The 72,089-nt window shown below is 36.8% G+C and overlaps 3 protein-coding genes and 1 long non-coding RNA gene across 4 annotated transcripts; 2 read left to right on the top strand and 2 right to left on the bottom strand.

The window, feature by feature from the left end:
* Positions 1 to 14,888: 14,888 nt before the first annotated feature.
* On the bottom strand, positions 14,889 to 15,935 carry LOC113351720. Its single transcript, XM_026595658.1, has one exon. It carries the CDS (start codon positions 15,933 to 15,935, stop codon positions 14,889 to 14,891), a length of 1,047 nt encoding a protein of 348 aa, XP_026451443.1.
* Positions 15,936 to 20,923: 4,988 nt separating this feature from the next.
* On the bottom strand, positions 20,924 to 25,332 carry LOC113348665. Its single transcript, XR_003359755.1, has 7 exons — positions 24,109 to 25,332; positions 23,589 to 24,000; positions 23,286 to 23,500; positions 22,882 to 23,163; positions 22,563 to 22,757; positions 21,999 to 22,213; positions 20,924 to 21,518 (listed from the first exon to the last, which is right to left on the bottom strand). It is a non-coding gene; the product is annotated as an uncharacterized LOC113348665 (long non-coding RNA).
* Positions 25,333 to 37,496: 12,164 nt separating this feature from the next.
* On the top strand, positions 37,497 to 41,814 carry LOC113353777 (external alternative NAD(P)H-ubiquinone oxidoreductase B3, mitochondrial-like). Its single transcript, XM_026597276.1, has 10 exons — positions 37,497 to 37,789; positions 38,807 to 39,074; positions 39,219 to 39,425; positions 39,597 to 39,847; positions 39,984 to 40,203; positions 40,293 to 40,397; positions 40,668 to 40,934; positions 41,055 to 41,176; positions 41,298 to 41,417; positions 41,618 to 41,814. Exons 1-10 carry the CDS (start codon positions 37,698 to 37,700, stop codon positions 41,703 to 41,705), a joined length of 1,740 nt encoding a protein of 579 aa, XP_026453061.1. The 5' UTR covers positions 37,497 to 37,697; the 3' UTR covers positions 41,706 to 41,814.
* Positions 41,815 to 44,396: 2,582 nt separating this feature from the next.
* LOC113348664 (cyclic nucleotide-gated ion channel 4-like) lies at positions 44,397 to 49,714 on the top strand. Its single transcript, XM_026592511.1, has 7 exons — positions 44,397 to 45,428; positions 46,476 to 46,691; positions 46,842 to 47,158; positions 47,263 to 47,371; positions 47,533 to 47,769; positions 48,837 to 48,923; positions 49,049 to 49,714. Exons 1-7 carry the CDS (start codon positions 44,799 to 44,801, stop codon positions 49,562 to 49,564), a joined length of 2,112 nt encoding a protein of 703 aa, XP_026448296.1. The 5' UTR covers positions 44,397 to 44,798; the 3' UTR covers positions 49,565 to 49,714.
* Positions 49,715 to 72,089: the final 22,375 nt, after the last annotated feature.

The following is a 72,089-nucleotide window of genomic DNA, read 5'->3' as shown; positions in this document are numbered from 1 at the left end:
GGAGCGGATCCTTCTGAATGCTTTGTTCTCCTATTTCTAACTTTCCTCTGGCTCGCTTCCTTTGCACTATATAACGTAAAGAAAAACATTCCACGGTCGGATGATGGACTCTTCTGTGATAATGGCAGTATCGTTCGTGTATCTTATCTGCTGCAGTGGATTCCGTAGTCACAGGTGGCATAGTTTCTTCTTTGTTAGCTACCAATTTCTCCAGAAGTCTTACTATCTGCTCCCTACTGCATGGTAGTGGTGGCGGATTTGGTGTTCCTCCGTCTGTTCTTCCTCCTCTCCTATTTGATTATCCTCCTCGATAAGGGCCAAACGCAGCCGCTCCTCCTTTACCTCTATCACCTCCTTGATCATTCGACGCCACATTAACAGAGTGTAATTGCCAGCTGTGTTCATTTATTACGGAGTTCACAACATTCGCACAGTCTGATATCCGAGCTGCAACCTCCTCAACTTCGACAAAAGTTTCGAATTTGAAATTTGTCAAATTTAGTCGAAAGACCACATCCATTCTTCGAATACAAATTTCCACCAGACGCTCTTCTGGGATGTCCTCATGGCATTGAAGTGTGAAATCCCGGAAACGGGTGATGAACTTCCTGATTTCTTCTCCAACCCGCTGGGTGCATCTTCCCAAATCTATTGTTGTGACTCTCCTCTGGGCGGAATATAATTTTATCAAAAAGAGTTGTATCATGGCGAGCCATGAACTGATACTTTCGGGTTTCAAATTATCATATCAAGAAAAAGCATTATCTGTAAGTGACTTTGGAAATTCCCTCATGCAAAGGCTTTCGTCCTGAGCATATGTGTTCATCGCTGATATGAAACGGCTTACATGCTCGCGTGCATTTCCCTTTCCTCCATATATCTTGAATTTTGGTGACACGTAATCTTCAGGATATGAGTACTCGGCAACCTCGGCGGAGTATGGAGACTTCAATGAATCATAGACGTTGTGTTTCGTTACTCGATAGTTTGCCTCGAGATATTTGGCGATTGCATCTTCTGTCATGCTCGGAGCTATATTCTTGGAAGCCTTAGTTGCCGCCGTGCCTTGTTCTCTCGCTCGCTTCAATCGTCCGCGTAGCTATTGCTGCTTCTTAATGGATGCTTCTAATTCCTCTTGTAAGTCGGACATCTCTCGCTCGCTGATCTCTGCCGCGGATTTCTCTTTAAGCGCTTCTTATTTTCTCTGAGATCCTTCTGCTCCTTGCACAATAGGTGTAGTGACTACCGTTCAGATTCATACTTCTTCATCGCTTTCTCCTTGAATGTCTTCCACAGTGACACGGTCTGGGTTGGGAAGTGTTTCGCCTGCTGGCATCTCATGGCTCGCACCTGGGAGTATCATGCTGGACTATAGGCTAAGAACCTCCCACTGTGGTCGCAATATTCGTGGGTGAAAAGTGGGAAGGAGGAACTAGCCCTAATCACAAGAAGTACTCCCAGGGAGAAGGTAGATGGGTTCAAGTAATGGGGAATTAATGATGATATTAAGAAGTGTACCCTCTTTTCCTTTTATAATGACCCTCTTATGGATAAACACCCATGAGATTATCATATTACTAAACTGCCATTTCCCTCTCCTTAAGTTAATATCAAATCCTAAAGGGACTTTCTCTTTAATCCAAATCCCAACTTCCTTAGTGTGTTCTTGTGGACTAGGACTTCTCATCTTAACGGGTTAGGCCTAGTCCCCAAGTCCCTTTATTCCCAAAAGGGGGACCTTGATAGGTTAAGGGGAGGCTGTTCGTATGATTAATCATTTTCATGTATCAACACTTCACTACTCTACAACCTCCATTTCCTGTGAGATCAGAGTGTTCGACTATGACTTATCATAAAATAGATTTTCAATCTATTGAATGACAATCAACACAAGCATGTAGAAAGCACAAAGAATATACAATTTACCATTTTACAAGAAAGTTTTATCTTCTGATACACAGTCATAAAAAACCATACCTTACAGAGATTATCACTCTGATCTCATCACCTTCTCTGCTTCCCTCCCTAAGATCAACCCTTCTCCATCCTTTGTGACCGAAGAAAGACTGGAACATCCATTTCTTGGTTTAGGCCAGAATTGTACGGATTGATCTCTAGAATCTAAAGTACTCATATGAAGTATATTTATTTAGGGTTTAGATTCATTTCTCATCAACCTACCCCATTTTACCATTTTCAGCAGAATCAGTTTTTACTCTACTATAGGTAGATGTAGGGGCTATTGCATTGTTTTATTCATTTTTCTTTGAATTTTTTTTGTATCATTAATGGCCTTCGTCCTTCCCCTAAATGATAATCAAAAGTATGGAGGCATATATATTTGGTAATAATTTTAAACAGATCGCTATTTGAACTCCCTAAAAACCTTTTGTTGACGTGTCTATTGATGTAGCAAGAAAACAGGAAAAAAACGCGTTTGACTTTATCGTGATTTCTGAAAAGTCTTTTTATTTAGCAGGACTGATGATGTAAGTATACTCTCCGAACATATTTCTCGTCCCTCTGATTTTGATCTCATAAAATCTTCAAAAAATCTCTCAGATGTCGGGAGTATTCGTCTTTCTTACAACAAAAAAAGAAGAAGAAATGCCAAAAAAAAATTCTGATAATTAAATCATATATAAAATACCTTCCAAATAACAAAGTTATGAACATATTTTGTTTTGAAGGTCTCACCTAGTGGGAAGTCACATTTTCTGTTGATTTGAGTCTTAAAAATATTGTAATTATGGAATCCAAACTGGTTTTGGTATTTAATCTTATTGCCAAAACTATACTCTTTTAATTCAATTCCAATGAAGCTTAGGTCATGTTGTTTATTTATCTTACTTATTTAACATTTTTAAGACCTAAGGAGTTACCAGAAATCTTACATTACTATAATATGTAACTGCATAAAAAGTTCTTGAAAGCTGACCACAAGACCTGGATAATAATTGTTGAAGATGCAGTTATGCATATATTTTCAGGATTGGTATCACCTTACCAACCGTAGCTCTCAACCGAGTTCTTGAAAGTATCACTTTTTCTGAAACGGAACGAAAATATCATTTTTTCTGAAACTGAACGAAAATATCACTTTTTCAAAAACGGAATGTGAAAGTATCACTTTTTCAAAAACGAAAAATTAGTCGATCCATAAACCAAAATATGGTTGCATAATGTGTTGTGCATCCTTTATGGTGGTTTGAACAATGGTTATATATCCAATTTTGAAATTTTTTGCCTAAAGTGAAAGCATCACTTTTCTTGAAACGGAGGGAGTACACATGTTTTTTTTTTTTTTTTTTTTTTTTTGTGAAGCATGTAGCATACGTTTTATTAGTTGTAACGGAAAGTTGATTCATAAACCAATATATGGCTACATAAAGGTATTATCCTTTGTGGTAGTTTGCATAATGGATGTATATTTAATTTTCTAAAATTATGCCTAAAATGATAAATACCTCCAAATTTTTCGTAAAAGGTCTAAATTTGATATTGTTATTTATACTCGTTAAGTAGATTCTTTTATAAGCTTTCCAACGAGATAAAATTTGTAAAAATCCAAGGCATGGATTTTTAGATATGTTATATTAAAGTTTGCTTTCCAATTATACCCCTAAAAGATAAGATACATAAGGAGTTATAGTAATTGGATTAAAAGAGAGGGACATTTTTTGTTTTTTAAGTGCACACTACTCAAAAAAATAATTCAATCTTTTTATGTCAATTGGTGACTTAGATTTTACAAAAAGGTGGTCATATAAGTTCCTCCCTCACTTCGCTCGGTCGGCCCAATAATCACAATTTGTACAAGAATAGCTTGGAAATAGCTATACCAAACCTTAGTTATCCTTCTTGAATGCAAGAATGAATTCTCACAAGAAGTTTCCTAGAAAAAAACGAAATGAAAAGCAAAAAAAAAAAAAAAAAAAAAAAAAAAAAAAAAAAAGAGATACGTAGTCTGCGACTTGAGTTTTCAGAGAACCAAGATCATCCGAAGTTTTTCCCAACTTTGATTTAATGAGCTTGACATCCCTTTTAGCTGCAGACAATTGATCGAACACAACTCCATTTCTCTCATAAGATTTCCAACCATATCGGTGGACATCTGAACCGGTCTTGACCCTGCATGTTCTTGAGAAAAGTAGCAGGATATGGTGACAGGATTATCGTAAAACTCAACAATTCCTTTGGAACCACCATCCTCTATCTTCTTGTATCTTCCTTTGTGCTGTTTGAAATCTTAGAAGGATCCACGATTTGTGAACATTCAAGAGTTATTCCATCACTTGTATATAATTCAAAGGCAGGCGTAACTTGAGTATATATATAAGTTTTTCACAGTTTCTAGGTCAAGAAAACTGAAGTAAGAGAGGTCATTTCTAGAATCTTCCGAAGAGTACTAGATTATTACTTACATGGGCTTTAGATTGGTCATGGGACCCATATGCTTACGGGTTCGTGAGTTTGAGACCGAATTAGTTCCTAAAACAGGTCATATAGACAACATCAACAATGTCCTTAGCTCAATAAATGGGGATTTAGAGCACAAGAGTTTGTTGATATTAACATCAAGACATTTGATGTGACTGTATCAAGGACAAGCTTAACGATAGAGTTTAGGACCAAGTTTTTGCGCAAGAGAAATTTTTAGAGCATTGCTCGGTCGAACTCACAAGTGTTTCTATCTCAAGCTTGTTGTCAAAACTATATCTTGATTTCTAATCTACTTAAGTTAAGTTTCGGGTTTAGGATTAGAAGTGTGTACTTGAGTATCAGAAACCATCGAACCCTTTAAGATTGGAGATTGGAGATCAAACGAAGATATCAACGAGGACATCATCAACAAAGGTAAGTGGTTAATGATTTCATTTGTATTCATGTTCAATTCTACCTTTCTAATCTATCGAAACAAATGCTCACTCTATGGAACAATTCCTATGACGGTAAATGTACATTAATGTATATATACTTGAGGTTATTTGATCCATGACTTTAGTGATAACAGTATTTATCCCTGGAAAGGTTCTCATGTTATAATGAATGAGCTTACGAATTCAATGAGCCAAGAATCACCCAATTCCGAGTTATAACGAAGAAGTTATGAGTAATTATTAAATGAATAATTATAAATGTTGTTGTAACTGTTGCAGTTCATTAGAAGGAAACAAGCCACGAACTGTTTGTAACGGTTCATAGACTTGAGCGCAAATACATGACTAGAAGTCTATTTTAGTCAAGTTTTTGTTGTTTCCTCATCTAGGCAAGATGGCTATTCTTCTAAACATTATTAATTTCCATATTAAAGTGTTTGTGATATTTTAGAATTCCTTCCTAAGTTATATTGTGATTTATTCACAAAAATAAAATTTATTCTAAAGTAATTATTTATGCAAGAGTTGCAACTTAGGAAAGACTCCCAAAATTAGGAGAGTCTTGAAAAAGATAAATAGCTGAAACTTTCTTTGGATTCCAGCTACCTCTCCTTAGCTTTCAAGCTAACTTGTTCACTATAAATAAAGGGTTCGTGAATGCTACAAAGATTATCCCTTGGAAAATTGGCGTAAGCTTCATAGGTTGTTTTCCATGTCTTCTGTTCTTCAAGAACAAGAGTGAGATAAATTTTTTGTATTAGGGATCACAAAGCCGAGTTGGTAATAATCTTCGTCATAGTTACGCAACTTGTAATCTAGGTTCTCAATCTCTTGTCAATTCTAAGTTCTTCTCTTCTAATATAAGACCATTCAACAGTTGTTGATCATAAACTCTAGGTTTTGATAAATTTCAGTTTATGATTGTATACCAACACTTGTTAGTCGAGGAACTAGAAAGAAAACATCGATTAAGGTATTTTATAAATTTCTTAGAAGTTAGATTTATTCTAGTTGTTCTTGTTGTAGAGATTAGGTTTCTCTTCCAATATTTGAGGAGTATAATAATCCATAATCTACAAGTTTGTTTTGATATTACTTTTACCTAATAACTGTTTTTCTCAAAACAAACACAAGATTTCCAAAACCTTGATTCACATCTAAAGGAAATCAAAACCGGTGTTTTGTGGATTCAAAACCCAAAAAGTCTTCAATTAAGTTGAAGTAACTTTTAGTTGGTGTGACGTCAGCAAAGGGAATCAAGTGCGTTGAATCCGTCGTGGTTCAAGAGACGTAAGGAGCACGGCTGTACCTGAATCGGTGGGAGACTGGGTTAGGACTCAACTACATTCCAGTCTGAAGTTAATTGGTAATAGGCTATTGTCTTTAGCGGCTTAATACAGAGCGGTGTTCAACCTAAACTTGGTCCCGGGGTTTTTGAGAACTTGCAGTTTTCCTTGTTAACAAAATTCTCTGTGTCTGTGTTATTTCTTTTTCCGCATTATATTGTTTGTCTTTATAATTGAAATATCACAGGTTGTGCGTTAATCAATTAAAGTATATACATTCATCCTTGTTTGTTGGATACAACTTGATTGATACTTGGAAATTGATCTTTGGAATCACCAAGTAAACACAAGTGATTCGATAATCAACCTAAACAGTTAATTAAAACTGTATTGAACCTACAAGACTTGTTCTTGGAATTCGTATCTTAAAATATAGATTACAAGATTCACTCTTGTTCGAATTCGGTTCACGTATATACATATTGTCGAAGGATCATTAAATTGGTTTACTTCCAATTGTATTAGGTTCTGTCTCACAGGTTCTAACGAAAAAGTTGGTGGTGTATTTTGGTACCCCCTGCGTTTTCAGAAATTACATAAAACAAGATACATCATACATCAAGAAGGAAAAAAAATTCTTTCTTGAACAAGTTGTGCATTCTCCGTTCAATTTACAAGAGGAAGCACTATATGTCATAAAAAAGTTATATTATGATAAGCATCCTACAAATACCCATCATGAACAACAATATTTTTTGGTATATTTTCTTGTTTAGTACTCGTTATATCTTTAACGCAGTTTTTCTTAGGTGTGCTACTGAGAGATAGATAAGTAGAATTCTTACCTGTATATAGACTTTTCCTTGTTTGTTTAATGCCTCATCTCAATCGGTTAATCTGCGTTATGAGATCAGAAATTTTATGATCAATTTCTCAATCGGTTAATATGCGTTCTCAATCGGTTAGCCAATGAAGATTTATAACTGTCTAGTTATGAGTTTCTGAAGAATTTTTCTTCGATTGAAGGTATCTTTCCTTTTCCTACAAGATTTGAGAGTTGCAATACAATTAATAATTTGGTGCAAGGACTTTTGTAAACCCGAGATCTTATCTCTCTCAGTTACAGATGAACAATCCTTTGAGAAAATTTTCGCACGAAAACAAGGTTTTTCACTAGACGACTTTCTTATAGGATTATTCCTGCATGATTTCAAAATACCTTCCTGGATACATTGGAATGATCTTTTCCGAGATCTAACGGGATCAAAATTACTTTTCTTCTGTGTACTGGATTTACTTTTAAAGGTAATTGAGACCGTTTCTCTGACATGCTGAGTACCACGAAGATTTATGCATTCTAGAGAGTTCTCTAGTGAAGACAATGGGTCTTTTCTTATTTGACCACACCGTGGTTTTAGTCTAGATAACTCTTTTTCCAAGTACCCAATTGTTGAAAGTGCTTCTGCTCTTGAATCATTAAGTTTTGTTTTCAAGAGCTTTTTTGTTTTATTACTTTTCTCAAGTCTTTTTCAAGAAAAGCATTGGTTCGCTCTTTTGATTGAAGTATTTTTTCAAAAAGGTTAACCCTGTCATGAAGAAAGGATTGAGAGCACATTTCATGGTCAAAGTCCTTGACTGCATAGAAAGTTTTAACTGCAGGTTTATCATGACAGTTAATGAACCTGTTTTCTAACTGTCTCCTCAGAAGGTTTGATAAACTACTTGGTTGTACATTCAAGAAAGATGTATTACCGAATAGAGAAATCTTCTTCCTCGTGCTGGTTTTTATTCTGAGAAGTACATATACTACACCATATTTCGCTTTTTGTAACGTCTTAAATCAGTTAATAAATGGGGTTGTAACATAAATCAGCCGTTACAAAAGGGGGTGCGACAAATTTTAGTAACCATCATGTTGTCGTTACTAATCTGGGATTGTAACGGCTTTCGTAACTAAAATCAAGCCGTCACCAAATGAAAATTAGTAACCTCGGTCAGACCGTTTCTAAATTTTTAATAGAGTTACAAATATATTGACTAAGTCTACGTTGACCGATTTCAGTTTTTTGGTAAAATTTTAGTAACCTGGAATTTGCCGTTCCTGAATTTTTACTAGGGTTACTAATAGTTTGACCAGGTCAACGTCGACCGACTCCTACGATCCTGGTTAAAATTTAGTAACATTTTTTTTCGCTACTATTTTTTTGTAACAAAAAAAAAAGGTCAATCTTCATTGACCCGATCAAAATTGATTCTCACCCCTTTTATTTTACCCTGCATACCCTATCCCCTGGAATTGTTTTCATTCAATCCAATCCAATTCAAAAATTCATTCAAAATAAGTCACTCAAATATTTATCAAACATTCATTCTTTCTACATTCAAACATTCATTCATTCTACATTAAAAAGAAGCAAAAATAACTGCTAAGTACATGATACCTGGGTTCATGGTGAGTTCAACTGTCAGATGATTCATAACTGCTAAGTATAGGCAAATGACTCTTTTCTCATCTAAAAATCTAAGAGTTCCAGTATACCAATAAGATTACCTGAATCCACTTGTTTCTTTATTCAATATACGATTGTCCTCAACATTCTTTATAACTGCTTCGTCTGTAAGCAAGAAAACAATGCATTTAGAAATAGAGTTTCGAAAACTCTCGCATACCATATTGACACAAGTGAACTTAGTATGTTGGATTCACAAGATAAGAAACAAGTAATACACAAGATTATGCAAAACTAGACATTATGCATTCTACAAGATTTGGTGTAACCTGACAGTTGCCATTCATTCTATCAAGGTTTGTTTCTGGTACTGGTAATGTGGTAGACCTACTATTTACTTTGATCAACATTTTAAAATTGTTTGTACTGTCAGTTCTGCATGACATGATTCCTTAACATTTAAGATTAAAAACAGTCAAGCCAAAGGGATTAAAATGTGTCTAAAATTCTGCCTGCTTTCGTTACTTTCTATGTTTGTACCTTATTGGTTCAATGCAGTGGAAGTACTCATCCTAGGACGATGTGCACCTTGTGAAGCCAGGTTGCAGTTAGCCCTGCAACTATTAATCATGGGTGTAGCTTCTTCACAAGCATTCTTAGCTGACTCTGGTTCCTTGAACGTCACCTGCATATATAAAAATGCCAATGACACAAAATTAGGAGTCAAAGTGAGTAGTAAAACTACTAAGTTTAGCTCGCAAAAAAAGTGCATCAGCTTCCATTCATTCTACATCTCAAACATTCATTCTTCATTTAAAAGAAGCAAACATTGTTGAATGATACTTGGTTTTAACAGAGACATGGTTGTGCACGATGTCAAGAATATCACAAAAGAGACTTACCAGATGAAGGTCACCAACAACATAATTCAACGACAATTTGATCATCAAGCGTTGTACCTCGCAAGAAAGTGTAAAACCGAAGGTTAAAGCCTTAACTATAGTCAAGCATAAACAAATCAAGTAATACTATATCAATAAATTTCAACTTCAATATACAAGCATAAACAGATCAAGTAATTACCATGGATTGATATTCCACTTGTGGCTCCTATTTCTTAGCAAACCTTAACTGCAATCACGTGCACAACTAAAAACACATATTCAACAACAAAAACTACACGCATACACAAAGTAAAATTCACAAAAATATATATCAACATTTAAAGTTATTTTCAGTTAAAATTAATACTTTCTTATGCACATTTGCATAAGAATATCCCTTAAGCAAAACTGCATTAGAGTCTACCTACGCAAAACAACATATGAGTACATATCAACGTGTTCAACATACATACAAAAGTGTGAACATTAGAAAAAATAACAAAAAAGATGGCTGACATAATAGTAAAAAAGCACAGGCTGATGGCTGAGATATTCATGAAGAAATTCATCATTTCCAAAAAGACAGATAAACCCTTCTAATCATATCAGATGCAGATTTTTGGATTAACCACATAGCCTCCAATTCCAACTTATTGAAAGGTCTTCACAAACTGGTTAGCTTTTATGGTCAGTTCATCCGGCAATAATATGAAGTCCACCAACACCTTTGCATGATTATCAGCTACATGTGAGCCGTGAGTCCAAATTCAGCGGTACAAAGTTGGCCAACAACAATGGTCTCACTATTCAAGTTCAACAATGAACATTTGACCCCATCAGGGCCTACTGCTGACCGATCTGGTGATATCCCAACTTCATGTGGAAGTGCCTGAGCAGGTGAACTATTCTGACCACCTGAAGCAGTCTAAGCAGGTGAATACGCGGAACCGTGTGCATTATCAAAGTAGTTCGAGGCAACATATGATGCTTGTCCAGATTGGATGTCCTTCACAATGTGATATAAGGATCCAAAGCTTTCAAGCAAAACCTCCATCTTTCCACTTAACTCCTTCACCTCATGTTTAAGTTCTTCATCCTTGCACTTCAATTCAGTAACTTTGGCACGCGCAGGAGCAGAATAGTCATATTGTGTACGAAAAAAAGGATCAACAACACTAACCCGTCCCTTAAAATCCTTTCCAAATGCTTTAGTCAATGCATCCATTTCATCTACAGGTTCACCAACATCTAGTTTTTCCTTGATCTCTTCTTGCGCCTTTTTAAGGTTATCCTGTAATGTGGAGCACATTTTGTAAACATAGATGGATTGAATAAATTAGAACAATATGTAAACAGAAATAAAGCATATCCTGACTCACATAGTAGGATGGTACTAGGTAGAATTTTCCTAACCTTTTGTCCATGAGATTTAATCCACATATCAGAGGTAGTGATCTCAACTCCAATATTATCGCTCTCCTAAATTTACAAATAGGATAAGTGATTAGTATGAATCAATCGAGTAAATTTACACCTTCTTGTCAAAAGTAAACAGATTATCCTAATGTATTAATAACTCTGGGTTTGATGAGGGATTTATATCTAATGCTGACTGGAATCTTAAAAACTACAAGTTAACAAGTTCAGCGAATCATAATAACTACTCCATTAACAGGTTCAGTGGTTAATGGTACCCTATAATTCATAAACTAGCTAATTGTTTTTAACATGCAAGCATAATCAGATAATCACGTGTAAATCACAATCACCGAGAAAACATTTTAATTTAGATCCTGATTACCAAATGTAGACACAATATGAAAGAGTGTGGTGTGTGATTATTAGTTATGATTCCATGTACTATGAGGTGATATACATATCAGTTCAAGTTTTACCATACTATGAGGTTTGCGACCAGAAGTATGAGCGTAATCATATCTTTTCCTTTTCTTCTTATGCTCTTGTCTATTTTTCTGTTGAGCTTCATCTTTTTCATTGTCACAAAATTTTATCCAATCCTCTTCTCTTACAGTTAGAGGAATATGAGCGATCCTTTTTTCATAGGTGTTATAAGGATCATAATAGTCTCTTCTCAGCTTCCACTTGAATCTCCTACATATAGGAGCCATCCCCTTTATCAAATTTAGCTTAGAAATATCCGGTAATAGATATGATATCTGAAAAAACAGGGCTTCAGTTCTAAACAACAATTTGACATAAATCAAGATAGCGCAAGTGGTTACCTGCAATAGTTTGACAGTGCTAAGGTAAGTATTTACCTGCAATTCATTCCAGACATCATCTTTGTTGTAATCCTCCACATCCCTCCAATATTTGAAGGAAACAGGGATATGAGTGCGAATCAAAGCGCCTTTCAGGTAGCCGATCTTACTTGTATTTCTAGAAACGGGAAGTCCATTTTCATCTACCACCACTGCTGCCACAGTAACCTGTAAAATAACATTTAACAAACATCCATGTGTAGTGCAACTTACTAACATAGCGCAAGTGATATGATAAAACAAAGAATCTAACTTCTTAAATAAAAAGAACCTACTAAAACTTCGCAACTGATAAAAAAAGGATCACAATCAGAAATACAACACACAAATTGCAACGATAACAAACATGATTTTAAACTACAACATCGACAAATAAAAGTTTTTCCAAGCTCTCATCGTCAGTAAGAGTTGACTGATAACTAGTAGGGATTTCTAGCTGATCTATTGTGCAAGTTAATCTTTGTTGTGAATGCAATACCAAAAACCATCCCACTTCATAAGATCCTTTGAATAAAACACTTGAGTCGCTTTAGATGCACGAATAAACGGCTTATCCATCACTCTCTTAGTGCTTTGCAACTTAGACAAGTTGACCTTTATTGAGTTTGAGATTTGATCAACTTTGTATCCATCACTCTTATCCAACTCTGAACCAATCACAGTAAAAAAAACTTTCTCAAATTCCATATAGTTCAACTTGAAAATCTGTTTAATGACACCATAATAGGTAATTTCTGCTTCCACCAAATTTCTGTCTGTGAACTTTGCTCCATGTCTCGTAATAACTTTCATAGACACACCACTATTCTGTGTTACGAAACCCTCCTCGTAATCATGAGAGATGAAAGCAAAGCCATTGGCTTGGTTTTTTTTATACGACCGCACCTTGAAGAGGGGTCCTTGCACTAGTCGCCAAAGTATTGGTTTTGTCTATTTGGTTTATATCATCTTAAGAGAACATGTGTGTCAATTGCACAAAAAAAACCATATAATAAATCAACTCTGAAGCTAACATATATATATATATATATATATATATATATTACCTCATCGCATAACCATAAGAGAAAGCTTTTTGGCCCATTCTTGGAAGAAAGATTTTCCCGACTATTAAAGTTGTCGTTGTTCACATATAGAACATACTTCCTACAATCAAAGAACATCCCAACAATTAGATCGAAAATCAAATAATCAAGAAACATTTAACAACCATGAAACTAAAAAGTTGTACCTATGCCATTCATTTATTCCCACATACTTAGACAGAAACCACTCACGAGCTTGCTGAAACTGTACTTGAGTTAAAGTAATAGGTTTGGCAGTACTCAAAGGCATCTGATCGACAAACTCATCATCATCATCTAGAAAGGCCTATCGAGTATGTTTGTGAGTCCCACCATCATCATTTGATATGTCCTTCATACTGTACAAGCTGGCTTCTCGCAATACATATCCTCTTGCAATGCAACCATTGATGTACTTTCTATTGCGCACCAAACCTTTGTAACCTTTCATCAACCTACAAATATCGTTTGAAAAAGTTAAAAGTTCAGTAATGACAAAAAAACACTCAAGTTACACACATTAAACAACAAGGTAAGTTTTGGTAATTACCTCTCAAAGGGATACATCCATCTAAATCTGACAGGACCGCAGATCAAAGCTTCGTCAGCTAAATGCACCATCAAGTGGATACTTATAAAAAGAAGAAAGGAGGAAAGTATTTTTCCAATACACATATTTCTTCCACTAGAGTAGCTTTTGCTTTTAAAAGTTGTTCTCTGTTGATAACCTTCGCGCACAAAATTTTGAAAAACAAACTTATCCGAAGAAGAGAAATCCGTAGATCTTTAGGTAGTGAAGGCAATGCATGAACCAGTAACGGAAACAAATGTTTCATAAGGACATGATAATCATGAAACTTGAAGTTTTCTATATTAGGAGGATCAACACTGACGCTATTGCGAAGATTGGAACAAAAACCAGATGACACCTTTAAGTTCTTCAATGTAGTACAAAATGCAAAGTTTTTTAGATTAGGAGGATCAACACTGACGCTATTGCGAAGATTGGAACAAAAACTAGATGACACCTTTAAGTTCTTCAATGTAGTACCAAATGCAAGTTTCTCTTTTTTCGTCATTGCAAAAGGAGTATCTTCCATTGTTGTTTTACCAGACACATCATCCACTTTCAACCATAGCTTCTTTTTAAACCCCACTGCTTCCATATCTCTGCATGCATTAGGACCATCCTTTGACTTGTTTCCACCCATGATCGTGTTAACAAGATGCTCAGTTATGTATTTCTCTGTATGCATAACATCTGTATTATGTCGCACCAGATTTGAACTCCAATTCGGCAGATTATAAAGGATAGATCTGCGAGAAAATAAGGAGTGGTCATGAACCTCAGCTTCTACATTAGCATCAGTTTCTCCTTCAAGTATTCTTTTATGTTTCAGTCGACTTGCTACCAATGGTTGTTTTCCTTACCAACCTTGGTTCTGATATTAGTTATAATATCTTGAACTTGAAACCATGTCAGTGGCCATGGTGGTGAACCGTGCTCTACCCCTCCCGGGAAATTGGTTTTATCATCTCGATATTTATGCTTTGCTGGCAGCCATCTTCGGTGTCCCGTATAACAAATCTTCTTAGTGAACATAACATGTTCAGAAATTTTCCCTTCTCCACAAGTTGGACAAGCACAGTAACCATGACTGACACATCCAGCTAAAGTCTCTATGTAGGAAAATCATGAATAGCCCACAATAATCTTGCTCTCATCAGAACCCAGTTTTAGTGAAAGAGTCGTACGTGATTACATCTTCATTCCACAACTGTATCAATTCCTCTATTAGTGGTTGAAAGTATACATCTATATCTTTCCCTGGTTCTCTTGGGCCTGATATGATCAAACATAACATTGCAAACTCTCGTTTCATGCACAATGAAGGAGGAAGGTTGTACGACAAGATAATTATAGGCCAATAGTTGTGACTAGGACCGAAACACCCATTCGGGTTGAAGCCTTCAGTTGATATCCCTAATGATACATTCCTTGGTTCCTTGGAAAACTCCGGTGAAAAATTATCCGCACATCGTCAGGCTGAAGAATCAACTGGATGACGCATAACATTTCCATCTGATTGTGCTATGGAATTCCAATACATTGCCTCTTCTATCCATGGTATACTATAGAACCTTTGCAGTTTATCAATGGAAAATGTCTTAATTAACGTCTTGCGAGAAACTTGAGTAAGATTTCTCTCGTCATTAAATACCTTATCATACCTAGGTTCTTGACACATAAGACACTTAACCAATGATGCATGATCCTTCCAGTATAAACTACAATCATTGACACATGCATCATAGGTTAAGTAGTCCATCCCTAGTTCTTGTATCAACTTTTTTACATCATGGAACTTGTACGGCAGTGTATTTCCATCAGGAAGCAACTCCTTAAACAATTTTAAGAGTGCAGTGACACCGTTGTTATAAAATCCATATTGGGTATTTATGTTATTTAGTTTAATAGCGGCATACAATGGTGTATTTTCCTTATGACATGAAGGATATAAAGGTTCTCTAGCACGCTCATAAAAATCTATTTTTTTCTTGCTACTACTAGTTCCATCATCATTGTGAACCCTACTATGTACGCCAACATTCTCATCTACACTACAAGCAGGATTAATGTTCTCGGAAAAATCATCTCCATTGTCAGCTGAATTTCCTAGATTGTCAACTCCAATTCCTCTGTTGTCAACTGCAACTCCTACATTATCACTTCTGGGTTTATCATGTGACTTTTCCCCATGGAAACGCCACGTTGTATAGGTCAACTGAATACCATTCTTGAGAAAATGATAATCAATTTTACTTAGAGACATAGGTCCTTTACCATTCTTACAACTGTTACAAGGACAGGAGAACATCGTTCTGCCACCACCATTTTTATGAACAAACTCTATGAATGATCTTACACCTTCTATGTATTGAACAGAATTACACACACTTTTCATCAAGTCCTTATCAACCATAGATGACGTGTTTAATACCCTGCAATTATAATAACTAATAACGATGATATCTATGTTAACATTCAGGCAATATCCATACACAACATCTATACAAATAAGTAACATTTCTAACTATCAGTATATGTACAGAACATCGTGATTTCTTATTGGTTTATCTTGATTATTTATAGAGAAGAATTTAGAGAAGGGAAGAATTTAGAGAAGAGAATAGAGGGAATTTTGTATTGGTGGAAGACTTTAGATAAGAGAAGAAAAAAAAATTAGTGGAAGAATTTAGAGAAGAGTAGTGATGGAACATAAAAGAGAAAGAAGAACCTTAATGGAAGATACTAGGGATGGATGTCAATCAAGATTAAGATGATAATGAAACAAAAATAAAATAGTTGGCCTTATTTAAGTTTGTGTGATCATGTGACTTAGTTTTGTGATTTCTGTCAAGTGGTAGGTTTATCTGAATCCAAAGTACTAACCATTTTTAATTGAATCAAAAAGAAAAAAACTATTAAGAAATCGGCTAAAATGTATGAAACACTGCACTAAGCATTCAGATATGCCTTTGTGTTGAATGAAAGAACTAATCCAAGCATATTTTAACACAAACTAACTAGGAAAATTTTTTTGTAGTAAGTTTGAACTTGGGTTTAGGTTTAAATAAACATGGTTTATCTTGATTTCTTAGTTTCACACGCACTGAAAACAAGTCAAAATCGAAAATAATTGAAAACTCAAATCTCTGTTACAAGCAACTGACCTAAAAATTAAACTCAATGAATAAAACTAGGGCATGAAAAGGATAATAGTTGAGTTACTATGATTCACAAAACAACTGCAATACAATTCTTCCCAGATTAGTGCTTCTAGCTGCAATAAAATAAATGAAAATCATTAAAATCAAAACCTAATTATTAAAACCCTAAAAGAAAGATGACCCAATTTTCTTGCAGAGATATCAAAACCGTATTTATCAAAACCCTAAAATAAATATGACCTAATAATTAATCTTGCAGAGATATCGAAACTAATTAATCAAAACCTTATAAGAGCGATGACCTAACTATTAATCTTACCAAATAATTAATGGAAGATCTAGATAGAGATTAATGGCATCAAAGTTTTTCATAGCGGAGAGTAGATGGAGATGGAGTTAAGAGAGTGAAAAGAGAGAAAAGAAAAGTATATGGGGTTTCTGTGGTTAGAAATGGTTAGTACGGTGTGGGAATGGGGGGGAAATGCTGCCAAGGGTTGAACAATCTCGGCTCTTCCTTTTCAGTTACACAATTTGGGGGGAATAATAGGTAGGAGTGTTTTCCTTCACACGCTCTTTTAACACGATTTTTATCTAGCAGTCTCTAATAGTAGCATGGGCTCGGACGTTACTAAACCAGGCTTATTTCGTAACCGATCATAAACCGTTACTAAATTTTCGTAACTGAGATTTCCGTTTACGAATTCGTAATTACAACATGTTGGTTATTAATTTTAGTTACTAATCACTGGATATGTGTAGTGGTACCATGAGTCTTTTTTTGGTAAATTGAAGACCATACTTTGACTCATTGGTTACAAGTTTGATCGTCTACAAACACAAACTTATTAGGTTTTCCGTACTTGCCCGCTCAGATACCAATTGAAAACGCGGAACCGAAATACACACCAACCTTTTATTACGAAACCTGTATGGACAAACTTAAATACAATTCTGAGAGTTCAACTTAATGAATCTCAATCAGGGAATAATATTTAGAATTATTTCTCTTTTTTTCCACTATCAGAAAGTTTATAGAGACTAGTCTGTGAACCTGATTTATGTGTGAGAGTACTTGGACGATTCCAAAGATCAATATCCAAGAATCAATCAAGTCGTATCCAACAAAAAAGGATGGATGTATCTACTTTGATTGGTTTACGTACAACTTGTGACATTTTAATTATAAAGATAAACAATATAATGCGGAATAGAAATAACACATACACCAGAAATTTTGTTAACGAGGAAAACACAAATGTAGGAAAACCCCGGGACCTAGTCTAGATTGAAATTAAAACGCTACTGACTCTTTCCTACTACAAATAACTTCCAACTGGAATGTAGTTGAGGCCGAATCAAAACCCTCACAAAAATTCAGTTGCAGTCACACACCTTACGCCTCTTGAATCCCAGCAGGACTCTGCGCAATTGATTCCCTTAGATGATGTCTTTTACAACCTAAGAGTTGCTTCAACTCAATTGAAGACTTTAAACCAATCCGCCTCCCACAGATAAGCCTATATGTGATTTCCTTTTTGATCGATAGATCAAGGTGAGAGTGGAAATCGATAGCAATAGTCAAAGTCTAGGTAATTTCAAAATCCGGACTTATGCTTCTCGAAGAGCAGCCTAGATTATTATTCACCTCACAAGTATTAAACCTGTGAAATCACAAAGTCTGAGACGAAGAGAACTTTGCGATTTCTATTTATTTTGCTTGAGTGAGAAACTCAATAATCAAAACTAGATCAAGATACTCGAACTATAAAGATAAAAGATAGTTGGACCTGGCTTCACGAATCCCTAGGTGAAGTATTTTTAGTCGTTAAACCCTAGAAGGGTTTGAGGGAGAGGACGTCTCTAGTTTACAATTAGGACACACCAAGAATAGTGTCAGGGATTCAAAAATCCCAGTTGCTTGAGGTTCGACCTTATATAGACTTTCAAAGTATATGTTGTTTTAGGTTTAAGCTAAGATAGCTTTGGAACCAAGCAATCAATATCCACCATTAGATGAATCTTTGAAATGAGATTAACATACCAAGATATACACTCTGTTTAGGATGAACCGTGAACAAAACGTGTATAAAGACATTGTTCATGAACGGTTATCCAAGACTAATCGATTGAGCCATAAGCTTAATCATTTTCATATAACACTTAAGACTTTAATCTTGATTCACAATCATAGGTTATAATGTGATCAATCATGTCTATAGAGTGATTTTGAGATTTATTCAAACTTCACAGAAATAATTTTTGTGCATCTGAAAATATTCGAGAGGGCAAGTACATGTACTCTACCTTGTTCATGATTATTTTTGTCATGGTACATGTACCCTTAAGAAAAAAACGAGTTTATGAACTCATAGAACTTTTTCGGTTTGCGTACCAGGTATGGATACCACAATGGTTTCAAAACCAACAATTCATTTATGGTATGCATACTGGGTATGCGTACCATTCCTGTTTCACGAGCAACAAACTTTTTATGGCATGGATACCGGGTATGCATACCAAAAAATCACTGTCAAACTATAGCTATGCCGGTACGTGTACTGGGTACATGTACTACGGATCCGGACCTATAACAGTTTTCCCAATATGTGAAACTGGTATGATACTGTCCTATATCCAGATTTACAGTAGTTCCATATTTTTCTCCAAATTAATTCGAAACCTTCCCAGATAACATCAATGCAACATTGATGACACATATCACTGTTCCAGGCTATTTTCGAATGATAATCTTGAATCAGGATTTAGATTATGAACAATAAATTTTCCTTAACCGAAATTAATTAAGTATGAACAAATGTTCATTAAGCTTAGTCATATATATTTCGAGAACGAATTACCAAGATATACTTGACTCTAAATTCTTGATATGCTTGCAATAGTCTAATTAGTCATGCGACATGGTCTCATAGATAGAAGGATGAATATAACTTGAGAAATAGATGGTTCATTCTTCACTTACCTTTTGTTGAAGAAGTTCTCCAAAAGCTTTGATTGATCTTCACCTTCAAACGGTAGAACGCAGTGATGTCCGATTCTCAACTACACACTTCTATCCTAATCTGGGACTTGACTAATTGTAAACTAGAAATCAAGACATAGTTTTGATCAACTAAATTTGACAACAAGTTTGATATAGCAACACTTGTGAGTTCTACCAAGCAATGCTCTAACAACCCTGATACCAGTTTTCAGGATTATTCGATCACTGACAACCGCAGAATAAACAAGATCTTGAGATAATATGATGAATAATAAGTAAACCGAGCACAAGCAACAATAATAAACTAGAAGGATAAATCAACTCACAAGACACAATATTTATAGTGGTTCAACAATACATACAACGTGTATATATTGTCAACGTCCACTTTGAGTCGCACCAACTCAAATCCATTACGAAGAAAAACGATTACAACGTCGTATGAATCCCAACAAACCCTTGGTTACACAACAACAATTACCCGAGACGATAAGCTTGTCTCCTGTTCCTCACCAATATGCTCTCACAACGAAACTCTAGCTTTTTACCCTACACTACGGGAAAAATCATCATTGACGACACTGTATTAGCGTTGTAGTACACCTACGACAACTCTTTATGCATTGTGTAGTGGGGCTATTGTAGAGAGTCCAAGCTTTTCTACAATACTTGACTAAGAGTTGTAAAGGGTGATGTGATTCATGGTTCGACAATATTTTGCCAAAGTTGTGATTCTCTTTCGACTTTTTTTTTTTTTGAAAGCCTAACACAACTCTTGTTTGTATTGTAAGACTATCTTGGACGACACAAGCAGGATATCGCGGAAACATATGTAACAACAACTACTAGTATTATGAATAAGATTTGCACGACTCTTGTATGAGCTGTCGTATTATCTTGGACAACACATAGTTATGTTGTAAAGAAACTGTTTCATAATATCTGGCTTGTGTAGTTGAAAATTGGAAGACAACATCTTTTAGTATTGTGAATATTACTGTCACTACACTTCTTAGAGTTGTAGAACTATTCTGAACAACTCCTACTTATGTTGCAAGATTTACTTTTACAATCATTGTGTTTAGTGGTATCAATTTTTAACACAACACTTATCAGTATTGTGAATACGACTGCGACAACCATAGCCATATGTAGTAGAAATTTTGAACACCACTCTTATTAGTATTGTAGAACACCAGTTTTATTAATGAGAGTTTGTTTCACAATTTCTGGGTTGTGTAGTGGAAATCTCTTAACACAACTGTCTATAATTTGTGAATAGAACCCAACATATATTTCACTTTTGGCACTGTTTATGTTGTGAAATGTGAAGAAACAACTGAATTAAACTTTCTTAAAATGAAACATAAATTGGTTCGAATGATTCATTCAATTTAAACCTCAACCAGTGTAACAGCATTCACATATCAATGTAATCCACGAAAAAATACAAATAAGTGGCGGTGATATAGATATTTGTTACGAAAAGTCAAGTCTCAGCTCCACTGATGTAGTCTTTGAGCAAGCAATACCTAGGGTATAGAAAGTTTGTTTTTTCAGCTCCACTGATGTAGTCTTTGAGCAGCTGTGGATGATATTCCAGTATCTCCCTAAACCAAGTGCTTACTTGAACAAGTTGGGTCTCGTTGCCTTGTATGTGGTCTTCAATCTCCTGGTTGGTGGTCTGACCTTCTGGAATACCAATGGGAACTTGATGTCCTTGTGGAATTGCTTTTTTCTCTCTCTTGCAAAGCTTGGCAGGGATGGTGGCAGTTTTGATGATCTGGATGCATCGAGACCTAACTCTGTGACGAGAAGCCATTTCAGTGTACATCTGTTCTACACCTCCATTGAGAGTAGTGTCACGGTACTCCTTGTACATGTTGTAGTAACCTGTTCGGCTTTGATAACGCAACCAGATTGAGCTCTTCCCATAAATCTGCAGGTGAATCTAAATTAGAACAGGCCACTAAAATTAGAATGAACAAAATCTTCACTAAACAACAACCAAATAAAACATTAAGCAGAGAACGTGAAAAATAAGTAACAAGGCATATTACTCAAATAACTATTGTGCATAACTAGCAATCTATACATTCCTACATGCCACTATTTATTGATCTGCAAGTAACATGGCTTATGTTTCTTGTTTCTTGTAACATGAGGGCTATTTAGGTGTGCTGCTGACAAACAGGGTACACATGACATCCCCTAGGACTATTTGGTTCCTAGACTTACTAATCAAATGATACACAAAACATGTAAAAATCAAACCAGAGATGACAGTGTACTCGAAACATCTTGGTCCTCTCTAAGAACAGAAATAAGATAAACAAGAAAAACAAAAGACTAAGCCATTTGCATATCACTTAAGTTTTAAAATTCTATTCAAATTCAAAACTGCAATAACTCCACTCACTAGCAATTTTCACAACACAACATTGTTTACTACTTCAGCTCCATCTCCTTGCTTGGACTTAGGTTTCTCTGCTAGCTCTTCAATCTCGTAAGTTCCATTTCCTTCCACTTCCATGGGTTTAGCTATCACCGCATCTTTTCAGTCTGACTAACAGCAACTGTTTGTGTTCCAGCAGTTTCAACTGTTTCCACATCCTCTTCAGCAACAAAATTCAGCTACATCAATCCAATACACATCCAAAACAATCATCAAAAGTTCAAAAATAATAAATGATATACAATCCCAGTGAATACAATTAGAAGTACAGATTCCAATAACTTTCAATCAAATTCAATCCAATGAAGCTCCAAATTAAATTATTAATCTTAGAAAGTGGTTTACATACAACAAAATAAAACAAATTAGCTGATCATATAGCAAATTAGCTGACTTAATCCTAGAAAGTGGTTACAAATTCTATAAAAAATTAGCTGACGTAACAAGAAATTCAGCTGCAAGACTCTGATAACTTGCAAATATAATACGTAAACCAAGAAATATAATACGTAAAATTAGCTGAAATACCCAATTGAATTCAAGCATGTAAAGATTGAACGTCTAACCACCACCAATGGTTGCCAAGCAACTCAACCACAGAACCAAATCTCTACTTTCTGTTCGTCTAGCCTTGTGAACTATAACCTCAATGAAACACAAGCAATCCTTCTTAACTTCAGTCGCAGTCTCAATCGCTTCCACCAGTTCTTCCTCACATTGAACCTGTAGTCATCACACAGGCATAAAAGTTAACAAGTTTGTACCCTTACAAGCTACAACAGCCGTACAATTTCAATCCCAACACAAGCAAACTATAAAGTCCCAAATGGGAAGCCAGTAGTAGTACCTTGGTGGTATTTTCCGTCACTGTTATGAATAGTATCAGTAAGGCAGTGTAGTTCCAGTTCTTAATCACATTGTAAGGTCCATCATGGATCTCAACTTCGATGGTGTGCCCACCATTATTTATCAGGAAGATGATGGTGTTCTGCTCACACCTCAACATTGTTGATATATCTTGTGCAGTTACCTGGAAACTTCCATCACCTATACAAGCAATCACTCGCTTTTACTTTCCAGCCTGAGCATACCTAAGTGTTGCACCAACTAACCAACCAATAGACCCATACTGCATTTGTAATTCATACATGCAACAATAACACTTAGATATATATTCTTACGTAAACTCTAAAACCGCTAAAATAAACAAGAGTAGATAACAAGAATATGATGTTGATGCAAATTTCTCACCCGCAACTGGATAACCACAAGCATCTGCCAATCCAAGAAATGTGCTGCAGTCTTCTCAGTCAACTACTATTCCTAGACCAGCCAAGAACTTTCCTTACACCATTTGCAACCAGCTCAACATATATCTCCACTTCGCAGTTGGATTGCTTTCTCCACCAACTCGTATTCAGACTCAACCCAATTCAGACCAGATAAACCCCAAACTCTGTAGGCTGCTGTTGTAAGAAAACATGAATGAAATGTTAAGATTTTAACCATACAAATTCACCTCAGTTCACACAAAATCGCAATATCAGTCTATACCGAGAAGTATTCCGACAAAGCTCTGTTGATGTCGCTATTATTATTATCGCCACCAGTTCGAGCTCAACATCAAAACAACCCAGATCTGCTATTGATCCACTTACATAGATCAATAATATGATTCCTACAACTCAGTAATCAAATTTCGTGTTTTCCTTCTTTGCTTTTGCAAGTTTTACCTTCACTTGCTCATGAGAAGTGTCTGACTTCACAATTCAGTATCCAATGCCACCAAAAACTAAACATGAATAAAGCAACATTGACTGACATCCAGTACTTCCGCCAAGCTTGCAGATGACACAAACATTATTATCACTTGCCAATTCCGCCACATCCTTGGTTGTACACCCTTGCAATATTCCTGACTGACTCCTCCTCCTCCACAAACCTTGAAATTAAGCTTCCCTCCATCCTGATGACCCAAAAATGTAATCAGAATAATTTCATACAGGACAACCAACTAAAACAACACCAGAAAATGGCAACCAACATGCCGGTAAGTAGAATAGATCATATTTACCTCTTCGGGTTCCACGGGAACTGTACCCCCTGCTCTAATCTCTTCCTGTTCCAGAGAGAGATCCATTTCCAAGATTTTCCTTTCATCTCCAACACCCCTAAGCTTACTTTCAGTGCAATGACCACTCTTTGGAACTCATTGCAGCTCACCGCTGGATCCTTTCCTGCACCATTTCTATCTCCAAATGAAGCTGCCATCATTCCCTGCAATGTTCATCTACTCGCAGTACCCAAACTCCACCAAGCGTGACTCAAACTCAGATTAACCTCCATCTCACCAGCATACCATTTCATAGCCAAACATTCATACAGACTCAGCATCATCCCCTCTCAGCATACTCAACCCACAACAAACTTGCATCACTTTCTTCACTTCCTTCTCAATTTCAGACAAATGCACCACCATTCAGTTCCTTGCTCTCCATCTGGTTCAACAAGAACAACATCAATATATTCTAGTTCAAACCCATCTCCACAATTCAAACACTGAGCACAACCCTAATTTATGTATCAACTGTTCATCACCATCTGTATCTTAACTTCAAAATCACAGCAACTCTTCAAGACCTCTAATTCCTTCATTTCAGCTTCATTTCCTTGACAGATTACTTGGATCTTAGTGAAGACCATGTACACCGATTACTCACATATTTCGCTCGAAACTTGATTTCCAGACAAACCCATCTTTTAATTCTTCTTCTTCAGTTCTAGAATCACCCCAGATTACTTTAGTTGTCTTAAAATCCTCCTCTGAGATTCACAGCGAACCCTAAATTCAATTTCTGCCATTAATGACCACCATCATCTTCGTCACTGCCACATCAACCATCGATCACTTCTACAAATTGATTCTCGGCTTCAAACCCTAACTCTCTCGATCTGTAATTTGCAGCATCAATCATCTTCCATCACCAGAACAATCAAACCCATATTCAATTCGTTCTCAATCATCCATGGCTGCAACTAAATTCAATTTCATCACAGGAATCCCATCAACTCTTCTCATCTTTATTCTCTGTTAACAAAACCAATAAATCAGATCTATTATCCTAGTATGCATCTAGTAGATATGATTTGTTAATATTAATTGGAAGTTGAGAGTAAACTGAAAGTCATCCTGTAGATCTGGTGAATGCAGGAGGATGAAGGAGGATGAGGCAAGAAGATAGCCGCAGCTAGAGAAAGAAAGAGAAAAAAGAGAAAGGGAAAGTGAAAGTGAGATGAAAAATGTCTTTGGGTTTTGGATAAATTTTTGAACGGTGGATTGAACGGTGGATGAAGAAGGTAAAGAAGGTCATACAGATTGTGAAAATATTTAGATTCGCTTTTATGTTTTCTTTTTGCTTCTCCGCTTTCTATTTATGTTTCCGGTTTGAATTTTGACTACTCACATAAGTCATGATGTAATTACGACTAGTCATACAAGTCATGAAGTATTACGACTAGTTCAAACTGGTAAACTCATATTACAAAAAAAATATTAAGGGACGGTGTAGCTTCGCTTTAGGATGCTCATACGTATTGAGAAGTTGTGTGTTTCTCTTTGTGCTAGTTCAAACTCGTGTATTCGATTTTATTATCAACTTTCGATATGAAAAAAATCTAAAAAATATATTAATAAATTTAAGATATTATTATCGACCTTCGGTTATAAAAAAAATTCCAAAAATATTTAGGAATGAAGCAGAAAAAATAAGAAAGTGTGTTTTCTTTGTGCTTTCTCTTTGTGCTTCCGGTTTGAATTTCGACTAGTCACATAAGTCATGAAGTAATTACGACTAGTCATACGGGTTATGAAGTATTTTTAGTTCAAACTGGTAAACTCAAATTACAAAAAAAATATTAAGGGACAGTGTAGCTTCGCTTTAGGATGCTCATACGTATTGAGAAGTTGTGTGTTTCTCTTTGTGCTAGTTCAAACTCGTGTATTTGATTTTATTATCAACTTTCGATATGAAAAAATCCAAAAAATATATTAATAAATTTAAGATATTATTATCGACCTTCGTTTATAAAAAAAATTCCAAAAGTATTTGGGAATGAAGCAGAAAAAATAAGAAAGTGTGTTTTCTGTGTGCTTCCGGTTTGAATTTCGACTAGTCACATGGGTCGTGAAGCAATTTTGACTAGTCATACACGTAATGAACTTCAAATGTGGTATAACGACGTACGAAATATGAACCAAGAAGCTTCGGGTGGGTTCTATCTTCAAACTTAGAAGGATACATTATCGAAATCGATAAATATGAAGCTCCGTGTCGATTCGAACTTCAAATATGGTATAACAGCATACATACTATGAACCAAGAAGCTCCGGATGGGTGCTAACTTCAAACTCATCAAGATACATCATCGAAATCGATAAGTATGAAGCTCAATGTCGATTCGAACTTCAAATGTGGTGTAACAGCATACAAACTATGAACCAAGAAGCTCTGGATGAAATCTGACTTCAAACTTAGGAGGATACATCATCGAAATCGATAAATATAAAGCTCAGTGTCGATTCCTGGCCGAAACCTGGCCGCGAGTTGACTACTATAAGTCAGAAACCTGGTAAGAACGACGAATCCATCCATTTACAGGTAAGATTCCTTCAGAATATTCTACGAAACCTTAAACAAACCCTATTTCTGCATATTATATGCATACCAGGCTCCGAGATCGAAACCTGGCCGCGAGTTGGTAGACACATTTTTGTGTCTACGTTGTCCTTAATTTCATGTATTGTTGGTACTCGATTTTTGTACTTATTATGGTATTTTATGTGTTTGTAGGCATTTCTGGGAAATAAACATTATTGGAAAAATCGGCTCGAAAAGTCGTCTGAAGCACCAGAAGGAACGTGTTATTCAGACTCTCACTTGTGGATAAGGGGCGCCCAAATGATAAGGGGTACCCAAAGGATATTTGCACCCAAGCAGCTGATCAGAGACACCCCTCATGGCATCTGCTATTCGCACCCCAGGACCGGATAGGGGGCACCCATCTTCTTCTTCACGAGAAGATATTTGGCGGGAAAAGAAATCTCAATTGTGTGAGATTCTGGTCATGATATTATGGGGATATTTGTGTCTTTAAGACATGATTATCTTTTTACCATGATAGTATGATTTTGTACGTATCTTGAATGGAAGGAAATCGTATACTTTTGGATATTTTCGAAAACAGGGAAGAAATTATTCACGGAATTAATTGAAGATATTCTCTTCATTATTTGGCTCAATTAAATGAGAAGATTTGGATATACCATACAACTCAGAAGACGTGTGAAAATGGAGAGGAAATATTCCCGTGAAATACTTTCATTAACTGCAAAGATCTTTTGGAGTAATTGAGATGATTGTCGACCAAAGATTGGCTTCACAGTATAAATAAGAGTGTCTTGGGTATCAGTAAGGAGATGGAGAGTTTGGGGATCGTTTAGAGTAAACCCGGTTTAATCATGATTTTCTCTCATTTCATCACGTGTAAACACTTTTGAGCAATGAAAAATTATTCTGAGTGTGTTTCCAATATGCGGAGCTAAACCCAATCCTTGGGGCTATGGAGGAAGCCGTTGTTTCGGTAAAAGTGATATATTTTTATTAATTAATTACAACAACTCTATTATGATTTTTGCATTTAACTAAAAATTATTGTTTATATGATTTTGATTAGTTAGGTGTATTTTCTCTTGATAGAATATGCTTGCTTTAGGGATTTGGTATTCTATGCTTGGATTAACATCTATTATTTTGGAAATCTACATGTCTAGGAAATATTATTAGAATCAATCTGAATGTTGAGTTGCATAATTATTGTTTTATTAAATCACTAATATCAACCAATGGTGGAATCCTAGTCCTATTCCCTCCATAATTTTCACAACATCTTTTTAATTTAGTTCGCTATTTTTATTTATTAAAAAAAATCTAAAAATCCGCTTTCACAAGTCTTGAACGAATCATACTACTACAACAACTTTGAAAACACATCACGAGTGGACTACTCTAAGTCAAAAACTTGGTAAGAACGACGAATCCATCCATTTACAGGTAAGATTCCTTCGGAATATTCTACGAAACCTTAAAGAAACCCTATTTCTGTATATTGTTTGCAAACCAGGCTCCGACATCGAAACCTGGCCGCGAGTTGACTACTCTAAGTCAGATACTTGGTAAGAACGACGAATCCATCCATCTACAGGTAAGATTCCTTCGGATTATTCTACGAAACCTTAAACAAACCCTATTTCTGCATATTGTATGCAAACCAGGCTCCGAGATCGAAACCTGGTTAGAACGACGAATCCATCCATTTACATATAAGATTCCTTCAGATTATTCTATGAAACCTTAAACAAACCCTATTTCTGCATATTGTATGCAAACCAGGCTCCGAGATCGAAACTTGTCCGCGAGTTGACTATTCTAAGTCAGAAACCTGGTAAGAACGATTAATCCATCCATTTACAGGTAAGATTCTTTCGGAATATTATATGAAACCTTAAACAAACCCTATTTCTGCGTATTGTAAACCAGGCTCCGAGATCGAAACCTGGCCACGAGTTGACTACTCTAAGTCAAAAACTTGGTAAGAACGACGAATCCATCCATTTACAGGTAAGATTCCTTCTGATTAATCTAAGAAACCGTAAACAAACCCTATTTCTGCATATTGTATGCAAACCAGGCTCCGAGATCGAAACCTGTCCGCGAGTTGACTACTCTAAGTCAGAAACTTGGTAAGAACGACGAATCCATACATTTACATGTAAGATTCCTTCAGATTATTCTACGAAACCTTAAACAAACCCTATTTCTGCATATTGTATGCAAACCAAGCTCCGAAATCGAAACCTGGCCGCGAATTGACTACTCTAAGTCAGAAACCTGGTAAGAACGACGAATCCATCCATTTACAGGTAAGATTCCTTCGGAATATTATACGAAACCTTAAACAAACCATATTTCTGCATATTGTGTGCAAACCAGGCTCCGAGATCGAAACCTGGCCGCGAGTTGACTACTCTAAGTCAAAAACTTGGTAAGAACGACGAATCCATCCATTTACAGGTAAGACTCCTTCGGATTGATCTACGAAACCGTAAACAAACCCTATTTCTGCATATTGTATGCAAACCAGGCTCCGAGATCGAAACCTGTTTGCGAGTTGACAACTCTAACTCAGAAACTTGGTAAAAACGATGAATCCATCCATTTACATATAAGATTCCTTCGGATTATTCTATGAAACCTTAAACAAACCATATTTCTGCATATTGTATGCAAACCAAGCTCCGAGATCGAAACCTGGCCGCGAGTTGACTACTCTATGTCAGAAACCTGGTAAGAACGACGAATCCATCCATCTACAGGTAAGATTCCTTCGGATTATTCTACGAAACCTTAAACAAACCCTATTTCTGCATATTGTATGCAAACCAGGCTCCGAGATCGAAACCTGGTTAGAACGACGAATCCATCCATTTACATGTAAGATTCCTTCGGATTATTCTATGAAACCTTAAACAAACCCTATTTCTGCATATTGTATGCAAACCAGGCTCCGAGATCGAAACTTGTCCGCGAGTTGACTATTCTAAGTCAGAAACCTGGTAAGAACGATTAATCCATCCATTTACAGGTAAGATTCTTTCGGAATATTATATGAAACCTTAAACAAACCCTATTTCTGCATATTGTAAACCAGGCTCCGAGATCGAAACCTGGCCACGAGTTGACTACTCTAAGTCAAAAACTTGGTAAGAACGACGAATCCATCCATTTACAGGTAAGATTCCTTCTGATTAATCTAAGAAACCGTAAACAAACCCTATTTCTGCATATTGTATGCAAACCAGGCTCCGAGATCGAAACCTGTCCGCGAGTTGACTACTCTAAGTCAGAAACTTGGTAAGAACGACGAATCCATACATTTACATGTAAGATTCCTTCAGATTATTCTACGAAACCTTAAACAAACCCTATTTCTGCATATTGTATGCAAACCAAGCTCCGAAATCGAAACCTGGCCGCGAATTGACTACTCTAAGTCAGAACCTGGTAAGAACGACGAATCCATCCATTTACAGGTAAGATTCCTTCGGAATATTATACGAAACCTTAAACAAACCCTATTTCTGCATATTGTGTGCAAACCAGGCTCCGAGATCGTAACCTGGCCGCGAGTTGACTACTCTAAGTCAAAAACTTGGTAAGAACGACGAATCCATCCATCTACAGGTAAGATTCCTTCGGATTATTCTACGAAACCTTAAACAAACCCTATTTCTGCATATTGTATGCAAACCAGGCTCCGAGATCGAAACCTGGTTAGAACGACGAATCCATCCATTTACATATAAGATTCCTTCAGATTATTCTATGAAACCTTAAACAAACCCTATTTCTGCATATTGTATGCAAACCAGGCTCCGAGATCGAAACTTGTCCGCGAGTTGACTATTCTAAGTCAGAAACCTGGTAAGAACGATTAATCCATCCATTTACAGGTAAGATTCTTTCGGAATATTATATGAAACCTTAAACAAACCCTATTTCTGCGTATTGTAAACCAGGCTCCGAGATCGAAACCTGGCCACGAGTTGACTACTCTAAGTCAAAAACTTGGTAAGAACGACGAATCCATCCATTTACAGGTAAGATTCCTTCTGATTAATCTAAGAAACCGTAAACAAACCCTATTTCTGCATATTGTATGCAAACCAGGCTCCGAGATCGAAACCTGTCCGCGAGTTGACTACTCTAAGTCAGAAACTTGGTAAGAACGACGAATCCATACATTTACATGTAAGATTCCTTCAGATTATTCTACGAAACCTTAAACAAACCCTATTTCTGCATATTGTATGCAAACCAAGCTCCGAAATCGAAACCTGGCCGCGAATTGACTACTCTAAGTCAGAAACCTGGTAAGAACGACGAATCCATCCATTTACAGGTAAGATTCCTTCGGAATATTATACGAAACCTTAAACAAACCATATTTCTGCATATTGTGTGCAAACCAGGCTCCGAGATCGAAACCTGGCCGCGAGTTGACTACTCTAAGTCAAAAACTTGGTAAGAACGACGAATCCATCCATTTACAGGTAAGACTCCTTCGGATTGATCTACGAAACCGTAAACAAACCCTATTTCTGCATATTGTATGCAAACCAGGCTCCGAGATCGAAACCTGTTTGCGAGTTGACAACTCTAACTCAGAAACTTGGTAAAAACGATGAATCCATCCATTTACATATAAGATTCCTTCGGATTATTCTATGAAACCTTAAACAAACCATATTTCTGCATATTGTATGCAAACCAAGCTCCGAGATCGAAACCTGGCCGCGAGTTGACTACTCTATGTCAGAAACCTGGTAAGAACGACGAATCCATCCATCTACAGGTAAGATTCCTTCGGATTATTCTACGAAACCTTAAACAAACCCTATTTCTGCATATTGTATGCAAACCAGGCTCCGAGATCGAAACCTGGTTAGAACGACGAATCCATCCATTTACATGTAAGATTCCTTCGGATTATTCTATGAAACCTTAAACAAACCCTATTTCTGCATATTGTATGCAAACCAGGCTCCGAGATCGAAACTTGTCCGCGAGTTGACTATTCTAAGTCAGAAACCTGGTAAGAACGATTAATCCATCCATTTACAGGTAAGATTCTTTCGGAATATTATATGAAACCTTAAACAAACCCTATTTCTGCATATTGTAAACCAGGCTCCGAGATCGAAACCTGGCCACGAGTTGACTACTCTAAGTCAAAAACTTGGTAAGAACGACGAATCCATCCATTTACAGGTAAGATTCCTTCTGATTAATCTAAGAAACCGTAAACAAACCCTATTTCTGCATATTGTATGCAAACCAGGCTCCGAGATCGAAACCTGTCCGCGAGTTGACTACTCTAAGTCAGAAACTTGGTAAGAACGACGAATCCATACATTTACATGTAAGATTCCTTCAGATTATTCTACGAAACCTTAAACAAACCCTATTTCTGCATATTGTATGCAAACCAAGCTCCGAAATCGAAACCTGGCCGCGAATTGACTACTCTAAGTCAGAAACCTGGTAAGAACGACGAATCCATCCATTTACAGGTAAGATTCCTTCGGAATATTATACGAAACCTTAAACAAACCCTATTTCTGCATATTGTGTGCAAACCAGGCTCCGAGATCGTAACCTGGCCGCGAGTTGACTACTCTAAGTCAAAAACTTGGTAAGAACGACGAATCCATCCATCTACAGGTAAGATTCCTTCGGATTATTCTACGAAACCTTAAACAAACCCTATTTCTGCATATTGTATGCAAACCAGGCTCCGAGATCGAAACCTGGTTAGAACGACGAATCCATCCATTTACATATAAGATTCCTTCAGATTATTCTATGAAACCTTAAACAAACCCTATTTCTGCATATTGTATGCAAACCAGGCTCCGAGATCGAAACTTGTCCGCGAGTTGACTATTCTAAGTCAGAAACCTGGTAAGAACGATTAATCCATCCATTTACAGGTAAGATTCTTTCGGAATATTATATGAAACCTTAAACAAACCCTATTTCTGCGTATTGTAAACCAGGCTCCGAGATCGAAACCTGGCCACGAGTTGACTACTCTAAGTCAAAAACTTGGTAAGAACGACGAATCCATCCATTTACAGGTAAGATTCCTTCTGATTAATCTAAGAAACCGTAAACAAACCCTATTTCTGCATATTGTATGCAAACCAGGCTCCGAGATCGAAACCTGTCCGCGAGTTGACTACTCTAAGTCAGAAACTTGGTAAGAACGACGAATCCATACATTTACATGTAAGATTCCTTCAGATTATTCTACGAAACCTTAAACAAACCCTATTTCTGCATATTGTATGCAAACCAAGCTCCGAAATCGAAACCTGGCCGCGAATTGACTACTCTAAGTCAGAAACCTGGTAAGAACGACGAATCCATCCATTTACAGGTAAGATTCCTTCGGAATATTATACGAAACCTTAAACAAACCATATTTCTGCAAATTGTGTGCAAACCAGGCTCCGAGATCGAAACCTGGCCGCGAGTTGACTACTCTAAGTCAAAAACTTGGTAAGAACGACGAATCCATCCATTTACAGGTAAGACTCCTTCGGATTGATCTACGAAACCGTAAACAAACCCTATTTCTGCATATTGTATGCAAACCAGGCTCCGAGATCGAAACCTGTTTGCGAGTTGACAACTCTAACTCAGAAACTTGGTAAAAACGATGAATCCATCCATTTACATATAAGATTCCTTCGGATTATTCTATGAAACCTTAAACAAACCATATTTCTGCATATTGTATGCAAACCAAGCTCCGAGATCGAAACCTGGCCGCGAGTTGACTACTCTATGTCAGAAACCTGGTAAGAACGACGAATCCATCCATCTACAGGTAAGATTCCTTCGGATTATTCTACGAAACCTTAAACAAACCCTATTTCTGCATATTGTATGCAAACCAGGCTCCGAGATCGAAACCTGGTTAGAACGACGAATCCATCCATTTACATGTAAGATTCCTTCGGATTATTCTATGAAACCTTAAACAAACCCTATTTCTGCATATTGTATGCAAACCAGGCTCCGAGATCGAAACTTGTCCGCGAGTTGACTATTCTAAGTCAGAAACCTGGTAAGAACGATTAATCCATCCATTTACAGGTAAGATTCTTTCGGAATATTATATGAAACCTTAAACAAACCCTATTTCTGCATATTGTAAACCAGGCTCCGAGATCGAAACCTGGCCACGAGTTGACTACTCTAAGTCAAAAACTTGGTAAGAACGACGAATCCATCCATTTACAGGTAAGATTCCTTCTGATTAATCTAAGAAACCGTAAACAAACCCTATTTCTGCATATTGTATGCAAACCAGGCTCCGAGATCGAAACCTGTCCGCGAGTTGACTACTCTAAGTCAGAAACTTGGTAAGAACGACGAATCCATACATTTACATGTAAGATTCCTTCAGATTATTCTACGAAACCTTAAACAAACCCTATTTCTGCATATTGTATGCAAACCAAGCTCCGAAATCGAAACCTGGCCGCGAATTGACTACTCTAAGTCAGAAACCTGGTAAGAACGACGAATCCATCCATTTACAGGTAAGATTCCTTCGGAATATTATACGAAACCTTAAACAAACCCTATTTCTGCATATTGTGTGCAAACCAGGCTCCGAGATCGTAACCTGGCCGCGAGTTGACTACTCTAAGTCAAAAACTTGGTAAGAACGACGAATCCATCCATTTACAGGTAAGACTCCTTCGGATTGATCTACGAAACCGTAAACAAACCCTATTTCTGCATATTGTATGCAAACCAGGCTCCGAGATCGAAACCTGTTTGCGAGTTGACAACTCTAACTCAGAAACTTGGTAAAAACGATGAATCCATCCATTTACATATAAGATTCCTTCGGATTATTCTATGAAACCTTAAACAAACCATATTTCTGCATATTGTATGCAAACCAAGCTCCGAGATCGAAACCTGGCCGCGAGTTGACTACTCTATGTCAGAAACCTGGTAAGAACGACGAATCCATCCATTTACAGGTAAGATTCCTTAGGATTATTCTATGAAACCTTAAACAAATCCTATTTCTGCATATTGTATGCAAACCAGGCTCCGCGATCGAAACCTGGCCGCGACTTGACTACTATAAGTCAAAAACTTGGTAAGAACGACGAATCCATCCATTTACATGTAAGATTACTTCGGATTATTCTACGAAACCTTAAACAAACCCTATTTCTGCATATTGTATGGGTACCAGGTTCCGAGATCGAAACCTGGCCGGTAGTTGACTACTATAAGTCAAAAACTTGGTAAGAACGACGAATCCATCCATTTACAGATAAGATTCCTTCGGAATATTTTACGAAACCTTAAAAATTTGTAAAGATGAACCCTTTACATTTAAGATTCCATCAGAATATTCTCTGAAACCTTAAACAAACCCTCTTCTGGATATTTCTACCCAATTTCGAAAAGCCTAAATTTCTCAAATTTAGTGGGGGGTGTTAGAGAAAATAGTTTTTAGCAGAAGTGAGAAAAATTTAGCCAAACTGAAGACCAAAATTATTTTTAGCTGAAGTGAGAAATCTTTTAGCAGAAGTGAATAAAATTTAGCAGAAGTGCTTATAACTCTACGACAACTGTTGTAAAGGTTGTCAATAGTGATGACCTTTTTTTTTGCAGAGGTGAATAAAATTGAAGCATCCATTACAAAAAATATTACATAAGTGCTTTGTCATTGTAGAATGTATGTGATTGTTTACAGAGAAGGCTTCGCGCAGTTTGCGGCTCAGTCAACTGAGCATTATTTTTGAACATTATATTTTGTTTTACAACTCTTATAAAGGGTTGTCATAAAGTTAGTATATTAAAGAACCACAAATTTGACAGAACTTGTGATAGTGTAGGAATGGTTAGTGGTGTAGGCTTCCATGCAGGAGGCCGAGGATCAAATCCCCCAACCTTATTTTCTAACATTCTATATTTTTACTTCAACAACACTTATAAGTGTTGTTATACATTTTTATTAAAAAAAACACAAAAAAGCAAAACTAGACATCCATGCAGTAGGTTTATGTTCGAATCTCCTCCTTTAACACTATTTTTCATTATCATATTTTGGTGTTCTTCAACAATTCTTGTGAGAATTGCGATAGGCTAAGTCACCACCTTTATGGAACAAAGTTGTCATAGCTAAATGTCGTCACAATTCTTTTGCTTAAGGAGTTGTCGTTTGTTTTCTTAGCGCAACCCCTTGTTCCTAAGGGTTGGTAGTGAGGATATACGACAACTCTTCCTTTGAAACTAGTTGTAAAACATAGGACTTTCTACGATGTTTAGTAAAGAGTTGTAAAACTCCAGTTGTAGATGTATATTTTTCCCAAAATGCTAAAAGTTATGGAAGAAATATCTCACCAACCTCTTAATCGTTCCTTTCGTTTTTTTTATAACTCTCTACATGGCCTAATAACCTATTTATATAAGTTACAAACATGTCCCGAAGAATCCTAATCGGTTAGGAAAACCCTTCCCAAAAGACTAATACAAAGTAGGAAGTATACCGACCCAAAAGTCATTTGTGAATCAAGTTACGCCGGTACACGTACTGGGTACATGTACCCTCCTTTGGTTCACAAATCCAGGAACTTTTTGGTACCCATACCTGGTATGCGTACCCTTCTCGGTTCACGAGTTCCTGAATTTTATGGTACACGTACTGGGTACGCGTACCTTCAGTTTGTGAACTGAAATTAAGTCTTCAATACTCAACATATATGAATGTCATGTCAATACATCATAAAGATAGAGCATGAAAATTGGCGTGGTATATATTGGAACTTATGACAGGCTAATTAACAAAATCATTACGCAGGGGGGTACACTTTCAATTGGACCATCGTTACTACATTAACAGTAACAGTAGACATAGACCTAAACAGTTAAGCCATTACTTTGGTAAACTTCTAAATACTTGCAACAAAAAACAGACTTTCTTAAGCTCATTCTTTAGCTCTTAATAGTTCTTGATGCTGTTGCAGCAATAGTCCGGTTGTCGTCTTCGGCTAATATATGTCGTCTTAAGCAGTTAAGTTTACATGTAATGCACCCATATTGGTATTCCCAAGAAGGAATGAATCCACAGTGAAGAAGTCGCTGGCATGAATGCATTACCAATTTCTTGCCATACAAAAGCACAACACATAAACAAAAAATTGTTAAAAGAGAATGCTGAATTAAGACTTGGATGTCAACAAGTTTGAGTCCGACTGCAAAAGATCAATGCAGCACCTAAACCCCTATTGCTGAAATTTCTAAGAGGTTATGGTGTAGAAAGATTACTCTGCAAAAATGGAGGAAAAATAGAGAAAGATTAAACAACAAAATATTCCATAATAAATGGAAGAAAAATGTACCAGAAAAGATCGAGTATGCGACGAACACAATCTTGGTTGAGCTCCAGGTCTAAAGCTCACTACATATTTCTTGTTATTCTTGAATCATTCGTAGAACTAATTGTGAAACAGAAGAGAAAAGGTGAAGAAACAAGAAAGTGAAAGACGGGAAGATTTTATAAGATCCGAATCCGACGGACGAGAAATATTTGATAGCTAACATACTTAAATCAACGGTCCAAGCTCAATTAGAAAATTTCAGAAATTTACGCAAAAGTCAAACGCATTTTCTTCCAAATCTCTTTCAAAGTTCCCTTATAAGGGTAACACTTGTGTCATTTCTTTACTTGCTTGTGTCCTATAAAACAGAAAGGAGATCTCCATTTTTGTCCGTTCCTTATTCTCTTCCTTAAAATATTGAAAACTAAAAAGAGAAAGAATCCATCTTATGATCGTGTCATAAATAAGAACAAGGCACCACCAGCTTTTGTCTTCTTAAAAGGCATTGCGCCGTAGTTCAGTTACACAAAAAAAACTACATATAGGGTTCTCTCGAAGGTTCTTTGGATTTGTACCTCAAAGGATCTGAAAGTTCTTTGGATTTGTAGCTCAAAGGATCTAAAACAATGAGAATCTTATCATCATTCGTTGAGAAAGGTTCTCGATTTTATAAAGATCATCCTCGTTATTTCAAGATACTTGTTGTAGCCGCAGTCAGGTTCTCTACGATCAATACTAACTTTCAATCCATCTTCGTTTGTTTGTTTTTTTGTTTTTTAGATTTGAAGATTTTTTCTCATCGTACTATTTTTCTTGTTGTGGTAATATTGGTTATACGAATATATATTAGTTTTGGGGTTTCATTAAACTTCTGAATCGTACTAGCGATTCAGAAGTTTAGAATAGATCGTAAAAGTAGTCGTCAGAAGTCAGAAATTTAAAAAATAAATAAGTCGCTTCCGTATATATATATATTTTTTGTTTCTAGTCTTAGAGGTGTATCCAAATACCCTTTTAAAGTTGATTATGATCAATTAGGTGCCTGTAAAAAAATAGGTTAATGGATGAAAAATATACATGTTGACATCGATTGCATGTGTGTTGCTCATTGAAACTGAGACGGATGCAAAACCTCAATTGCATCAGTCTGAGTGGAAGGTCCATATTAATCTTGGGTAGAGATGCATCAGGAGTCCAGACTCCAGGCATTCCAATGTTGGAATCTTGCAACAATAAACAGCACGTTAGTCCAGAGACTCCAGGCATTTCATTGTTGTGTTGTGTATGTTTTTTAGGTAGTAGATTGCATATCTTGCTCTTAGTTACTCGTTGAAGGAATTACGGAAATCAAAGGAGACTAAAAATATATAGTTAGGTACCTAGTTATTGGTTTTGTAGTGAGTTAAAAAGTCATGGTCCATCCTCGAAAACTAGTTATCCAGGCAGTAGATTTATCAACACAGCAATTTCACCGAATGCATGAATAAGTTTTGAAGTTCAAAACTTATTAAAAAATCAAAAAGAGATTGAAGTTCAAAAGTACTAAACTGCATAATAAAATGAGATTTGTCTTAACATACAATTGATGCATGCCGGTGCATATGCACCGGGTTAAGAGCTTGTAGATTAGAATAACATTGACTAGTTAACTGGTAGAAGATATAGCTGGATACGTGTGACTACCTTAGTTCGCTCTATTCTACCATCTCATTTTTACTTTGACTTGTCATTACAGTGGTGGTAGTCTTCTGGCCTACTCTAGTTCAAACTCGTCGTCCCATCATGTGACTGGCGATTCAGAGTCCAAAAAGAAAAGAATTGTAGTGCTTGGAACTGGATGGGGAGCCTCGAGTTACTTGAAGAATCTTGATTTAGCCTCCTATGATGTTCAGGTGGTGGCACCTCGTAACTATTTTGCGTTCACCCCATTATTACCAAGTGTCACATGTGGCACAGTGGAAGCACGCAGTATTGTCGAGCCAATTCGCAACATTATTAAGCGGGTAAATGACTTACAGCAATTTTGATCCATTCTTTTGTATGTCACATTAGATTACCAATATTCTTAATTTGTTGCCTTCAACATTTTGCAGCTTAACTGCCATCAGGAGGTAAATACTGATTTCCTTGATTTTATTTGATTCCAGGGGGGAGAGTCAGCTACATTTTGGGAAGCTGAATGTTTTAAGATTGATGCAAAAGAAAAGAAGGTACACTGTCGGCCTGTTCAAAAGTCAGAATCAAAAGACAAGGAAGAAATTATTATGGATTATGACTACTTGATTGTAGCAGTGGGAGCTCGTGTAAATACGTTCAACACTCCGGGTGTTGAGGAGAACTGCCACTTTTTGAAGGTAAATCTAATGCCACCATGTCTCTTTAACTTTTTCGGATATAAGACTTAGAGCTTGTTGATTTGTCACTTCTACAATATTGGACTTAAAGTTATCATTTTGAGATGTTTTTGGAACATGTGGTTCTAAAAGTGTATTTTGAAGAAACAAACCAAGTAAATCTTCATGCAGGAAGTAGAGGATGCTCAGAGAATCCGCAGGAGTGTGATTGATTGTTTCGAAAAAGCCAGCCTTCCCAATATAAGTGAGGAAGAGAAGAAGAAGCACCTTCATTTTGTAGTTGTTGGAGGTGGTCCAACAGGTGTGGAGTTTGCTGCATCGCTTCATGACTTCGTCAAGGAAGATATAAGCAGATTATACCCTAAAGTTAAAGATTTTGTGAAAATCACACTTCTTGAGGCAGGGGATCACATTTTGACCATGTAAGAAAGCTTAGGAGATACTTGTATATCCTACAATGGTGTATCGATTAGACATCTATTTAGTTTAGAGTATATGGTGGAAAAATATCTGACAGCAGATTACTTAAATTGTTTTTTTTTATTTCTGATTTTGCAGGTTTGACAAGAGAATCACTGCTTTTGCTGAAGAGAAGTTCAAGAGAGATGGTATTGATCTGAAGACCGGGTCTATGGTCGTGGAAGTAACTAATAATGCCATTCGTACAAAAGAAAGGTCAAGTGGAGAGGTATCTTCAGTACCTTACGGAATGGCTGTCTGGTCAACTGGTATCGGAACCCGACCTTTGATTTCTGAATTCATGCAGCAGATTGGTCAGGTATGTGCTCTACAACGTCCAGCTTTTTCCTTGATGTTTTTGCTATGAGTATCTTCTGATTCAGGAACTAATGGACATACTTATCTCAGACAACCAGGCGTGTTTTAGCAACTGATGAGTGGCTACGAGTCCAGGGAAGTGATTGCATTTATGCCCTTGGTGATTGTGCATCTATTAATCAGCGAAGAATCATGGTATTGGGCTACCTTTTAGCTTATTTCCATTTTCCTGTGCTATGAATATTGCAAATTAATTAACAAACTTCACCAAGCATATGATTTTCTCGGTTTACGCCTTTATGGTAACTTCAAAATGCTGCAAAGAAAATGTGAAATATTATCAGACTGCTTAGATTAGACCCATACTTAACCAATTAACTGTGATCAGGTGGAACTTTTAAGAATAATATAAATTTTTTATACATCAGCTAATTATGTTCTTTTGTTATTGCTTTCTGATCTTAGGAAGACATAGCGGTAATATTCAGTAAGACGGACAAAGATAATTCTGGTAAATTAACTGTTAAACAATTCCAAGATGTCATTACCGATATATGTGAAAGGTACCCGCAAGTGAAGCTCTATTTGAAGAATAAAAAGTTGAAAGGTATCTCTGACCTTCTGAAAGATTCTGAAGGGAAGAATAATAGTACTGAGTTGGATATTGAAAAGTTCAAGTCAGCTCTTTCCCAAGTAGATTCAGAGATGAAAATGCTTCCTGCAACTGGTCAGGTGAGTTTTGAGTGTTCAATGGCTATATCGGGTCTGTAATTTGAACCAGAAGATACATAGGTACCTTCTTACATTGAAACCCAAATGTCTTCACATATATAATCTTTTTTGTGTTTGTAGGTTGCTGCTCAAGAAGGAGTATATCTGGCTAACTGTTTCAACCAGATGGCTGAGCGCGAAAAGAATCCAGTAGGCCCTCCTAGAATCAGGGGTGAAGGACGTCACAGGTTCCATCCATTTAGGTATGATCTAACTTCCTTACAAAAACACATTTTGTATTCAATTCTGATTGAGTTGTCGTGAGACTCGTGACTGCAAGGGATTCTGATGCTATTGGTTTTTTTTTTTTTTACATTATAACAGGTACAAACATTTGGGGCAGTTTGCTCCACTTGGAGGAGAGCAAACAGCAGCACAACTACCTGGTGATTGGGTTTCGATTGGTCACAGTTCTCAGTGGCTTTGGTATTCTGTTTATGCAAGGTACGCCATCCATCTTGGTGGAAACTACACTGATTACATTTTACGAAAACTGAACACTCTAATGTTTATGCAATTCCTAGAAGTGTTGAAGCTCGACTAGGAAAATTGCAGCGGAAACCTATCCAATGTGTCAAATGCAAACTAAAGTTTGCTATTCAATTCACTTAACATTGTTATTTTCTTTCCTTTGTGAAATTCAGCAAGCAAGTAAGTTGGCGTACTAGGACGATGGTGGTGTCTGACTGGATGAGGCGGTTCATTTTCGGGAGGGACTCAAGTCGTATTTGAAAACACACACAAGTTACTAGAAGAAAAATCTCCAACTAAAAAGATTGAATTGTCACAGTTCTTGATACTTCATTTATTTATTTTTGACATAATGAAACTATTACCAAAATTTTGTTCTCGTTGATTTAATATTTTGGCTTAACAGCAGTTAAGTTATATCCAAATTATATGTTTTATTAAATAACGCATCCGAGGGTATATTCTTCAGAAAAAATCTCGAATTGAATCATGGCCATAACCAGTATGACAATATCTGGATTAGGGGAGGGGAATAGATGTTTTATGTCTATGTCAAAGATCGCTGATACTATTCCTCAATCTTGCATTGATATGTCAGATCTGATTAGCTTCTTTCTTTGCATACAAAAGTGCGACTCGTGAGTCTGAGCTCTGCTGTACGTGCTCTCTAAAACCTCAGAAACCTCCAATGAACTTTTTTGCTTTGCCTTCCGTAGGTAGTTTTGAAGAATCAACAAAAAAATACATCACGTCTCTCTATCTGGATCTTTGGGAGTTCTTCAATAACCAAAAGAAAAACATAGAGGATTGAAACTGATTATATGTATGTCTTCTGAATTTCTTTCTTAATCATACTAACAATTTGATGGCAAACAGGTTATATTTTACTTGGACATTTGTACTAAAACTTTCGAGTGATGTGCGACCATGGTATGGTTGCGCCATGCATCTGTGCATCGGAAGCGGACACTGTGCAATTATTGGAGCATCCTAGGCAGTAATGGTTTGCTAAGAGAATTGAAAAGAAAAATCCTAGAAGATGTGATGTTAGTTTGAAAGAAAAATCCTGTGGTAAAAGACCATACGTTATTGTACTGTTTGACGGATGAGTGATCTGTCTTAATACTGGGCTAGAATGGGGGACCTCATGATCATCTCCATCTCAGTCTGAGCAGAGATATGCTATAGCCTCAATAATGCATGCAGTTATTGATTCTCATCAATTCTAAATTTAGCCGTGAATTAATTGTTGCAGATTTGATTATATTTGGAGTATGCATCTGACCGGTGAGTTCAAGAGTTTAATGCGAAACAGTGTATATTTGTGGTATTTCATTGCACCTTTTAGTTTTCCTATGAACAGTCAAAGTATATTTGGTCAGTTTAAATGCGTAAATGTGCAACTAATCCAGGATTTACCAACCTAAGACATCTCATGGTACACCTCCTGCCTCCTGGATGTATGTGTCTAATCATATACATTTAAGGGTGTAAAAGATGGCATCTAGAGCTTTTAGAACTGTTCCCCTGCCTCTTTCATGCTTTTATTCTCCGTAACATTTGTTCGGCACTTCATTTTTTTTATTTATTACTGATTAAAAGAAGAAAAATAAATGCAGAAAGGAAAAAAAAAAAGTACGTGGTTTGGGATATGTCAAAATAGTGAAGGGTTTAGGTGGTCCTAGAACCAAAACAACTATCTGATTGCCATGGAGGTGTATTCAGTTTGCAACTTACCCATTCTATCATAAATATTATGATAAGATTGACATAAGCATAAATGCCAACTAAATGTCATAAGGATCAGGATTACGATTTCAGATTTCACCTATCACAAAAATATCAATGTCTGGAATACGTACGTTTGGTAAATATCACATTCTAATAATACGCAAACCATGCCATGCTGCATCAACCGTAAAACCAAAAAAAAACAGTACTTTGGTAATTCCATTTTTATCCCTCTTGCACCCATGGGACCTTGATGAACAGACAGACAGGCAGGCAGAATGAAGAGAGGAAGTGAGAGAAAGAAAGAGTTGATGGTTTGCGTGGCTATTGGTTATCTAACAGTCCTATTATGAAAGAAGGGAGTTGGGATATGTTGTTGTAAGAATGATTAAGTCATTTATTTGCAAACCAACAAAAACTAGGAAGGTTCAACGAAACATCGGCTTTTCGAATTTATAGAGTAGGAACAAAAATGAGTGATCCTTCTAAAAACTACTACTGACTCCCCCAAAAAACTGCAACCCAACATCAGCTCCATTGGTCACCTATCCTTTCCTCAACTCTTCCTAGCCTGCCGAGAGAGATACTAATATCCCACTCCTGCCAAACTTATGCTTCATTTCATGGCCAGGCTTTCATGTTATAAGGTCATTGTTCCTTATGTACTTGGCATTACAGTTCCAATATTGCCCTTGACCGAAAAGAGTAACGACAATATACTCGTTTAGCATCACATAATAATTACTCCCTCCGTTTCTAATTAATAGGCTGGTTTTGTTTTTAAATAAAATTAAGGAAATTAAGAGAACTAATCATTGAAAGTGGTCCTCATGATACTTACATAAAAGAAGTGAAGTGAAATGATCCCATGACACTTGTCATCAAAAGAAGTAAAGTGAAATGGTCCACACGACACTTGTCTTCAAAAGAAGTTGAGAGAAAAGTGGTCCCAAAACTATTTTTTTGAAACATCTATTTATAGAAACCAGCCTATTATTTAGGAACGGATGGAGTACATGTTTTAATCATTTTTAGACGCAAAACAATGGTTAACCTGCAAAAAAAGTCGATGGACTGAATTATTCAGTTATTGTTGGCGACTTGCTGGATATTTCTTATCGATGAGTTTGATTAATAACGTTTGTCAATTTTAGTTAGGAGGTTTCGTCCATAATCAGGGAAGACTATATATTTGAAAAGTTATGAACTTCCTAACCAAAATTTTATCACCTCGTATATCCGAAATCAGATAAAACAACAACTACAAAGAATATCTCTTAGGTCTAATAAAACAACAAGTCATCAGCAACATCAAAGAATAGCTCTTTTGAAGGCAAAGAATATTTCTGTACAAGTTAAGTTTCATGTTTCATCCATCGATCTCATGCATTTCTACATTGCACCAAATCCCAACAGATGATGATCAGATTAGAGCAGTCGTTTGGAATTTCACTCAAGGTTATTTATGTAATTGTACACAATAGTGTCCTATTGTGAGCTTCGCTAAAGTTCCATCCATGTACCCTTCCTGATTTTCATTTTTGAATGAAAATCAATCAGTATAATATCCCCACAAAACAATAACACCCTTCTGTGACAAACTCTTCTCTCACTCTAATATTCATGGAGATGAGAGTTGGAGAAACATCAAATAATGCTCCAAATAATATTCATGACCATCACTACAACCTCAACAGCTTTGACACTACTACTAGTGAAGACGAGCTAGAAATTGAAGAAGAAGAAGATGATGAAGATGAATACGAAGATGAAGAAGAAGAGGAAGAAGAAGACGAACCGAAGAACTTGCATGGACGAAATAAGAAAAGATACGGCAAGAACAATAAAAGCAGTATAGCTGGAACATTATTAGGAAGAGTTTTAGATCCAAGAGCTAAATGGGTACAAGAATGGAATAGAGTTTTTCTACTAGTATGTGCAACAGGATTATTCGTAGATCCTCTATTCTTTTACGCGTTATCGATAAGTGAAACTTGTATGTGTTTGTTCATAGACGGATGGTTTGCCATTACTGTGACTGTTCTTCGTTGCATGACTGATGCTTTGCATGTTTGGAACATGTGGTTACAACTTAAAATGGCTAAAAGATCGTATTCAGGTACTTGGGGTTTAGAAAGAGAGAGCAATGAAATTCATCATAAAATGAATGCTAACAGATCTGTAGCTCTCCGGTATTTGAAAGCCAAGAAGGGGTTTTTCTTTGATCTCTTTGTCATCCTTCCAGTTCCTCAGGTGAGATACGTAAATATTTATTGCGATCATAGTAATTACTTAATCATTTAACCCTTCATTTCTTCATGATACTTTTTGGAAAAAGGTGAATATATGGTAACCCTAAATTAATTTGTTTTTGTTTTTCTGAAAATTAACAAGAAATTAGGTGGTATAATTCCTGACTTTAAATCAAGAAAATTGAAGAGTTGAAAAGGGGTAACAACTAATAAATGATTGTTAATTTGATAAGAAGGTTGAAGATGTTTTTCTAATGTACGTAAGAAATCCAAAAGAAAATGTATTTGCAGGTTGCATTTTGCAGCTTTTATTATGCAGCCCCGCCTTGCTTTTAAGTTCTGACGGAAGTAGCTGAAAAATAGACATGCTATCGGCTATAGCAAATTGATGACCGGTTAAACATAATATTCGTGGGCCGCATAAAGAGATTCTGGCAGTGTGACATCCACGATGATCTCACTCCATACACACATTAAATTAACCATTGAGTACAACGGTTAGCTGGATGACCAAGAACTTCCGGTGCATAATTTTGACAAAATGAAAAATATTTACTCGATAAAAGAGTTCCAAGTTAAATTCTAGCGTTTCAATGAAACCTTCAATTCCGGCGGCCTATTCCAGAAAGAAAAAGATAAATCGAAAGAAAAAAGATAAATCCTTATGCAACTTTTGTGATAGAGGTAATTTTGATAAACTGTCAAAAGAGTACGTACTTTCAGTATCCAGAGAATTTTTTCGAGAGAGATAGAGATAGGTAACTAAAATCCTAAAGAAGTTTTTGTAAGTATTATCTGCAAGTATATTTTGTTTTCATATATCATAGAGAGCTATAGTAAACAAACAAGAGAATAATGTTGTCAGTATCTCAGTTAAGTTTAACCAAGCATTATTCGCTCTCATGTGACTCTTCAGCAGCAGGCATCTTGTTGCAAGTGTTTAAAATAGCTCAATGGCCAGTCAGCTAGCCTAATGATCATGATCACTACTTAATCTTATCCCATTATTATCCTTGGTTTATTTATTTGACAAAGTTAATTTACACAGGTCGTGTTATGGGTAGTAATACCCTCTCTTTTGGACAAAGGATCGACGACAAGGGTGATGACGATATTCTTAATCATGTTCTTGTTCCAGTATCTCCCTAAGATTTATCACTCTGTTTGTTTTCTACGTCGCACACAAAACTTCTCTGGTTACATTTTCGGAACTGTTTGGTGGGGAATTGCACTTAACATGATAGCTTATTTCGTTGCATCACACGTGAGTACCTTTCAACACTAGCTAGCTAGCTAGATTGCATCTTCTTTGATGTTAATTTCATATCAGTACCTAGACATGCATGCTACTTTGTTCTCTGTTCATCATTCCATTGATAATGTGTCAATGTTGATGATCAATCGATGTCAACAGGCGGCAGGTGCATGTTGGTACTTGTTAGGGCTTCAAAGAGCATCAAAATGTCTGAAAGAACAATGTAGAGCCACTGATGGATGTGGGTTAAAGATATTATCATGTGAGGAAGCTGTTTATTATGGTACAAGTGGAATGGTGTTAGGAGATAAAGTAAGATTGGGTTGGGGTGAAAACAGGCATGTTCGGTTTATGTGTCTCGACACTGCCGATAATTTTGGTTATGGTGCGTACAAATGGACTGTTCCTTTAGTTACTAATAATAGCCGCTTGGAGAAAATTCTCTTCCCCATCTTTTGGGGCCTCATGACATTGAGGTAATTATTATACGAGCTTAATATCATTTTCCCTATTTTTTCATTAATTGGTCCGGATCGAATTGAGTAATAATCCTTCATTCGCCTGCAATCATGGTCTTCAGCACATTTGGAAACCTAGAGAGCACAACTGAATGGTTGGAAGTCGTCTTCAATATCATCATTCTAACCAGTGGGCTCATATTGGTGACTATGTTGATTGGAAATATTAAGGTAAATCATTAATTAATAATTCTGAAACATGTGAGCTAGTCTGCCTACTGCCAAGACATAGCATTAAGCAAGTTGCCTAACGCCAATAGTATGTAACATTATATCACCAATCAAATACCGTAAGTTTCATAGCAACAATTAAATTTTTGTATATAATACAGGTATTTTTGCATGCAACCACATCCAAGAAACAAACAATGCAACTGAAGATGAGGAACATGGAGTGGTGGATGAGACGGAGAAAATTGCCACCAGGGTTCAAGCACAGAGTACGTCAATACGAACGTCAAAGATGGGCCGCCATGAGAGGTGTCGATGAGTGTGAGATGATTGCTAACCTCCCTGAAGGTCTCAGAAGAGACATCAAATACCATCTGTGTTTAGACTTGGTTCGACAGGTAACGTTTTTTCATTCTGAACAAATCAGAAATTCCTTTCATGATACATCACATTCTACAAGATAACAAAGGTTAGGCCCATTGCTTGCTTTATCGGAATGGGCCTGGTAAGGGTTCTGATCATTGACCACCCTTATCATTGTTATCAATGGTCACTAAACCCAGCTGTCTTCTACCCCGATTTTCCCATGTGTGAATATGTGAATAATGTCATACAACTTAGATGTTTTCATTTGATAAAATGTCTCATTGTTCATTTATGAATGATTTATTGAGGCACCTATGACGACGCCTCATGTGCAGTGCACCGAATCTGATTTTGAATATCTCATAAGACAAGTTCTACGATGAAGCCCAATAGAGTTAATGGGTTAGCCTAGGGGTGTGTAACGGACGGACGGTTGCGGATTAGGGGTCACCCGTAACCGAACCGTTAAAGTTGCGGATTTGAAAAATTGAACCGTGACCGGCCCAATCACCCGCGGATTTAACCTTTGCGGATCCGCGGATTGTACGGGCCGGTTGCGTATTAACCGCGGATTTGACCTAGTTTTGATTGTACTTGTTGGGCCTAAATTCAGTTAGTGTCTTAACTTAGTTTTGATTGTATTCAGTTAGTTAACTTAGTTTTGATTCTATTTGTTGGGCCTAAATTCAGTTAGTGTTTTAAGGACTTTACTTCTTTCTCTTTGGGCCTAAATTCATTTAGTTAACTAAGTGATCAAAGAACTTCACTTCTTTCTCTTTGGGCCTAGGTTCATACTCAGGTAAGAAAACTTTGCTTCTTTCTACGGTTGCGGTAATCCGCGGTTTTCAAATGACAACCGCAACCGCATCCGCACCGCATGCGGATTTGAGAATCTCACCCGTGTCCGGCCCATACGTCTTGCGTTTTGGGTGAAATCCGCAATTTTGCGGACGGATACGGATTAAATCCGCGGTTCCGGTTTTTATGCTCACCCCTAGGTTAGCCAATTATGAATGCTGAATTCTAATGGTGCCTTGTTTATTCTGCAGATTGTTTGAGCCATATATAGAACAAATGACTAATAGAAATTGGTTTTCAGGTGCCATTGTTTCAACATATGGATGACTTGGTTCTCGAGAACATATGCGACCGTGTGAAATCACTCATTTTCCCGAAGGGTGAAACGGTAAACATATATCTATTCAAAAAACTGAATCATTACCTCAAATTACTTGTCATCTGAAAATTTATAAAGAAAAGTTAATATTAAAAGATAATCCCGATATAATTGAGTGTTCTTGTTACGTGTAGATAACCAAAGAAGGTGATCCAGTTCAAAGGATGTTATTTGTGGTAAGAGGACATCTGCAGAGTAGTCAAGTACTGAGAGACGGAGTAAAGAGTTGTTGTATGTTGGGTCCAGGTAACTTTAGTGGCGATGAGCTATTATCATGGTGCCTTAGACGACCATTTATAGACCGTTTACCTCCTTCCTCATCATCATTGGTGACCCTCGAAACAACAGAAGCTTTTGGTTTAGAAGCGGAAGATGTTAAATATGTGACACAACATTTTAGATATACTTTCGTTAACGAGAAAGTGAAGAGAAGTGCACGATATTACTCTCCCGGGTGGAGAACTTGGGCTGCTGTTGCAATTCAATTAGCTTGGAGGAGGTATAGACATCGGTTGACGCTCACATCATTGTCATTCATACGTCCTAGAAGGCCGTTATCGCGGTGTTCCTCATTAGGAGAAGATAAATTACGACTTTATGCTGCTTTGCTAACTTCTCCTAAACCCAATCAAGATGATTTCTCTTTCTAAACGGGTTCTTCGGTTTATATTCGTTGAACCCGGAATACCTAAATGTATACGTTATTTATAATACTGTGAAATATAAAAGTGTCATTGTTTCATGTATCCAACATTTTGATATCACATCTGCAATTTGCTTATGATACATTTATTATGTTGTCGCTCTCGAACCTGCATTCTTTCATAATGTACAGGTTGATCGGTTACTCTTCTTTTGATTAATTGCATTTTATATTTGAATTTTCTCTTGTACTTCTGACTTCTTGCCATTAGATTGAGAGTCTTTAGGTCCGAGGATGCTTGGGACTTTGTAATGCTTTGAAGTTGGAGAAGCTTCTGTGGGTATACCTCTTGTAAGCCCTCACGAGAGTATAATTCGTCCACTAGGGACACCTAGGGGTTTAAAGGATTGTTTCATTTGCTAAGTGCAACCATATCCTCAATGAAAGAGAGTTGTTGTATTTTTGGTTAGGTGGTTTTTTCGAGGACTAGCAAAACCTAAGTGTGGGGGAATTTGATATGTGTTTAATTTACATGTTTAGAGTGTCAAATTCATACGAATAATTGCTATGATTCTTACATATTATCTTTGTATTACTCTTCTTTTCTATTTTTTGTTTCTTTAGGTGAATAATCCGAAATAAATGGAAATGGTGTTAAAAGGAGCTAAGAAGGGAAAAGGAGTTCATTCCGACATGAAAAGAACAAGTTGGAAGGTGCAAAGACAACTCTTGGATACAAGTTACAGGAAGATTTACGGTTGGGAAAAGCATCCCCAAACCTAACCGTAAAATAGATGAATTCTCACTATAATTTGCATAAGGAGTTACGGCTAGGTCCAATCTAACCGTAAAATAAAGTGAATAGATATAAAAAATTTGGGCATTACCATCTTGTAGAGGAGGAAGATACGAATGCAACCCAAACAGAATGAGGTCAATCGGACATCGTATGAGAAAGTTAAAGCCGAAATGGCGAATAACAAAAAGTGTACATGAATAATTACAGCCAGGTCCAAGAGACTCGGACCCAACCAAAACTATGTGTATTTTGAGACGATTTATTGCCAGAGTTACGACCGAGTTGAGCCCAACCATAACTAGGGTGTTTGGCACGAGTTTGGGCTTCTAAATCAAAGGATACGCGGTCCCTGAAAGATTCTAAAACCTAGACTACGTGAGCACTGTAAAAGAAGACCCTCAAGATATAAAGAAGACATCTTCCACACCTTAGAAACACAATTCTATCTCACATACTATAATCCTATATCAAAATTTAGGGTTTACCCCTTTAGGGAATACCCATTCTCTTTTATAATCATGTGTAGCTAAACCTTTATTGATTAAGGATGAATTCAATGTTCTAGACGTGAAGTTTAATTAGTTGTATAAATCTATTTGAAGTTTTAATCATCATCGTTATTTTACAACATTTAGGGTTTATGATTGGTTTTCTAAATTACTCAAGTGTACAATTGGATTACTCTATTGATCAATCTATTTATAGTAGAAGCTATGAGATAAGTAATTGTCGAATAACTCGCTACACAAGTAGACATTGCGAGACCTTGTAGAGGGATTTTATGGAGCAATTGCGAGTGAAGATAACATCAACAAGTGGACCTTGATCTAAGAGTTCTACTACTGGGATCAAACTAAATTCACAAAGTTTAAAGCATTCGATTGGATTACACCTTGAGTGATCTATTACTTGGCTGTTCGTTAGATAAAATCTGGTAGTCGAGAACTTCCGTGTTAAGTGACAAAAAGAGTTTTGGGGATAACACTGATCTAGTTATTATTTTACGATTGGTGATGAACGATTCTGACAAAAGATAGATAAGTATGCTATGAGAGTTAACGTTTGGTAACAGCGAAGGACTCCTTGACCGTCTTTATTTTATTTGTTATTCTTTTTATTTTACTTTAATTCAATCTTCCTTTGTCTTTTATCTTATTTTGTTGAACTAAATAACATATCAATTACACATATTTTTATGGGAACGATCCTTACTACCGCTATATTATTATTTAATTAGTGGGAAATACTTTGAGTAATTTGTTGCACTTACGACACGCATCAATACCAATCTACCTCTAATAGATAAGCCTATTTGATTTTCATTTAGATCAAAGATCAAGGATTGGAAATCTGTTTGAAATAGACCAAGCTAGCAAACCTCACAAATCCGGGATACTAACTCACTTAGATTAGAACCCTTGATCATTTACCACCTCTCAGGAACAATCTTCAACTTATCAATTGAGAATAATTTTCAGATATCTATCTTTAGGAATTATAAAGTCTGAGATGAAGAGAACTTTGCGATTACTATCTATCTTGCCTGAAAGAGACTACGAGAATCTCGATAACATAAAAGAAAGATCAGGATACATGAACTATCAAGGTAAACGATAGTCGGACCTGGATTCACGAATCCCAAAAGTGAAGTCTTTTGGTCGTAAACCTAGTAATGTTTCACAGAGGGAACTTATAGTTTTTAAAGACTGAGGGTTTCTTATAATTCCATCTATGATAACTTGATAGTCAAGCGAACTCTTTTTCTGTTTAGATGAAACTGTTAGAGCATTGCTCGGTCGAACTCGCATGGGTTGTTATCTCAAGCATGTTTGAGCGAACTCTTTTTCTGTTTAGATGAAACTGTTAGTGATCAAAACTATAAGTCTTGATTTCTAGTCTATTATAGCTAAGTATCGGACTTGGATAAAAAGCGTAGTTGAGCTCAAAGACTTCATGGAGATTCATCATACATGTAGAATAACTACTCAAGGAACCGGTGGAACTTCTCGACAAAAAGGTATGTGAAGACTTGAACTTATCTATCACTCAAAAGTCTATCTACTCTATCTCCTACTCTTTGAGACAAGAAGTCGTATGCTATATATATAGACTTGGATTATACACATTTGGTATTTCGAGCCGAGTATACCTCACCTATATATATCTCGAAATATGTGTTGGTAAGATTTTCGCTTCGATCAAGTTTATCTTTACCATGTGACGAAAGTCATGATATTTTTCAATCATCTTGAAAATTGCTTTGACGAGAAATGGTGTAACAACTATATAACGTCCTCTAAGAATGTTTCAATAATTGAAATGAGAGTTTATATTACATAACCAGTGGTGGACATATGCATTGTTGTGGAAACACATTTATGTATAAGTCCTATTCCTTGAACCAAAGTTTGTGAAGTTTGTTGATCAAGAGAACCGGAAGAATGGCGTGAGCCAAGTCCGCGAACTTCCGAAGTTCTCAAACCCGAGAATTTATGTTGGAGTTGACAATCTACTTGCGTGAAGCTAAGTCCGCGAACTCAGTCCGCGAACCGGCGAAGTTCTCATACCCGATAATTTCTGCTGGAGTTTGTAAACTCTGCCCGGTAACTTAAGTCCTCGAACCTAGTCTGCGAACTTGAGAAGGTTATATATCTGAAGATGATTTCTGAACTTAAACTTAAAAAGACTAAGGAATGCAGTTTGCGAACCGTGGCTATAAAAGTTCATGAACCAATTCAAGTGAATCAAATCATATTTTGCTTCAATTGTGTCTTGTGTAGTACATAAGATTTCCTTGCAATTGAGCAACTCCCTAACTAGTTCATTTGAAGTCATTTGAACTAGTTATGGTGCAAAAGAACATGGTTGGTATGAAATGGTCATATGGCTAACCTTTTGGTTAACTATTGTTGAACCAACCAGTGCATACGTTTGGGTACGGTTAAAAAATGTAGAAGCGTGCATTGTCAAGTGTGTGTAACAAGCTAATTTTTCGATCTAACGATTGAGAAATATTAGCTTGAATCTAAATCAGGTTTTCATCTAACGGTGAATATTGAATGCTTTGTTACTAAGCTAACATTAATTACAAACCCTAATTTGAAAGACTGTATAAAGGAGACATCTAATATTGTGCAAAACTAATCCCCACACCTTACATGTGATACTAGTTTGCGTGCTAGAGTTGATTCTCCTTTAACCTTTGGTTTTCTTCTTCTAAAACCAAGTTAATGACTTAAAGACTTCATTGGGATTGTGAAGCCAGGCCGATACTACTTTTATCGTAGTTGTGTGACTGATCTTGCATCTTCTATCGTACGAGTACAATCAGATTGATTGGCTTGAGATTGATATCTCCGATAGGCAAGATATAAAAAGTAATCACAAACGTCTTCGTCTCATCGTTTGTGATTCCGCAACATCTTATTTCGCTACCATACGATTAAGATTATTGTGAGTGATTGATTAATCTAGGTTGTTCTTCGGGAATATAAGACTGGATTATCAATTGGTTCCTGTTCACCTTGATTATTATCAAAATACGGAACAAAACCTTTAGGGTTTATCTGTGGGAGACAGATTGATCCTTTGATAGACTTGTCTGTGTGAGACAGATTTGTTTATTGTCAAAGCCTGTGATTTTGGGTCGTAGCAACTCTTAGTTGTGGGTGAGATCATCTAAGGGAATCAAGTGCGCAGTATCCTGCTGGGATCAGAGACGTAGAAGCATAATTGTATCTTGGATCAGTGAGAGATTGATTAGAGTTCAACTACATTCCAGTCCGAAGTTAGCTTGGAGTAGGCTAGTGTCTGTAGCGGCTTAATACAGTGTGTGTTCAATCTGGACTAGGTCCCGGGGTTTTTCTGCATTTGCGGTTTCCTCGTTAAAAAAATTTCTGGTGTCTGTGTTATATTGTTTTATATTTATAATTGAAATAATACAGGTTTTGCGTTAGATCATAAATTAGAGTTATCCAACCTTTGGTTGTTGATTGTCATTGATGGATCCTGGGATATTGGTCTTTGGTACCATCCAAGTTATTCCTTGTGTTTGATTAAATACTCGCTGATTTCTATTAGCTTGAGTAAATCAAAACAAGAGAGAGATATTAAATTCTTAAGATACTTTTATTTTGATTGAGTATGACTATCTAGTTGATTCTCTAGAAAGTATTTCGGAGTTAGCCCATACAGATTGCTAAGCGAAATATTGGGTGGTGTTGTTAGGCCCCCCGCTTTTTCAATTGGTATCAGAGCAGGCAAACACGTTCAAGACCTTAAAAGTATGTGTGTGTAGCGATCTGACTATATGGACCATAAGTCTCAATTGACGCTTCACTAGGTTTAAAAACCAACCGTAGAAAAAAGCCTGATAAACTGGCTACTCTTCAAAAAGGGTTGGATGAACAAATCCTGATCAACTCTGGTCTTGTTGCAGAAATTGTAATTCTTAAGGATTTGATATCTGGTAATAGTCCCTTGGTGAATATGAGAAACTCCAGTTGTTTTTCTTTAAAGAATAGTCGTAAATCAGATAACAATCAACGATCGGTTATTGTGAAAACTGATATGACTAGGAACCATCAGAAAAACGTCAAGGTTTTGGCTCGTATTGTTGTTGTGATTATTCCAATCATCTTCAACAAGTTTGTATGTCGTTTCAAAAGAGTATGAATGTTGCAAGTAATCTTTGTAAGAAAACTAAACAACTTTTTGATACTTTGAAAGGATATACAAAACTATCAGGAAAGTCTAAACAGAGAAGTACTAATAGAATGGGTGCCTTTGCTTTAAGATCTACGTCTCCTTTTCAATAGTTTCTTGATAGTGGATGTAGTAGACATACGACAGGTGATCTCACATAGTTTGTTTCATCTATTGACTATGAAGGAGGTCCTGTAACATTTGGAGATGGGAGTTGTTGCTACATCAGCAAGAAGGGAACGATCAAACTGCCCGCTGTTCTAGAAATCCATGATGTAGTATACGTAAAAGGTATGACTTCTAATCTTCTTTCTATTAGTCAAATTTGTGACAAAGGCCATCGAGTTGTCTTCAATGCAAATGGATGTGACATTGTAGACAAAACTGGGAAAGTAATTTTTCAAGTAACTCGTGGTAAAAAAAACTGTTATCTACTTGATACTTAGTTTAGCAACCGTTACAATTTGACTAAGGTGGAATCTACACATCTTTGGCATGAGCGTTTTGGTCACATCAATTATCGTCTTCTAACTAAGATCATTAACAAAGAACTTGTTAGAGGCATTCCCAAAATAAATCCAAAGATTGAAGGTGTATGTGGTGCCTGTCAAAAGGGTAAGCAAACGAAAGTTCACCACAAATCATCTCGAGATATTATCACTAAAGCTCCACTATATTTAATTCATATGGATCTCTTCGGACCAATTCAACAACCCACTGTTGCTGGTAATAAGAATGCTTTAGTTATGGTAGATGATTACACCAGATTCACCTGGGTTGCATTTCTATCTCATAAGAATGAAACTCTTGGTGAATTCAAGATTATTGTCAAAAGGATCCAGAATGAACAAGGTCGTGAACTAAAGAAAATTAGAAGAGATCGTGGAATATAATTCAAAGACACCAAAGTATTTGAATTCTGTGACGAACTGGGGATCATTCAACAATACTCACCACCTATCACTCCTCAAGCTAATGAAGTTGCTGAAAGAAAGAATAGGAATATTCAGGAGATGGCCAGGGTAATGCTCCATAACAAAAACTTACCACTAAGATTTTGGGGAGAAGTTTTTTTTACATCATGTTATTTGATCAACCGTGTGTATTTACGGTCTAAAACCCTTAACACTCCTTATGAGTTGTGTTACAGAAGGAAACCCAACCTACACTATCTCAGGGTGTTTGGAAGTAAGTGATATATTCTGAAAGATCGAGAACATAAAAGGAAATTCGACACCAAAAGTGATGAAGGTATCTTTCTTGGATATGCTTCTGATAGTCGTGGTTTTCGAGTATTTAATCTCAGAACACAAGTCATGATGGAATCTGCAAATGTTATCATCGACGACATTAGTAACTTCCGACATGATAATCCTCCTGCTGATTTGCCTCCAACCGAGACAATTGAGAAAGTCAAAGAAATTCCAGAATCAGTTGAAGTTATCCCAACGGTTACTGATCCTGGCATTTCTAGTGACGAGGAAAAGAGCACTGATCAAGCCATCCCTGACGAACAAGAACGTGTCCCTCAACGACATCTCTGGGTTCAAATAAATCATGATCCCAACAGTATTATTGGAGGAAGCTATTCTACAACTAAAACAAGAGGACAACTTCAAAATATGTGCAATTTTGGGTGTTATCTTTCACAAGTAGAACCAAGGAATATTGATGAAGCTCTGAACGATCCCTTTTGGGTGAATGCAATGCATGAAGAGTTAAATCAATTTCAAAGACAAGATGTGTGGGAACTTGTACCTTGTCCATCCAATATCAATATTGTTGGTACCAAATGGATATCCAAGAATAAGTCTGATGAATTTGGCACAATTGTCAGAAACAAAGCTAGGCTTGTCGCTCAAGGATATTCACAGATTGAAGGGATCGACTTTGACGAGACCTTTGCTCATGTGGCACGCCTTGAGTCCATTCGTCTTTTGTTAGATCATGCTTGTTTTCTTAAGGTTAAGCTATTTCAAATGGATATAAAATCTGCGTTCCTCAACGGAATTTTAAAGGAGGAAGTCTATGTCGCTCAACCTAAGGGGTTTGAAAACCCTGATTTCCCAGATCATGTGCTAAAACTCAAAAAGGCATTGTATGGGTTGAAACAAGCACCTAGAGCCTGGTTTGAAAAACTTACCACTTCTCTGATTAGAAAAGGTTTTTCAAGAGGCGGAGCTGATAAAACCTTGTTTACCAAATGGAGTGAGAAAGATGTGGTCATTTCTCAAATCTATGTATATGATATCATCTACGGATCAACTTCTGAAAAAATTGCAAAGGACTTCCAAGTCTCTCTTGCTAAATAATTTGAAATGAGCAATGTTGGTGAACTAAAATTCTTCTTAGGATTACAAATTCAACAACATAAGGATGGAATTTACTTATCCCAAGAGAAGTATGCTCGAGATCTTGTGACAAGGTTCGGATTGAATAAGTCTTCCAAAAATTAACACCTATGCCCACTACTGGTAAACTACATAGAGATGAGAAAGGATTAAAAGTGGATCAAAAGTTGTATCGATCTATTATTGGTAGAATTTTGTATCTTACAGCGACTAGACCTGATATTTTTTTTAGTGTTGGTTGTTGTGCCAGGTTTCAGGAAAATCCAAAAGAGTCTCATCTTGCAGCTGTAAAAAGGATCATTCAATATATTAATCACACTGCCAGGTATGGTTTATCTTACACTTTTGATACTAACACTGATCTATCTGCTTATTCAAATGTTGATTGGGAAGGATGTGTAGAAGACAGAAAGAGTACATTAAGGGGTTTTAGACTATGTAGGACTGAATCTCGTAGCTTGGCATAGCAAGAAGCAAAATTCTCAATCCCTGTCTACATGTGAGGCAGAGTAGATTGCTGCCGGATCATGCTGTACTCAACTCCTATGGATGAAACAAATGCTAGCTGATTATGGAGTTGATACTGGAATAATGAAGATCTTTTGTGATAACTCTAGTGCGATTCGAATCACTGAGAATCCTGTTGATCACTCAAGAACAAAGCACATTGACATAAGGTACCATTTTATTGGTGATCTCTATGAAAATGGTATCATAAGTATGGAATTTGTGCCTTCCGAACAACAATTGGTTGATATTCTTACCAAACCATTAGACACTGCTACGTTCCAACACTTGCGGCAGTCTATTGGTGTTGTTTTGGTTCATTTAAAAGTTTCTATAAATCTTGCCCTGTGTTTGTCTCTATCTTTTGGGCAATTAAGTTTGAAACTCCAGTAGGTTTACTCCAGTTTAGTTTTTGTAGAGTTGTTTTTGTCTTGTTAGTGTCATTTTTGTTTCAAAATCCTTCTTTTGTTTTGAAATTAAGGTCGCTCTTGTTGTTCTTTCGGGAATGACATCAAATGGGGGAGAGTTCTTTTGAATTGGTGCTTAATGGTCATATATAGAGGGTGTGCGGCTGTGGAATTTTAGAGGGGTTATCTTGTATCTTTAAACTCCTTGATAAATGCATTTAGCTTCGGCTTTATGATTGCATCTAAATTAGTTGGTATGTATTTTTTCTTTTTGTCATGAAATGTCTCTTTCAGAAATTTCATTATGATCCCGTTCTTGTACCTTTGCCAGTTTTATTGACAAAAAGAGGGAGAATTAATATGTAGTTCACACTATAAATACATATGGTTTTCGGATCATTATGTAAGGGGGAGTGGTTTCCATGTGAGATGGAGTATTGACTAAGGGGGAGCGATACATATCACCATAATATTATTATTGAAGTTGTGATACAATTGAACTTTGATGTTGTGTAGTAATACTATGACACTGTATAACAATGATCGAGAACTATGTTTTCTCATTGTTACAGCTACGTATCTTCAACATTGGTGATGCTAAACTTACAACCTTTGGGATCATTGGAGTACTTGGAAGTGACGAAGATTTCGAGGAATGTTGAAGATTAGACATGTGGAATAGGAGCTACTAAAGTTTCTTTATCTTTTTTGTATTCCATATGTATTAATAGTTTTGTCACTAAAATTGACAAAGGGAGAGATTTTTAGAGCATTGCTCGGTCGAACTCGCATGCGTTGCTATCTCAAGCATGTTTGTCAATGTTAGTGATCAAAACTATAAGTCTTGATTTCTAGTCTATTATAGCTAATTCTCGGACTAGGATATAAAGTATAGTTGATCTCAAGGACTTCATGGCGATTCATCATACAAGTAGAAGAACTACTCAAGGAACCGGTGGAACTTCTCGACAAAAAGGTATGTGCAGACTTGAAATTAACTATCACTCAAAAGTCCATCTACTCTATCTCCCACTCTTTGAGACAAGAAGTCGTATGTTATATATATATATATATACTTAGATTATACACATTTGGTATTTCGATCCGAGTATACCCCGCCTATCTATGTCTCGAAATATGTGTTGGTAAGCTTTTCGCTTCGATCAAGTTTATCTTTACCATGTGACGAAAGTCATGATATGTTTCAATCATCTTGAAAATTGCTTTAACGAAATGGTGTAACAACTATATAACGTCCTCTAAGAATTTTTCAATGATTGAAATGAGAGTTTAGATTACATAACAAATGGTGGAATAAGCATTGTTGTGGAAATACATTTATGTATAAGTCTTATTCCTTGAACCAAAGTTTGCGAACTTTATTGATCAAGAGAACCGGAAAAATGGCGTGAGCCAAGTCCGCGAACTCAGTCCGCGAACTTCCGAAGTTCTCAGACCCGAGAATTTCTGCTGGAGTTGAAGAACTCCTCGTGTGAAGATAAGTCCGCGAACCCAATCCGCGAACCGTCGAAGTTCTCATACCCGAGAATTTCTGCTGGAGTTTGTAAACTCTGCCCGGTAACTTAATCCCGGGAACCTAGTCTGCGAACTTGAGAAGGTTATATATCTGAAGATGATTTCTGAACTTAAACTTAAAAAGACTAAGGAATGCAGTTTGCAAACCGTGGATATAAAAGTTCATGAACCGATTCAAGTGAATTAAATCATCTTTGCTTCAATTGTGTCTTGTGTAGTACATAAGATTTCCTTGCAATTGAACAACTCTCTAATTAGTTCATTTGAAGTCATTTGAACTAGTTATGGTGAAGAAGAACATGGTTGATATGAAATGCTCATATGGCTAACCTTTTGGTTAACTATTGTTAAACCAACAAGTGCATACGTTTGGGTACGGTTAACAAACGTAGAAGCATGCATTGTCAAGTGTGTGTAACAAGCTAAGTTTTCGATCTAAGGTTGAGAAATATTAGCTTGAATCTAAATCAAGTTTTCATCTAATGGTGAATATTGAATACTTTGTTACTAAGCTAACATTGATTGCAAACCCTGATTTGAAAGACTATATAAAGGAGACATCTAGTATTGTGCAAAACTAATCCCCACACCTTACATGTGATACTAGTTTGCGTGCTAGAGTCGATTCTCCTTTAACCTTTGGTTTTCTTCTTCTAAAACCAGGTTAATGACTTAAAGACTTCATTGGGATTGTGAAGCCAGACCGATACTACTTTTATCGTAGTTGTGTGATCTTATCTTGCATCTTCTATCGTACGAGTACAATCAGATTGATTGGCTTGAGATTGATATCTCCGATAGGCAAGATATAAAAAGTAATCACAAACATCTTCGTCTCATTGTTTGTGATTCCGCAACATCTTGTTTCGCTACCATACGATTAAGATTTTTGTGAGGTGATTGATAACTTTAGGATGTTCTTCGGGAATATAAGACCGGATTATTAATTGGTTCCTGTTCACCTTGATTATTATCACAATACGGAACAAAACCTTTAGGGTTTATCTGTGGGAGACAGATTGATCCTTTGATAGACTTGTCTGTGTGAGACATATTTGTTTATTATCAAAGCCTGTGATTTTGGGTCGTAGCAACTTTTAGTTGTGGGTGAGATCATCTAAGGGAATCAAGTGCGAAGTATCCTACTGGGATCAGAGGCATAGGAGCATAAATGTACCTTGGATCAGTGGGAGATTGTTTGGGGTTCAACTACAGTCCAGCCTGAAGTTAGCTTGGAGTAGGCTAGTGTCTGTAGCGGCTTAATACAGTGTGTGTTCAATCTGGACTAGGTCCCGGGTTTTTCTGCATTTTCGGTTTCCTCGTTAACAAAATTTCTGGTGTCTGTGTTATTTCAATTTCCGCATTAGATTGTTTTATCTTTATAATTGAAATAATACAGGTTGTGTGTTAGATCATCAATTAGAGTAACCTTACCTTTGGTTGTTGATTGTCATTGATTGATCCTTGGATATTGGTCTTTTGTACCATCCAAGTTATTCCTTGTGTTTGATTAAAGACTCGTTGATTTCTATTAGCTTGAGTAAATAAAAACAAGAGAGAGATATTAACTCCTTAAGATGCTTTTATCTAGATATAGTCTGACTGTCTAGTTGATTCTCTAGAAAGTATTTCGGAGTTAGTCCATACAAATTGCTAAGAGAAATATTGGGTGATGTTGTTAGACCCCCGCTTTTTCAGAAACTCTAATTAAGGTTTTAGGTACGCATGTGAGAAGTTTGTCTTAAAACTACATAGAAAATATACACAATGATCTGGTTATAGAACCGTGCATAATGATTGTTCTTTTTTAGCAAATATACCTTATGTATAAGCAATTTGATATTTATTTAAACACTTATAAATTTAATCTTGATTCATATACAAAAGTATTTTAGTGATCAATGATATCTTAGAGGTGTTTGAGAGTGTCATAGCAATGCTAAACATATTTAAGAAATAAGTATTTGAGCATATGTTAAATTTTACTGGGACTGTTGGTGAAACGGTTCGTGAACCGTCAGGAAACCTCAAGAGTCAGGTTACTATGGTTAGTGAACAGGTTCGCCAACCCTACTCGGCTCGAGAACTCAGATGGACTCAGTTCGTGAACCGGGTTTTCCAACTGTTATCCTTTTACACCAACATAAAAAATTCAAATCACCACGGTTCGTGATTTTGAACTTAAAAAATCTTATATCTATGGTTTTCGAAGTGGTTCATCAACCTACCCTGAGCCGAAATATCAGAATTTATAAATTTCTCTCATTTGATGTTTGAAACATTTTCAAATATTAAAATCATTTGCATGGGTAATTTTCAATTGATCCACAAATTAATTCTTGAACAATAAATTGTTTCGAAATGATATTGTTAAGGACCTTTGAACATCTATGCTTGCATTATATTTCGAGAAATTTAACAAGACAAGCTTGACTTGAAATTTCTTCTTTATAAATCTAGTAGAAGTCATACGACATAGTCTCATAAGATAGAATGGTAAGATAGTGAGTAACTACAATGGTCCAGTCTTCACATACTTGATTGATGAAGTTCTTCAAATTTATTCGTCAATCTTCAGTATTCGAGGGTGATGTTTGATACTTAACTACCAAATTCTTACCTAGTCCGAGACTGACTTAGTAGACTAGAAATCAAAATATAGTTTTAATCAACTAACATTGACAACAAGCTTGAGATACAAAAACTTGTGGATTCAAACGACCATTGCTCTAACACTATCATCTTGCATGTTCAAATTTTATTTAATTAAATTTTATATTGGAAGATGACTCGCAATACCTAATCTTCATGGATTACATATATGTATTACTTAATTTGTGGGATTTGTTCTTTGATATCATATTTCTGGTGATTAGAACAAGATATGCATATGTTCTCATAGGTTAACCTCTTAACTCTTGATAAAAGAGGAGTAAACTATTTGGAGAATTGCAGTATTGATCTCTTCACGATTACACTCTGTGAATATACTGCTAAGGATTTTTGTAGATGGGGAAAAACGATTTGCGGGTTTTTTAGGGAATGGAGAGACAACCGTGTGACGGAGGCTCCTCAACCGAGCAAACTGCCTAACCTCAAACAGATACGCTGCACGGGAGTGCTTTGAGTTCGAGAGATCAATCTGTAGGACTCCGGACTAAACCAATATAATGGCCGTTCCATAGTCAATTCGTTCACAAAGAGGGAAGATGGTTGATCTATAGGAGGGAAGTTGAGAAGTGTGTGAGATTAATGATGATCAAGGATTATGAATGTGTTTAAGGTTTCTGCAAGTTTTTTGTGAACTGCTGAGTTCGAACAAGTTCTGATCGATTGATGGAATTCTTGAAAGTGATTGCTCGAAAAATTGTCTCTTGAACGTTGTCTTGTTTTCAATCGTGGATTCAGAGACTTATTTATATTACCAGAATAGTAGACACATTGATCTCCAGCAAGTGTGACGGTTGCTTGAGTGAAAGAGTGGGAGAGTGGGAAATCGTGGTTTAACCAGTTCCAGGTCGTGAGGAGACTTGGTTGATTGTCCATCCACTACTTTGCTAACTTCCTCAACTGCTTGCACGACTTACTCACATTTATCATCGTGGATGAACACACGTGCCGTAGGCCGCCATACCAAAACCCTAATTAATAACCCCAATGTGACGTGATTGATGTCTCACGAACGTGGAGTCTGCAAAGAAGACGTGTATTTAATTAGGCAGTCGTTGAATTAATTAGGCGATGAGTCTAAGTATTGTTCATTCGAGCATGATTGTTGAATTCTCTAGGATTTATGAATTGAACATATCTACTGGGACGTAGAGTTCTCGAATGAATGATGTTGATAGTAGAATCCATATGATGAATATTGATACTCTGAGCAAATATTGCTCGTATGATGAATTGTTGAATATTGATAATTGGATCAATATTCGAGCATCTGAGCAAGTATTGCTCGTTCGATAAATTATTGAATATTGATATTGGAATCAATATTCGAGCATCTGAGCAAGTATTGCTCATTCGATAAATTATTGAATAATGATAGTTGAATCAATGTTCGAGCATCTGAGCAAGTATTGCTCATTCGATATATTACTGAATATTGATAGTTGAATCAATATTCAAGCATTTGAGAAAGTATTTCTCATTCATTGAATTATTGATAACGCGACCAAATAAAATATTAATTAAAATATTGGTAACTGGACCGAATATTCTAGATGTTGGTTGCTGAATTAACATAAAATTATTAGTGTTTGAACTCGCTCAGAATTATGATTTGCAGAGCATTTGTTCGAGACCCTAATTTTGATCAATTGATGATTTACTGAAAGTAATTCACTGAGTGAGTGAAGGAGTGACCGGATACATGGGATGATGGTTGACCATGTAGCGCCTAAGTGCTCGAGTGAGCATGCACCAAAGTCCTTTGTTGACCAGTTGGTGAAAGGATGATCAAATGATGGTTTAATCATTTATTAAAATAGGGATCGTGCGAGCATTAGGTAATAAACCTAGTTATGGAGAGATAATGGACCGGCCCTTGGTGGTCGTGGGACTAGCTGACGGTCGATTAAGCAAATCCCAAGTTGGTTGGAGAGAGTTTCGACCCAATACGAACAATTGATAGCAAATTATATCAAAATTATGAAGATGTGTGGGACCGACTCATTGTAAGCCTTAGGGGCCGGCCTTGGTCGGTCAAGGTAGCATTCCTATGTCACTACAGTATCTGTGTATCAGTCCTGAGAGTTTTGGTATTTTCTGGTGCGCGTTTGAGCAATATTTTGGATTTTCAGAAGAGTTTGATCTTGATTGAAACTCTCGATTTTTCTTGATTGAGCGAGTAGAAATTTGCTCGTGCAACCAATATTTTGAAAATATTAAAATAATAATATTTTAGTACGTGATGTGAGTAGCCTAGTCGGTCATGTGATCATTAGACTTTTTGGTTTTTTCATGGTTTGAGCAATATTTGAGAAAATATTGAAAAACTAGGGTTTTCGCTCAAACGATGGAGTTCCATGAGATGATGAAAATAATAATATGAGAAAATAATGGATTGCAAGGTGTGGGACCGGCCACGGCTAGGGCATGGCCAGCCGGATAGGCGGCCCGGTCCCGTGACACCTTTCCCTATTTTTGTTCGATGAAAGTATGGAAAAACTAAGAGTTTCGCTCAAACGAGGGAATTTGCTCAAATGAAGGAGTTTCCATGAGATGAGGGAAACAAATTAAAATAAAATAATGGGAGAGGGGGACCGGCCACGGCAGCATGACCGGTGGGCCCGGTCCCACGCCTCTTGTTTATTTTATTTAATATTATTTTCTTCATAAGTTCCTCTTTTGTCCATATTTTCGAACGTTGGTTCGTGCGTTCGGGTGCTCGTTCGTGCACTATTGTCAAGTAAAATTGCACCATTTTCTCGGGGCTTACTCGGTGGTGGCCTAAACGCCCGATTGTTGAATGATTATTACTAATTCATGAAATTCGGCTGAGAATGCTTCATGAAACGTAGCAATAAAATGAGTTGAGTATCTATTATTAATCCATGAATCCAACTGGGGATTCAGGGAACGGAGTAATGAGATAAAATGGTTATCTATTACTACTAATCCATGGAATCCAGCCGGGGGATTCATGGAAAGGAGTAATGAGATAAAATAGATTATTTTCTAGGAACTCAGTGGATGAATGTCACGCTAGAATTAATCTATCGTCAGAATCGAGATATGAGATAATTGAAGCATCATATTCGTTCTGAAGGGTGTATAGTCAAGGAACAACAAGCGGCGTGACGTCCTGAAGGCGTTAAGCTCTCTAACAAACATTATGTATGGAGAACCGGCCAATCATTAAGATTATATACACGGTCTCTCTACGTAGTCAAAGAACAACAAGCCGCGTGACGTCCTGAAGGCGTTAAGCTCCCTATCAAACATTATGTCTAAGGAACCGCCCAATCATTTTGATTATATGTAGAGGTGATGATGAAATGTGAGAAGCATCGAACGCTCAGCCGGGGAGGCCTTTCGAGAAACATATTCATCATAGATCTGAGAGGAATGTTCGCTCAGTCAGAGATCGTGAAACGGTTCACGGATCGTAAAATATAAATCGTCACATGCATTCTTAAAGTCGGGTCAGAAACATGCAATATCATGATTTTACGATTTTAGCCATTGCCGAAAATCCACCATCAACATTTAGTCCCCTGCTTAGTGAGGGACAGTCATGTTCCGCGGTAAGCAATAGATGGTGATTTACCAGTAGACGAGATAAGTAATCGAACTTAGTCGTACAAAGGCATTTTCAGAATCCCCGATTTGCTCCAATGATGTCATGTACGAGCAAATGTCCCGGTAAGGACCCTGACAGTATTATAGAGTGGCATCTCGTGAGTACGGAGAGACGAGGCACTGCTGATTTGGACGTTCAGACATCCAGTTTTTGTCGGTTTAGCGTTTACGGGCCCGACCCAAAAAGGAAATCCTTGTTTTATTAGGTTTTGGAAACAAAATTGATATAAAAGGGAAGATACCCTAATTTAATTATTTTTTTAATTTTCCCTTGACTGACCAACCATCTTCTTCATATCCCTCAAGTCCGCGAGGAAAATAAAATTTGCCGGAGCTCTCGTCGCCGACAGTCGTTGATCTTCGCCGACCAAATTCCGGCGACGGTACTGACCAGGTAAAAAAAAATCAAAGTTCATGAGTTGTTCGTGGAAAAATAATGAAAAACCTCATATGTTCACATGCATGCGTAAGTTTTATGAGAATTCTTTAGAAAATAGACGTCCGTCCGTCCATCGGTTTAGGAAACGAATGATAATCTCTAGCATGATATATATATATATATATATATATATGTGATCCAATTGCAGTGAAGAAAAATTTTTCTATGAGTTTTAACAAAAACAAAATTTATTTGGACTTGTACGAAATAGAAAAGACTCATATTTGATAGACGAACGCGCATTCGAGCGAAACAAAATAGATTTATTTTTTTTATCTTTTTTGTACGTGAGTTATTCACGTAAAAAAATAAATTTTTTTTTTTATTTAGGTGAGTTATTCACTCACGTTAATTTTTTTTTTTTTAGAAACATACATGAGTTATTCACAAAACTTTAAAATTTTGTAAAGTCGAATTTTGATTTTTAGCAATTGCTAGGATTAAACAATTTTTGATAAAATATTGTTTGTATGGATTTTTTGATCTAATAGTGTATGCACAAAAACCAATGAGTGTTCACTCGGTGAGAGTCGCTCACACGGTGAAAAATTATGTGGATTTCTCACATGAAAATCAAGTTATGATTTTGAATAATGAGATTTTTTTCGTCTTTGCAAGTTTAAAAGAACGAACAGACTCTCGAAATTTTGCGTTGTAATCACTACAGCTAGTGAAATTGTAAAAGGTAAGAGTTGGAATATTACCACTTTTGTTGCATATTGGCATATCCATGACTCTATGTTTCTGGCTCCAGATGATTTCCAGTAGTGACCACTCTTCTAGATCTTCTGATGAAGATTCCAAGACTTTCAGGCCACAGATGAAGATTTATGCAGTGGAGGCACGTGCCAAAATGGATCAGTTACTGAAGGATTCTAAGGAGATAATAAATAGTATGTCTCTCGATCATCTGAGAACTGTCCATGATGTATTTTTCAAGAGAGAAGCCGAAGATGAAAAGCTGGCAACTTATTGGCAAAAACGGCGTCGACTTCAGCAGACAAGGCTAGCAGCTGAGGATGAAATTCGGTCCCGCGCTGATGGTGTGGCATCAGATTCACATGCAGAAGAAGTTGAATCTGTCTAGTAACCTGTCGAACGCGACGTTAAGCCATATCCACCTAGTATGAAGGTTGAGCGACTGGCTAGAGCGGATTTCCAAGCCAAATGTGAAGAAGATGAATATTTAGACGTAATGCATGGCGACCCCGAAGACCAATTGTAAGAAGTCCCCAGTGAGGGTTCTGATGTTGACTCTGAGGAAGATGGAAGATGACGATCGTGAGTCGGATAATGAATCTGATGACTTTGATGATTAGTCTTGGTTGCAATCCTCCTGAATAGTTGATTATTTTACTTCTCGTTGTGATCATTTGAAACTTGGCTGCATAGATATTGTTTCAAAAATTATTTTTGAATGACAATTCTTTATCATATCTCCTGCTCGATTTTGTTATGCCTCTGATTTAATGTAGTTAATAGATATCTATATACCAGGATCATAACCTCTCAATGGACTATCCTTCGTTCATTCCTCCGGGCGTGTTGTTCCTATATGTCAGTTTGAAGAAACATGTGGCCCGCACGAACGATCAGCTTCAATTGGGGTTTCTTTGACTATATCCACGTAATCATAAGTTATCAGTCCCCAGTACGATCACTTCTATTTGGACCGCAGAAATCATAACATATTTGACTTGTCTGCGAAGGATAAGTATCCACCGTGTATCGTGTATTGACCTTCGAGACTTAGGGTTCTCTATTTATACGACATATTTTCTTCTGCTCCTGTATATTATCAGAAAAAAAAATTTATTCACAATCATACCTCTCATCATCATGTATGGCAGCAGTGATTCTTCTCAAAATGAATCTCTAGTAAAGCATGGGGTTGTAGTGTCCATCTCGGTAGGCTGCACGCTTTTCTTTTATTTTCATGTAATCAGAATGACTAACCAAAGAAAGCAATTTGTTACAGGACAATCAGGGGAATCGACTTTATTCTTACTCTAACAGTTTAAGGCCCAAGCAGACTGTTAAGGCTCCTTCTCGTGATGAAGCTGGAACATCCGTGAGTTTCTGACTATAGATTTCTTTCGAACGAGTGTTTACCCAACTTTACTGAAATTGAATACTTTGTCGTCGCATGTTGATGTTCATGTTGTTGTCGATGCTAGGAAGAGAAAGAAAGGAAAGTCTGTGGTTGTAGCTGATGGTGATGGTGACAATCGTGCTGACGAAGACTCAGCCAACTCTGTAGATTCTGATTCCAGGGTTTCTGTTCGTGAGTGCCCAGCGGCTGGACTCCCATTCGATACTCTCATGGTCAACACTTGCCCAAACAATCAACTAGTTGGTGGTTTCATCATCCCCAAGTGTTATGCATCCTTTACACCAAGATTTTGAGGAGGTACGGGCACATTGCTACCACTGAAGTATGAAGAGGTTTTCTACCAACCTTATTGACTACCGTCGCTGGATTATTGCCTATTATTGATGAGATGAACAAGATAAATCTGCGAGATGTCAAGAATCAAGAGTTGCATAGATAGGATGATATGATCTCAAACTGTGAGACCTTGCGGTTCAATATAGGTTGGCTTCGCCCTCGGCTCGAGGCCATCAAGATTGATAGAGCGTCGGCTGCTGCTAATGTGATTTCTGCTACAACTGCTATTATGGAAGAGGATAAATACCTTGCTATGGAGTCGGCAAGGGTTGAGAAAGCTGTCCAAGACTTGAAAGTGAAGATTAAAAACTTTCAAAAGAGGCTTGAAATGGTTTTTAGTAAAAATATTTGTTGTTGGATGGTTTGCTCTAAGCGAGCGTTTGAGAGTTTTTTTTTTTTTTGAATAAAGTAGGATGAATGATGTATGAAAGAATTTTTATGTTAGGTTTAATGAAATATATTCTGAATTTCGAATGAATGAGCATATTGCATACTCTTTGGAGAAATAGAAATTACATTTCGAAATTAAAATAATTGTTCAATGATCATTCAGGCATAATATGTTTTGAGACACTTGCCATTGATGATGTTTCCTTCCTCCCCTCCATTAACAGCCAATATTTTGTAATATCCGCTGGATACTGCCTTGATGATTACATACGGCTCTTCCCATTTTGGAGAGAACTTGGGAGAGGACATGTCTTGTTGAATATGCTTTGCTGTTTTTAGAACCAAATCTCCTACTTGAAATGTTCGAGGTTTTACCATTTTGTTGTATGCCATGGAAATCCTTTGTTTTTAAGCTTCCACATATTTTTCTACCTTAGCTCTCCTTGACTCGAGCATGTCCAATTCAGTAATCCTTGAATTTGACACTTCGGCTTCATCCTACTTCACTCTGCTGGCTGTTTCAATCCTTGCATAAGGGATCTTGATATCGGCTGAGATAATAGCACATCACCATATACGAGGGAATATGGTGAAGTTCCTATTAATCTTCTTGGTGCGGTTTTGTAGGCCCATAGATCCATGGGTAGTTGTTCATGCCACGTTCGAGGGTTATCATGAATTGTTTGACTGAGAATCCGGATCAAAGTCTTGTTGGTACTCTCCGCTTGTCCGTTTCCTTGGGGATAGTACGGTGTATAGAAATTCTGTTTGATACCGTATTCTTCCAGCAACTCCTTCACATGTTTGTTGGAAATAGGAGATCCATTGTATGTGATAAGATTTTTAGGAACACCAAATATGTATATGATGTATTCCTTGATGAAGGTTGCAATAGTGACTCCAGTGGTGCTTCGAAGAGGGATAGCTTCAACCCATTTGGTGAAATACTCAGTTGATGTAATGATGTATTCATGTTGCCTCGAGCACCCTAGATTGATCTTTCCAATGATCTCCAGTCCCCATTTGTAGAAAGGCCATGGACTGCTCACAGAATGTAATGGGAGACAATTAATGTGGATGAGGTTACCGTGAACTTGACACTAATTACATCTCTGAACGTAGGCAGCTGCATCGTCTTCCATGGTCGGCCAATAATATTTCTCGTGGATCTTGAGGAATATTTTTTTCTTTCCTTGGTGTTCTCCTTCATGCATCTCTTTAAATATTGTTGGAATTCCATGCCCGGATAAGCATCTTAGCAGGTTCCCACCAAAGATTTTGCGATACAGAATCCCTTCCATATAAACAAACCGCTTGGCCCTATGGTGAGTTTGATTACTTCTTTCTTCTCTGATGGTAAAGTGTTGTCACGAAAGTATTTGATATAAGGTTCTCTCCAGTCCCCAGTATGGTGGATTGTTAGAAATTCCAAATGATGAGGTGGTGTCTAGAAATTGGGACATGACGCTTGCAATGTTCTCGACTGAGCCTCCATGGAGATCCAATAGAACCCAAGCCTTTGAAGCCTCTTGTAAAGTGTGACCACCAGTGTTTGTCCGCATATTTCTTCATGTATGCGTTTGAGTTGTTCTCTCGCTTCCTCGTCTCCAACGCATCGTAATAAAGATCTATCGGGATTTCGATAATATAATGCTCCGTGCAACATAAAAATGTTCTTCAATTCTTTGAGGATAATTTTCCCTTCTAACAGAGAACTGCTCAATTCATGAATGATGGGCGCCCGCCAGTCGTTCGTTGGAGCATATTCAACTTGAGTGAGCCAGGTGGATGATACAGATCGTATTTGCACAGTGATGGATTTCTCTGACCCCTCAAATTGTAGTTTGGATGCAAGAGTTGCTAGACAGTCAACATGTCTATTGTTGGTCCGATCGGTATGGACAATTGTTGCTTCAGAAAAATGAGATAACATTCGTTGTGCCTCGCCCTTGAATGGATCAAGTGTCACTTCTTTGAGAGAGTACACGCCATTCATATAATTTACCAATAACTTTGAGTATCCTCTTATCTCCAGGTGCATTGTCGCTTGAAAAAACGAGGGTACCCAAATATACCTCAATCTAAAAAATTTCCACATATAAGTACTTTCTCTGAAAGTGATTGTCTATGGACTGAGTCGAGACAATGCAACTAATCGGTTCACACTTTGCGTGATCGTCTTTGGATACGAGATCGAGACAATACGACAACAAGATAACTTGTGTGATTGATTATGGATACAAGATCGAGACAATGCAACAACGAAGTATGTTTACTTGATAAATGGTTCGGACTTAACCAAACACGGTAGGATTACTATCAAGTAAATAGGAATTAACTTTTGTGTATTTTACTTCTAATTATAATAAAACAATTGTAATTGCGGAAATAGAGAAGTAAAAGGCACAACAAGATTTTATTAACGAGGAAACCACAAATGCAGAAAAACCCCGGGACCTTGTCCAGAATTGAATACTCTTAGTATTAATCCGCTATACAAAATCAAACCAACTTCGTATAGTTGAGACCAAGCAACTAAACCTATAGTTCACCTAGTTCCGTCTGTATTCCCACGCCTCCAACTTGTAATAAGTCAGGTACTTAGAACAATTCCTTTGGTTCGTATTCCAAACAGTAAAGGAACAAA

The sequence above is a fragment of the Papaver somniferum genome, chromosome 2, assembly GCF_003573695.1.
Source record: "Papaver somniferum cultivar HN1 chromosome 2, ASM357369v1, whole genome shotgun sequence".
NCBI classification, from domain to species: Eukaryota; Viridiplantae; Streptophyta; class Magnoliopsida; order Ranunculales; family Papaveraceae; genus Papaver; species Papaver somniferum.
The sequence above is the reverse complement of the archived record's forward strand: the minus strand, read 5'-3'. Positions and strand labels throughout refer to the sequence as shown.

Coding starts and splice junctions, on each gene's coding strand:
- LOC113351720 (XM_026595658.1), bottom strand. CDS start 15,935: ATGTTACTTATTTGTATAGATGTTGTGTATGGATATTGCCTGAATGTT.
- LOC113353777 (XM_026597276.1), top strand. CDS start 37,698: ATGAGAATCTTATCATCATTCGTTGAGAAAGGTTCTCGATTTTATAAA. Junction 39,426..39,596: donor AGAACTGCCACTTTTTGAAG/GTAAATCTAATG, acceptor ATCTTCATGCAG/GAAGTAGAGGATGCTCAGAG. Junction 41,177..41,297: donor CACAGGTTCCATCCATTTAG/GTATGATCTAAC, acceptor ACATTATAACAG/GTACAAACATTTGGGGCAGT.
- LOC113348664 (XM_026592511.1), top strand. CDS start 44,799: ATGGAGATGAGAGTTGGAGAAACATCAAATAATGCTCCAAATAATATT. Junction 47,770..48,836: donor GTTTAGACTTGGTTCGACAG/GTAACGTTTTTT, acceptor ATTGGTTTTCAG/GTGCCATTGTTTCAACATAT. Junction 48,924..49,048: donor TTTTCCCGAAGGGTGAAACG/GTAAACATATAT, acceptor TGTTACGTGTAG/ATAACCAAAGAAGGTGATCC.